A 69,676-nucleotide genomic window follows, 5' to 3' on the forward strand; every position below is an offset into this window, starting at 1 on the left:
GAGAGAGAAGAAGCCATCTAGCTACTAACTATGGACCTGAAGGTCTGAGGTAAACTACTCACACTTCATCAGAGGGGCTAGGATGATATAGAAGCCCTCCGTGATGACGGCCCTCTTCCGGCGGAGCTCCAGAACAGGCCCCAAGATGGGATCTCGTGGATACAGAAAGTTGCGGTGGTGGAATTAGGTTTTTGGCTCCCGTTCTAATCGTTTGGGGGTACGTAGGTATATATAGGAGGAAGGAGTACGTCGGTGGAGCACCGAGGGGCCCACGAGGCAGGGGGGCGCGCCCTAGGGGGGGCGCCCCCCACCCTTGTGACCTCCTATTTGATCCCTTGTAGTAGGGTCCAAGTCTCCTGGATCACGTTCGGTGAGAAAATCACGTTCCCGAAGATTTTATTCTGTCTGGACTCCGTTTGATATTCTGTTTCTCCGAAACACTGAAATAGGCAAAAAACAGCAATTCTGGGCTGGGCCTCCGGTTAATAGGTTAGTCCCAAAAATAATATAAAAGTGGAAAAAAAGCCCAATATAGTCCAAAACAGTAGATAATATAGCATGGATCAATCAAAAAATTATAGATACGTTGGAGACATATCAGGCATCCCCAAGCTTAATTCCTGCTCGTCCTCGAGTAAGTAAATGATAAAAAGAGAATTTTTGATGCGGAGTGCTATTTGGCATAATTTCAATGTAAATCTTCTTAATTGTGATATGAATATTCAGACTTAGAAAGATTCAAGACAAAAGTTTATATTGACATAAAAATAATAATACTTCAAACATACTAACAAAGCAATTATGTCTTCTCAAAATAACATGGCCAAAGAAAGTTATCCCTACAAAATCATATAGTCTGGCTATGCTCTATCTTCACCACACAAAATATTTAAATCACGCACAACCCCGATGACAAGCCAAGCAATTGTTTCATACTCTAAATTTTTCAAAACTTTTTCAATCTTCACGCAATACATGAGCGTGAGCCATGGACATAGCACTATAGGTGGAATAGAATGGTGGTTGTGGAGAAGACAAAAAGGGAGAAGATAGTCTCACATCAACTAGGCGTATCAACGGGCTATGGAGATGCCCATCAATAGATATCAATGTGAGTGAGTAGGGATTGCCATGCAACAGATGCACTAGAGCTATAAGTATATGAAAGCTCAGAAAGAAACTAAGTGGGTGTGCATCCAACTTGCTTGCTCATGAAGACCTAGGGCAATTTGAGGAATCCCATCATTGGAATATACAAGCCAAGTTCTATAATGAAAGATTCCCACTAGTATATGAAAGTGATAACATGAGAGACTCTTTACTATGAAGATCATGGTGCTACTTTGAAGCACAAGTGTGGTAAAAGGATAGTAACATTGTCCCTTCTCTCTTTTTCTCTCATTTTTTATTTCATATTTTTTATTTGGGCCTTTTTCTCTTTTTTTATGGCCTCTTTTTTTATTTGGGCTTCTTTGGCCTCTTTTATTTATTTTTCGTCCGAAGTCTCATCCCGACTTGTGGGGGAATCATAGTCTCCATCATTCTTTCCTCACTGGGACAATGCTCTAATAATGATGATCATCACACTTTTATTTTTCTTACAACTCAACAATTACAACTCGATACTTAGAACAAAATATGACTCTATATGAATGCCTCCGGCGGTGTACCGGGATATGCAATGAATCAAGAGTGACATGTATGAAAGAATTATGAATGGTGGCTTTGCCACAAATATGATGTCAACTACATGATCATGCTAGCAATATGACAATGATGGAATGTGTCATAATAAATGGAACGGTGGAAAGTGGCATGTCAATATATCTCGGAATGGCTATGGAAATGCCATAATAGGTAGGTATGGTGGCTGTTTTGAGGAAGGTATATGGTGGGTGTATGATACCGGCGAAAGGTGCGCGGTATTAGAGAGGCTAGCAAAGGTGGAAGGGTGAGAGTGCGTATAATCCATGGACTCAACATTAGTCATAAAGAACTCATATACTTATTGCAAAAATCTAGAATTTATCAAAGCAAAGTATTACGCGCATGCTCCTAGGGGGATAGATTGGTAGGAAAAGACCATCGCTCGTCCCCGACCGCCACTCATAAGGAAGACAATCAATAAATAAATCATGCTCCGACTTCATCACATAACGGTTCACCATACGTGCATGCTACGGGAATCACAAACTTCAACACAAGTATTCTTTAAATTCACAACTACTCAACTAGCATGACTTTAATATTATCACCTCCATATCTCAAAACAATTATCATGCTTCAATCTTTTCTTAGTATTCAACACACTCAAAAGAAAGTTTCACAAATCTTGAATACCAAGCATATTATTATTAAGAAAATTACCATGCTATTAAGAGACTCTCAAAATAATTTAAGTGAAGCATGAGAGATCAATAGTTTCTTTAAAACAAATCCACCACCGTGCTCTAAAAGATCTAAGTGAAGCATATAGACCAAAATTACATAGCTCAAAAGATATAAGTGAAGCAAATAGAGCACAATACATAGCTCAAAAGATGTAAGTGAAGCACATAGAGCAAAACTACTTAGCTCAAAATATATAAGTGAAGCACATAGAGCAAAACTACTTAGCTCAAAAGATATAAGTGAAGCACACAGAGTATTCTATCAAATTTTAATTCATGTATGGCTCTCTCAAAAGGTGTGTACAGAAAGGATGATTGTGGCATACTAACAAACAAAGACACAAATAATACAAGACGCTCCAAGCAAAACACATATCATGTTGGTGAATAAAAATATAGCTCCAAGTAAAGTTATCGATAGAAGTAGACGAAAGAGGGGATGCCTTCTGGGGCATCCCCAAGCTTTGACTTTTTGGTGTCCTTGGATTTATTGGGGGTGCCATGGGCATCCCCAAGCTTAGGCTCTTGCCACTCCTTGTTCCATAATCCATCAAATCCTTACCCAAAACTTGAAAACTTCACAACACAAAACTTAAGGCAGAAAACTCGTGAGCTTCGTTAGCGGAAGAAAACAAAAGACCACTTCAAGGTACTGTAATGAACTCATTCTTTATTTATATTGGTGTTAAACCTACTGTATTACAACTTATCTATGGATTATAAACTATTTTACTAGCCATAGATTCATCAAAATAAGCAAACAACACACGAAAAACAGAATCTGTCAAAAACAGAACAGTCTGTAGTAATCTGTAGATAGCGCAAGATCTGGAACCCCAAAAATTCTAAAATAAATTTCTTGACGTGAGGAATTTATCTATTAATCATATTAAAAAAGAATTAACTAAATAGCACTCTCCAAATAAAAATGACAGCAGTTCTCGTGAGCGCTAAAGTTTCTGTTTTTTTACAGCAAGTTCAACAAGACTTTCCCCAAGTCTTCCCAACGGTTCTACTTGGCACAAACACTAATTAAACACACACAAAAAACACAACCAAAACAGAGGCTAGGTAATTTATTTATTACTAAACAGGAGCAAAAAGCAAAGAATAAAAATAAAATTGGGTTGCCTCCCAACAAGCGCTATCGTTTAACGCCCCTAGCTAGGCATAAAAGCGAGGATAGATCTAGGTATTGCCATCTTTGGTAGGCAATCCATAAGTGGCTCTCATGATAGTTTCATATGGCAATTTTATTTTCTTTCTTGTAAAGTGTTCCATGCCCTTTTTTAATGGAAATTTAAATCTAATATTCCCTTCCTTCATATCAATAATCGCACCAACCGTTCTAAGGAAAGGTCTACCAAGAATAATAGGGCAAGAAGGATTGCAATCTATATCAAGAACAATGAAATCTATGGGCACATAATTCCTAGTTGCAACAATAAGAACATCATTAATTCTTCCCATAGGTTTCTTAATAGTGGAATCCGCAAGATGCAAGTTTAGAGAGCAATCATCAAAATCGCAAAAATCTAGTAAATCACACAAAGTCTTGGGAATAGTAGAGACACTAGCACCCAAATCACACAAAGCATAAAACTCATGATCTTTAATTTTAATTTTAATAGTTGTTTCCCACTCATCATAGAGTTTTCTAGGGATAGAAACTTTCAACTCAAGTTTTTCTTCATAAGATTGCATCAAGGCATCAACAATATGTTCGGTGAAGGCTTTATTTCGACTATAAGCATGTGGAGAGTTTAGCACGGATTGCAACAAGGAAATACAATCAATTAAAGAGCAACTTTCATAATTAAATTCCTTGAAATCCAATATAGTGGATTTAGCAACATCTAGATTTTTATTTCTTTCAATCCCACTTTCACCAATTTCATCATTAAGATCTAAATACTCCGAATTTTTAGAACACCTTCTAGGTAAAGGAAGATCATATTCAGTTTCATCAAGATTCATATTGCAAAACAAAGATTTAATAGGGGACACATCAATAACTTTTAGATCTTCATCTTGATTTTCATAGGTATTCGGTTTAGCAGCCATCTTATTGACTAAGGTGGCTTGCATATCCGAAATTTCAGCAGTCATCTTCTCTAGACGAGCAATCTGGGATCTTATACCCTCAAATTCTTTAGACATATCATCAAGCTCTTTATTCATATAACTCATAAAACTTTTTTGTTCCTTAAGCTCGTTTCTAAAGAAATTATTATGCTCAAATTACAAAACCATAAACTTCCTAACGTTGTTTTCGATCTCCTCTAACCTTTTGAGGTGAAGATCACCAAATTTTGGTTGAGCCATTGCGACAAACAAGCAAACTAGCACACGAGCAAACAAGGGCAAACAGGAAAAGAGGCAACTAGAGAGGGAGGATAGAGAGAGAGAGGGAGAATAAAATGGCAAGGGCGAATTGGGGGGAGAGGAAAACGAGAGGCAAATGGCAAATAATGTAATGCAAGAGATAGGGATTGTGATGGGTACTTGGTATTTGACTTTTTGCGTAGACTCCCCGGCAACGGCGCCAGAAATCCTTCTTGCTACATCTTGAGATTGCATTGGTTTTCCTCGAAGAGGAAGGGATGATGTAGCAGAGTAGCGTAAGTATTTCCCTTAGCTTTTGAGAACCAAGGTATCAATCCAGTAGGAGGCCATGCTCAAGTCCCTCGTACCTGCACAAAACGATAGCTACTCGCAACCAACGCGATTAGGGGTTGTCAATCCCTTCACAGTCACTTACGAGAGTGAGATATGATAGATATAATATTTTTGGTATTTTTGGTATAAAGGATGCAAAGTAAAAAAGTAAAGGCAAAGTAAAAAAGCAAAGCAAGATTAAAGTGGTGGAGATTGATATGATGAGAATAGACCCGGGGGCCATAGGTTTCACTAGTGGCTTCTCTCAAGAGCATAAGTATTCTATGGTGGGTGAACAAATTACTGTTGAGCAATTGACAGAATTGAGCATAGTTATGGGAATATCTAGGCATGATCATGTATATAGGCATCACGTCCGTGACAAGTAGACCGAAACAATTCTGCATCTACTACTATTACTCCACTCATCGACCGCTATCCAGCATGCATCTAGAGTATTAAGTTAAACACAGAGTAACGCTTTAAGAAAGATGACATGATGTAGAGAGATAAATTCATGCAATATGAAATAAATCCCATCTTGTTATCCTCGATGGCAACGACGCAATACGTGCCTTGCTGCCCCTTCTGTCACTGGGAAATGACACCGCAAGATCGAACCCAAAGCTAAGCACTTCTCCCATGGCAAGAACTACCAATCTAGTTTGCCAAACCAAACGGATAATTCGAAGAGACTTGCAAAGATAACCAATCATACATAAAAGAATTCAGAGAAGATTCAAATATTATTCATAGATAGACTTGATCATAAACCTACAATTCATCGATCTCAACAAACACACCGCAAAAAGAAGATTACATCGAATAGATCTCCACAAGAGAGGGGGAGAACTTTGTATTGAGATTCAAAGAGAGAGAAGAAGCCATCTAGCTACTAACTATGGACCCGAAGGTCTGAGGTAAACTACTCACACTTCATCGGAGGGGCTAGGATGATGTAAAAGCCCACCGTGATGACGGCCTCTTCCGGCGGAGCTCCGGAACAGGCCCCAAGATGAGATCTCATGGATACAGAAAGTTGCGGCGGTGGAATTAGGTTTTTGGCTCCCGTTCTGATCGTTTGGGGGTACGTAGGTATATATAGGAGGAAGGACTACGTCGGTGGAGCACCGAGGGGCCCACGAGGCAGGGGGGTGCGCCCTAGGGGGGGCGCACCCCCCACCCTTGTGACCTCCTATTTGATCCCTTGTAGTAGGGTCCAAGTCTCCTGGATCACGTTCGGTGAGAAAATCACGTTCCCGAAGATTTTATTCTGTCTGGACTCCGTTTGATATTCTGTTTCTCCGAAACACTGAAATAGGCAAAAAACAACAATTCTGGGTTGGGCCTCCGGTTAATAGGTTAGTCCCAAAAATAATATAAAATTGGAAAATAAAGCCCAATATAGTCCAAAACAGTAGATAATATAGCATGGAGCAATCAAAAATTATAGATACGTTGGAGACGTATCAGTCCCCGAGACAGAATCTTCGGTGGGTGATCCCGTGATAGAACGAGCCTAGACTTGGTCTGTCAACTCGCGACGACATGCACTAACACGGAGTAGCAGTTATTCACCATGGACTACACCCTCTCGGTGCCGAATAACGCCCTAGACCACTAGGGCCACCGGATGGGTGCTCGATATGGAGACCGCCCGACGAGGGGGGGAGGGCACCCCTACATGCGCGTGGCCCATGCATATGCATGGAGGGGTGGTATGCTATCTGAATAAGCAATGCACGTCCTTGACGTGGCACGTGCCTCACAAACCACACACACGGGCGGGAACATCGAGGACCGGCTGCATTCGTCCCCGAGACAGAGTCTTCGGTGGGCGATCCCGTGATAGAACGAGCCTAGACTTGGTCTGTCATCTTGCGATGACATGCACTAACACGAAGAAGCAGTTATTCCCCGTGGCCTACCCCCTCTAGGTGCCGAACAACGCCCTAGACCGCCGGGGCCATCGGAGGGGTGCCGGTCTCTAGAACCGGACGAGACCCATCCGAAGAAGAAAACACAAGACGGTAATTATGATGTGCTAAGGTTGTTTTCCAAGCATGAAATAAAACAACAAAAAAAGTATAATACATATTATCAAGAATGGACAAGAAGGAAAGATATCTAGGTTAGATGCTTTACCGAGAGCATCTCTCGGAAAAGGTAGCCATTACCGAGAGCCGAGAATTGGCCCTCGGTAACCACTGCTCTAATTTTTTTCCATTCTCCTTTTCTCTTTGTTTTGCACTATCTTTTTTGTATCTCATATTTCATATGCTTTTATGACCAAAGTTTATAAATTCCTTGACTTTTGATGAATTATTTCAAAACTCAACTTTAAAGAGTGTAAAGTAATAAACATGAGAAGAAGCAGTTGTTGACCGTGGCCTACCCCCGCTCTCGGTGCCGGTCAACTTTCTAGACCGGCACCGAGAGAGAACTTTAAAGAGTGTAAAGTAATAAACATGAGAAGAAGCAGTTGTTGACCGTGGCCTACCCCCTCTCTTGGTGCCGGTCAATTTCCTAGACTGCCGGGGCCACCGGATAGCCCATGCATAGCCCATGCATATACATGCGATGGCCTTCTTTGAGAGCACAAGAAGTTTCGAGGCCAACAGAGCAACAGGACCCGCACTTCCTGCACAAACCGGACACATTCCCTCTCGATACCCATAGAATATCTCGAAGAACGGGCCTAGACTTGGTCTGTCATCTCGCGATGACATGCACTAACACGGAGAAACAGTTATTCACCATGGACTACACCCTCTCGGTGCCGAATAATCCCTTAGACCGCCGGGGCCACCGGATGGGTGATCGATATAGAGATTGCTCGAGGGGGGGCACCCCTACATGCGTGTGGCCCATGCATATGCATGCAGGGGTGGTGTGCTATTTGAATAAGCAACACACGTCCTTGACGTGACACGTGCCTCACAAACCACACACACGGGCGGGAACGTCGAGGACCGGCTGCGTCCGTCCCCGAGACAGAATCTTCGGTGGGTGATCCCATGACAGAACGAGCCTAGACTTGGTCTGTCAACTCGCGATGAAATGCACTAACACGGAGAAGCAGTTATTCACCATGGACGTACACCCTCTCAGTGCCGAATAACGCCCTAGACCGCGGGGGCCACCGGATGGGTGCTCAATATGGAGACCGCCCGACGAGGGGGGAGGGCACCCCTACATGCGCGTGGCCCATGCATATGCATGAAGGGGTGGGGTGCTATTTGAATAAGCAACGCACGTCCTTGACGTGGCACGTTCCTCAAAAACCACACACATGGGCGGGAACGTCGAGGACCGGCTGCGTTCGTCCCTGAGACAGAGTCTTCGGTGGGCGATCCCGTGACAGAACGGGCCTAGACTTGGTCTATCATCTCGCGATGACATGCACTAACACGAAGAAGCAGTTATTCCCCGTGGCCTACCCCCTCTAGGTGCCGAACGACGCCCTAGACCGCTGGGGCCACCGGATTGGTGCTCGATATGGAGACCGCCCGAGGGGGGAGGGCACCCCTACATGCGCGTGGCCCATGCATATGCATGCAGGGGTGGTGTAGTATTTGAATAAGCAACGCACGTCCTTGACGTGGCACGTGCCTCACAAACCACAACGGGCCTAGACTTGGCCTATCATCTTGCGATGACATGCACTAACACGAAGAAGCAGTTATACCCCGTGGCCTACCCGCTCTAGGTGCCGAACAAGGCCCTAGACCGCCGGGGCCACCGGAGGGGTGCCGGTCTCTAGAACCGGGCAAGGCCCATCATTTGAAAAAGAAAACACAAGACGGTAATTATGATGTTCTAAGGTTGTTTGCCAAGCATGGAAGAAAACAACAAAAAAAAGTATAATACATATTATGGAGAATGCACAAGAAGGATGCTTTACCGAGAGTTCCTCTCGGAAAATGCCGCCATTGCCGAGTTCTGCTGGACGACCCTCGGTAAATTCTGTCGGTGCGGCTCTCGGAAAAGCCCCCGAGATCTAGGTTAAGACTTTTACCGAGTGTCGTTAAAAGTTGGCTCTCGGAAATGTTTCCCGCGGGGACTTATGCAAAATTTCTCCCTCGCACGCGCTCACTCCTCTCTTCTCTCTCTGTTTCTCTCGCGCCCGCCCCCTCTGTCCGCCGCCGCCCCATCCGGCGAGCTCTGCCGCCGCCGCCACCGCCTCCGCCGCCGCCAGCGGGAGTGCCTCCCCCGACCCCCCCACCTCCACCGAGCCACCCCACCTCCACCTCCATCGAGCTCGTCCACCGCCACCATCTCGGCCAAGCTTCACCGAGCACCACCGGCGCGGCATCCCCTCCATTGAGCTCTACCTCGTCTGGCATCCACCTCCCCCGCCGCCCCCCTGCCCCGTTGGTGAGCCCCCACCGTGGTCGTTTTTTTAAATAAAAGGGGTTTCCCCCCTCTCCATTACAACAAAAGGTGTATATATATGCATAGTGAATAATGTGTGTGAGTGTGTGCTTTGTATGTGTGTGTGTCAGTGAGTGATGTTGGTGTATGTGTGCATATATAATGAATGGTTTTTTTATATTTAGGTCTGTATATATGTGCATATATAATGAATGGTGTATGTGAGTGTGTGTGTGGGAGAGGGGTGCTATTGATGTGTGTGTGTGTGTGTGCATGTGTGAGTGAGTGTGTGATGTGTGTGTATGGATATGTGAGTGTGTTTGTGTGTGGGGGTGTGTGAGTGAGTGTTATTGATATTTGTGTGTTTGACATATGATTGACACAACTTCATTCTTTCATGCAGGACATGCACCTATTTTGACAATAGAGAGAGTGAATTCCGTTGCATGCTTCAAGGGTAATCTCTTCCCGTTCGTGGGAAATGTAAGAATAAAGCCCGCATTGAAGCCTCCATAGCCGAGGCGTACCTGAACGAGGAGGTGGCCACGACCACGACAAAGTACTATCATGACAGTATTCAGACTAGGTTAAATCCAGCTCCTCGTTACAATGAAGAACCCACCAGTAATGTTTCCGACCTTAGCCTCTTCGAAGGCCAAGGTGGCAAAGCAAGTGGACCGAAGCGCAAGAACTTTTCACCTACTGAGTGGTCGACTATTATGATCTATGTCTTGACCAACATGGAAGAAGTGCAACCGTACATAAAGTAAGTGTAGAACACCTTTATTGACAACTACTCACTAGTCTTGAGTTCTAACTCGAATTCTTCCTATTGCTAGGGAATTCCAGAACGAATTCTGGAAGCTACCATGGCCTCCTAGCGACGAAGAATCAGCAGACCTTCTTGAAGATACCAATGCTGATGGCGGTTTCATTTCTTGGTTCTCAAGAAAAGTAACTTTTCTAACTTTATGTTACTTCAAGTTGATCTTACTTGCCTGTAATGCTTCCACTAATGAACCAGACAATCTCGTGTTAATCTTGTAGGCATATCAGGAGGTTGATATGGATGCCAAAGTGAGAGAAGTAGCCAAAGGTTTTGAATACAAGGCCAAGTCATTTAAGGCTTATGAAATGAATGGGTATCGCTTCCACACTGATAAACACACGCGTGAAAGGCCCAACCGAAGGTCAATAAATAGTATGGTCTATTGTCTAGGGACAGATGGATGTCACTACTATGGAACCATTGAAGAAATTTATGAGTCGCAGTATTGTGGTTTACAAGGAGTGAAGCCCATCGTATTCAGATGCAGCTGGCTCAATCCTGAGAAAGTGAGAAGAACCCCTAGTATTGGCTTTGTCGAAGTTGAACAAGCATCGAAATATGCAGGAAATGATGTCTATATTATGGCTCAACAGGCTACACAAGTGTTTTTTCTCCCATACGCGTGCACATCTACGGAATATATCGATCTCTTGAAGTGGGATGTCGTGTACAAGGTACCCCCGCGTATCAAGGTACCTACCCCAAACAAGGACGATTACCATATAAACCCTAACACATACGAGGGAGAGTTCTTTCAAGAAGTAGACACTGACGAAGACGAAGATGATGCAAAGGAAGATGATGGCGTGCATCACGAACATGATGCTATGGAACATGAGGCCATGGATGACATGGAAGTAGATAATGCAGAGGACGAATACAAGGATGTTTCTGACCCTCGAGATTTGGCATTACTTATGCGATGGCACATGGGGCTAGATGAGGATGAGGGCCCCCCTGAAGACTTCGAGGATGAATGTATGAACGGGCGTGATAGCGATGATGAAAGCCCTGATCCAAATGTTGCACCTAATATTGACCCTTATTTCTAACAACTCCATGTAATCGTGTGAGAACTCTATGTATGTGTGTCACAACTCTATGTATTCGTGTGTGTAACAACTCTATGTATTCATGTGTGCAACAACTCTATGTATTTGTGTGTGCAAAAACTCTATGTATTTGTGTGTGTAACAACTATATGTATTATTGTGACAATTCCATTTATTCTTCATATGTGATATATTTATTGTATTTACATCAAGTTGTATCATCTGTACTAACTGGTTTGTTCTTCTTCGTATCAGGTGATTGAAACATGACAGGTAGCAAGAAGATTCCAAAGGAAAGTTTGAAAAAAGTGAATGATCTATACAATGATCAACCTGCTCGACTGGTGGAAGCGGTGGCCGCTCCTTCATCGGTTGCCACAACCGCCAAGAAGGCCAAAGGATTGGCGGGTCTAGACACCCGTCCGGCAAAACGTGCGAAACAAGGTCGAGTACCTCGCGGGGGAGGAGTAGGAGGCGGACGAGGAGGGGGAGTAGGTGAGGCAGGAGGAGGAGGCGGACGAGGAGGCGGATGAGGAGGGGGAGTAGGTGAAGCAGGAGGAGGAGGCAGACGAGGAGGGGGAGTAGGTGAGGCAGGAGGAGGAGGCAGACGAGGAGGGGGAGTAGGTGAGGCAGGAGGAGGAGGCGGACGAGGTGGGGGAGTAGGTGAGGCAGGAGGAGGAGGCGAACGAGGAGGCGGACGAGGAGGGGGAGTAGGTGAGGCAGGAGGAGGAGGCGGACGAGGAGGGGGAGTAGGTGATGCAGGACGAGGAGGCGGACGAGGAGGGAGAGTATGTGAGGAAGGATGAGGAGTACGTAAAGCAGCCCGAAGTAGAGCACCTCTTTCTTCTCCTTGACCCTCTGATGCAGTGCTTCACCGTGCTTAGGAGGAGGAAACAGAGGATGGGGATGAGGCGTGTGAGGAGGAGGACGAGGAGGATTTTGCGGAGGAGGTGGTGGAGGATGAGGAGGAGGAGGTGGAGGACGCCGCCGCCGAGAGGAGGCTGGTTGTTCGTCAGGTTTCTGAGGGTGGGGATGGACCCTCACGGGTTACAGAGCACCACGAGGCGAGCGGCTCGCAACAGAGCGGTTCGACTATCATCACTACTTCCGGAGGGAAAGTGTGGCTGCGTGGTCCTTCAAAGCTTCCAAGACGTCCATATGTGCATAGAGACGTGTTGATTAAACCAATGGGAGAGAAGTAAGTGGTTATCTCGACTCATCCCATATAAATTGTACCTTTTGTCATTTCCTCACATATAATATGACTTCACTCTTCGAAATGCAGAAGCTTAGTAAAAGGTGGTGAGAGGCGTCTGCCACGGTCGCCGAGTGGCATCATTGGGGGTCTTTGTAGGTTAAATTATCCTGGACTGGTCACTTTGCCGAACGGTATCATTGAGCCAGCTTGGTCATGGGATCACTACAAACTTGCACCAGATTTCCTGGATATGCGTCAGAGGGTTTATGATAACAGAGCCATGCGAGTGGTCAACGATTTGTGGGTAAGTCCTTTCAAACACCTAAATGTCAATACCAAAAGGTTTAAATTTTCCATAGTCATGATTTAACCCTTCTCACATGTATGCATGTTTGTAGGATTTCTATACATGCATTGAGGGTCAGAAGGATCGTGCAAATGTGGTGGTCGAGAATATTGCCAAGAAACTAGTCCACGACATGCACTATGAGGAGCGCGTCCGGTTAGTGGTCAAGTATCACGCGGACTATCTCAACCATAGGATTTCCAAACAGGAGGCTCGAGGGACGCATCTTTCACGGGACAATTACTTCAAGGCAAGTGATGATGGATGCTTGTTATTCCCTACATTACCGCAAAATTAGAATCCTTACTAAGATGTATTTGTTTAATTTACAAGTGATTCCTCGGTGGTGCGCTGACAAACGTCCGTGCTGGGAGAAGATCGTCGAACGGTGGACAGACCCAGGGTGGCAGGATGAACACAAAGTAATATCTGAACGGCGTAAGTTGATGGGGGGTCGAGGACACCGTCAAGGCAACCTCACCATCCCAGGTGTCGTCTCAAAACATGTAGGCAACCACATCCTTTTCATCATGTTCTCTTTCATTTGTGAGCATTCCCTTGATTCTTTGGATCACTTTCTTTTGCAGAAAGAAGACACTGGCAAGGATATCACTTACTTCGAGGCATGGACCATCAAACGTACCAAAGACGACAAGGACAAGGACCCTCTCCACCCGGAGAGGGACTGGATCAGCTCTAAAGCCCGGTCAGATGGAGAGACACCAAAAAAATTGAAGGAGACGTACGGGCCTGACGCTGATCCTCACGTGCTACCATTTGACCCTCTTGTGGCCATTGCCATGGCAGGCGGTAGACCGAATGGCCGGATGGCGGTTCACCTCGATTCTGTCATAACCTCCTCCCTTCCGAGAGTCAACACGCTCTGTGCTATGAGCACTGGCTCTACTCCTACCGCATAGCGTCACGTACCACATTTCGTGAGCATTATTGAGGATATTTGGGTCAGTGCTTCTTCATTGATCCTTCATGGTCTTGCATATTTGCATTTCAACATGAATGACATTTGCATTGCCATATTGTAGACTCGACTGATTGACATCGAGAAAGAACGAGATGAAAACTGGGCCAAGCTGAAGGCACAAGATGATCTAGTGAAGTCTTTACAACATATGGTGGCCAATCTTTATTCCATGCAAGGCCAACCAGTGCCAGAGATGCCACCGACGCCAGAGTGGAACATTGTGAGTTTCGTTCAAACTATTTCTATCAGCATTTTCGGCATTACCATATGCATTCATCTCACTATTGGGTCAATCCATCATAGCTCAACCCATCACAAGGGTCGAACAATGTTCCGGTAGTTCCACCTCAAGTTGGGGTAGCAAAGGGAATGATGCCTTCTAATGTTGATGTTATCACTCCGGTTGATGGAGTTGGGGCAGCAAACGGAATGATGCCTTCTAATGTTGATGTTATCACTCCAATCTCCAAAATCGCGTGAACTTCATGTTATGTTATGTTTGAAACTGTTCCTTGTATGTTGAGAACTCTTGCATCTTGAGACTTGTAAACTTGTGGTAGTCGAGTGTCTTCACTACTATTTCACCTTTTATGCACTATTGCTTTTATGTGGAATGCTTTTCAGAATCATTGCTTCTTTTGTTCAATGATGCCTATATGTGACATGTTCTATGTGTGATGAACTATATGTTGCTGCTGTATATGTTTCGCTGCAGGAAAGAAACAGAAACGCGAAAAAGGCTCCTGGGCACACCATTACCGAGGGTGGCTCTCGGTAATAACTATGAAACTGGACCATAATGCACCCTTTACCGAGAGGCCTCTCGGTAAACATGTACCAACCAGTAGAACCTGGCACCTTTACCGAGAGGCCTCTCGGTAAAGGGTAATAACCTGTGGTGCCCCTGACAACTTTGCCGAGAGTGGCTCTCGGCAAAGTTGGCCCTCGGCATGTTCTCGTGGTCCCACACGTCAGGAGGTGACACATGTCAACCTCCTAGTGGGTGGCTTTGCCGAGAGTGGCTCTCGGCAAAGATGGCCCTCGGCCTGCTCTCGTGGTCCCACATGTCAGGAGGTGACATGTGTCAGCCTCCTAGTGGGTGGCTTTGCCGAGAGTGGCTCTCGACAAAGATGGCCCTCAGCCTGCTCACGTGGTCCCACATGTTAGGAGGTGGCACGTGTCAGCCACCTAGTGGGTGGCTTTGCCGAGAGTGGCTCTCGGCAAATATGGCCCTCGGCCTGCTCGCGTGGTCCCACATGTCAGGAGGTGACACGTGTCAGCCTCCTAGTGGGTGGCTTTGCCGAGAGTGGCTCTCGGCAAAGATGGCCCTCGGCCTGCTCGCGTGGTCCCACATGTCAGGAGGTGACACGTGTCAGCCACCTAGTGGGTGGCTTTGCCGAGAGTGGCTCTTGGCAAAGATGGCCCTCGTCCTGCTCGCGTGGTCCCACATGTCAGGAGGTGACACGTGTCAGCCCCCTAGTGGGTGGCTTTGCCGAGAGTGGCTCTCGGTAAAGATGGCCCTCGGCATATTCGCGTGGTCCCACATGTTAGGAGGTGACACGTGTCAGCCACCTAGTGGGCGGCTTTGCCGAGAGTGGCTCTCGGCAAAGACAGCCTTCGGCATGTTCGCCTGGTCCCACATGTCAGCAACCGCCGGCACCGTCTGCTATCCATTAGCTACTTTACTTTGCCGAGTTGTACTGTTTGGTGTTCTGGCTCTCGGCAAAGTCCTGTTTGCCGAAAAGGTGTATGCCGGGTGGCTTTCGCCGAGGGTGACACTCGGCAAAGGCTTTGCCGGCGGTTTTCGGCCCTTTGCCGAGTGTCCGTAGCACTCGGCGTAGCCCAGAATTCCAGTAGTGTTTGGTTCAATCCAGTTTGACCAATATTCCTCTTTACATGATGTTCTTTTATCCTTTGCCAGTGGGGATAAGGAAGAAAACCAATTCTTTTCAGAGCTAGGTTAGTTTGGCAGGCTGATGAAGATAAAAGAAAATATCATCTGGTTAACTTGAAGACATGTTGTCTGCCAAAATAACAAGGGGGCTTGGGAATTCTAAATTTGGAAATCTTAAATAAAGCCTTATTGGCTAAATGGTTATGGAAACTTGAAATGGAAAAGGGGCTTTGTCAAGAAATTTTGCTTGCTAAATATGTGAAGGGGATATATATATATATATATATTTCAGGCATAACACCAAAAGTGTGAGACTCCATCTTCTGGTGTAGTTTGCGAAAAGACTTGTTTTATCAGAATGTTAAAAAAATGGGGGATGGGAAAACTACTAGATTTTGGGATGATTGGTGGGTAGTAGATAAGCGTCTTAAAGAGGCATACCCTAGGTTGCATCTGATTAATCAAAATCATAATACTTCTGTTGCTGAGGCTATTGAGCTGGGTTGGGCCGACTTTGCCTTTAGAAGGACAATTTATGGGGAGAATATGGTATTGTGGAATAGTTTAAAAGAAAGATGTGAAGAAGTAAGGATGTACGGGGGTAGAGATAAAATTAAGTGGATGCCGACAGCAGATAGAAAGTTCACAATAAAATCTCTCTATATGTTGTTAAATAGGGTGAGTTGTGGTTTTCCACATAAATTTCTGTGGAAAATCAAAGTGTCTACGAAGGTTAAAGTTTTCCTTTGGCTATTGAATAAGAAAAGCATCTTACCTAGAGACAACCTGCTTAAAAGAGGGTGGAAGGGTGATAAATGCTGTGTTTTTTGTGGCCAAGATGAGGGCATTGATCATCTATTCGTTTCTTGTTCTTTGTCTAGATTGATCTGGAGTCTTCTTAAATGTGCTTTTAGTTTAAATTCTCTTTCTCTGGATATGAATGATTGCTTTGGCAGATGGATCAAAACATTTCAGAAAACTGATAAGAAACTTGTTCTGGTTCGGGATTTCTGCTATGTTATGGTCCATCTAGAAATGCAGAAATGATATTGTCTTCAATAGAAAAAAACATTTGTGATCCTATGATTCTTTTTCAGACTAATGTGCAATTGGCTTAATGATTGGGTTGTGTTATAGAGAAAAAAAATAGAGGAAAAACTTGTGACATTGGAGGAAAAAGTGGTCGAACGAGTAGCAAATGAAGTCTACAGAGGGTCGCAAGAGTGAAGACCTAGTGTTCTTCGAATTGGTGGCTGACGTAACTTGGTTAATTTTTGTTCGATGTAATTTTTATTGTTTATGCTAGGTATCATAGCACGCAACTTGGTTAATTTTATGTTCTAAAAAAATTGGTTAATTTTGAAATTCAGTAACATTTGATCACACAACTAGTAATAAGTATCCCGCACACAAAAAAAAAACTAGTACTCCCTTCTTCTAGGTGAATAAGTCACATTAGAAGAAGCAACGCGACCTAGATGGCTTAAGATTGGAGGAGGAGCAACACCACAACTAGAAAAACCTCCAATCACAGTTGTTTTAAGCGGAAGCAAAATCAGCATTGATTTGGTACTTATTAGGATGCCGTTTGAGCTCTCTCCTACGTGAACGCATGCAAGACTGTCATCAATTTATTGCCTAATCAACGTCCAGCTGCGATGCATGCACGGGTCATTTTTCTGCGGGCGCCTCCTCTTCCTATCATGCATATTTCTTGTGGACAGTAGTACAAGGCTGGGATAAAAACGAGGATGGAATTTAATGTATTATGTCTTAGATTTTTAGAAATACCTGATTTTCGTAAGATAATTTACACTTTTTTTTAAGCATCAGTACAGGGTTCGGCTCTCCTGCTGGGAGCCCTGCACGCGCTATTGTGCAGGGCCAATCATTGAGCAACACATGTACCCGTGGCCCCACCACTTAATAGACAGATTTTGTTTTGTTTGGTTTTCTGAAAAGTCCTTTCCCTTGCCTTATCCGCCGCGGACGCTTCGAGCTAGTACCATTATTCCACTGAGCTGAGCTTCGTGAGAGAGAGAGGATTCGAGAAAGTGAGGTCCGCCGTCCGGCGGTCCAGGCTCGTGGTCGTGGCCAGCGACAGAGAGGGAGCAGCGGCTGCTGCCGGTGCTGCCGCTGCCTGACTCCGGCGCGCCCAAGCCACGGCCGAGGCTGGAGTAGCTGCTCTGGCATGCCGCCGTTCCCCTCCTGGACCAAGCAGATCCGTTGGAGAAGGTGGGGACCTGCAGGGCGTGCGGTCGGCTGGGTGCAGCGCCGCTTCGCCGGGATGCCGCCGGAGGTCGTCGAGGCGCACATCAAGACGGGAGGCCGATGCACACTCGTCAGACAGAGGTTAGTGGTAGCTGATTTCTTCATCTATATCCTGTACTAGTAGCTAGCTTTCGATGGCTTCATACTAGTACATGGGCCATCCAATTAATTACTACGTAGTATATTGCTAAGATAACAATTAATTTGAGATTGAACTAGCTTTCAATGATTTCAAACTAGGCAGCCTCATGTGGACATGTTCTCTGTTTTAAGTCACACAACAGTCACAGAAATCTCAAATTGGTGAAAGATCCTTGTGGATTGAACCATAGAGAAATAACCAGCAACTAATCAGTACACTTTTATGTCTCCATTTAGAATAAATCCGTTATACATCTCACACCAAAAGGAATAGTAAGATAAACTATTACATCAGGATGTTATTGTTTTGTAGAGAAATTCTGAGAAGCAATATTTATACAGAGCTATTTAAAAGTGCTATCTTGTTCATGGCTTGATTGGCCACCCAAGTCCTGAAATAAGAAAGGAACGATTTTGTGTGAGAAATAAACTTGAATTTGAGAGTCTGACTTATAAATGAAACAATACCTTAGTCGGCAGCTGGTCATTTTGATATGTTGGCCAATCCGAGGTCGGTATCAATACAGAACTCTACATGCAGTTTAAAGTTAACGGAAGTGAATGGCCTATGCATGTTCATCTTAATTTTTAACGACTAACTATATAAATATACCTGACTTGGTTGAGTACCATAATAGAAATATGGTTGTTGTGGTTGCAAGCCGAGTAACTGCTGAAAAGAAGTAGCATTTGCCTGCGATACTTGAGGCAGGCCGTGATGCAATACTTGCGAATTATAATTCTCTGGCTGTGGTACTGGTGTCATAATCTGAGGAAGTTGATGCAAATTGTAGTTCTCTGCCTGTGGTTGCGGAGGCATAGAGCGCGACAATACTTGCAAATTGTAGTTCATAGCTTGTGGTTGTGGAGGCATAGCACGCGGCAATACTTGCAAATTGTAGTCTGTAGCTTGTGGGTTTGGAGGCATAGCGTGCGAAGATACTTGCAAGCTGTAGTTCGTAGCATGTGGTACTAGAGGCATGGCACTCTGCAGTACTTGCAAGTTGGAGTAATGATTTGACATGGTGAAGCTAGGATTTGCTTCAGTTGAGGCAGGAGCACAATCATCATTCCTATTCTTGCATGTTGTTGCTTGACCTATTTGGAAAAGAAATTGTTAGATCTATTTAAATAACATGAGCAAATATTTATGTACCCATTTCGTGTGCTATACCATACCTTTCTTCCGTGTATTCTTATTGTTTAGTTCCAAACCAGATTTAATCCTCTTACTGCTATTTCCTTTTTCTTTTCTCTTTATTCCATGTGCTTGGACAATGTTCTCATTGTTGCATTCAACTGGTTGTTTCTCTGCTTGCTTCTCAGCTTGTTCATGATTTGATGGGATATCTTTCGACTGGTTGCTTCCATGTAAAATCTGGTCCACCTTTTCCATTAGTTCAATTGACATACTTTGCAGTAGTGCATATGCCTCTTTGTTTGCTGCTGCTTTGCTCAAAATGTTATTGTAAGTGCGACATAGTGATCCATACTGCCTAGCTAGCACAACTCTAGCATCTTCATCATCAGCGCACTTTTGAATTGCATGTGATGGCCCTGATTTTGCTTGCCTTGTCCATCTTTTCAAGATATATTCCGGTGCCAACTCCTTAATATTGTTGTGGTCCAACACCTTCAATGCATGACGACACAATACCCCAACAAATTCAAACTTTTTGCATGAGCATGAAACTTTTGATCCATCATGATCAAATTTCACTGTATGACTATTTTGGCTAGCTGAATGGGTAACCTTGAATTCAGAAATAGAGGCACTACGACCACTTTCATACACACAATATCCCATTACCATGTCAAATTCTCCTTTAAATATCTCAAACATAGCAGGTGTATATACTTTGGAAGTTTGAATCAGCATCTGCACATGTGGCACTTTTGGTGATGTTTGACTCGCATAGAAATCACTTTCCACTTCAGCATACCTTCTATCATCCACGGCCCTCTCATAGTGCTTGAAGACATCTAATAAATCAAGACGAACATGCAAGTACCGCTTCAATAATGCATTCATGCTCTCACTTCTTTGTGTAGATTTCATATCCGCACAAAAGGTCTGTCGACCGTAAACCAAAGCCCACTTCTCCTTGTTCTGGAATAATCTATGTAGCCAGTCATTGTCTTCCAAATTATATTTCACTAGCATATCATTCCAACCTGCTAAGAATTCATCAACTTCCTCAAAATCATAAACACACTTGGCAAAATCTTTCTTAAATGTCTTTGAACCTTGGAAAACATGACTCAAATGTTTTGCAGCATTCTGATACATGTGCCACACACATAGACGATGTATTGAATTAGTAAAAACCTTGTCAATGGCACTAATAATGGCAGGACATTGGTCGGTCAATATTGTTTTTGGTTCCTTTCCTGACATGGCCCTTTTGAATGTTTCAAATAACCATTCAAACGTATCGGCTGTTTCATCATACAATAATGCAGCTCCAAAAACCACTGTTTGTTTATGATGGTTGACACCAACAAAAGGGGCAAATGGTCTGCCATAACTATTTGTCTTAAAGGTTGTGTCAAAGCATACCACATCACCAAAGTAGTGATAATCTAATATTGATCTTGCATCTGCCCAGAATATGTTAGTCATCATATCCTCTTCATCTACTTGTATTGCATAAAAAAAGGAAGGATTTTCCATTTGCTTCTCCTGTAGATATTGAAGAATGGCACCTGTATCTCCTTCTTGGATTGATTGCATACGCTTCGATCAGAGATAATTTTTATAATCTTTGTGACCGAAGCAAAGACTTTGTCGCCCTCCTGCTTGCCTACTCATCACTTCATGACCAGATTTTGGTCTAATACCTGAATCATTCAAAATGTCAATCTGGGCCTTCTGAGCTTCTGTAATTCTTCTTTGGGATCGCAGTAGATGGGCTTTGCTTGGAGTTACCAGTTCATGATTATGGGCATCCTCAAAGCTGCTTATAACATATTTTCCGTTAGCACTTATTTTAATGGTCATCTCTGCCAGACACCCAACTCTTGTATCTGCTCGTTTCCGCTGGCATTGTTCCTTGCTCTTGTCCTTGAAACCTGCCTTTGAGCATACAAATTTCTTTGTTCGAATAACATTCGTTGAGGATTTATCATGCCAAAATTTCCTGACACTGAAACCTGCATGTCCTGCATATGCATTATAAAACTCATATGCTATATCCTCATTCTCAAATTCCATTCCTATCTCTGGCTTTAACCTTTTGCTGTAATAATCATCTGTGTTTTGACTTGCCTCTCCCACATTTGTGGTCTCCTGATCTACACAACATAAAAAGAATATCATATACTAATTAGTTCATGGGCGAACCATTTTTGTAAAAAAAAACCACACGATGTTCAGTCCTCTTGTAGTGAAACCTGAACAACACTTGAAGATTCAACAACATATTTTGCCAAATATCGCACTGTATTCATAGGAGCATTACCAAAAAATTGACTTTTTTCTTAGATACAATATTCTCTATCATTACAATTGGCAAAAAGACACAAACAGACCAATGGAAGATGAAGTACGAGGAGCTAAGTCTAAAGGATTAATCCGCATGTCATAGATTAAGCTCTTAGTTTGTTTCTGTTTAATCTTGTCTCCTCCATATGATGAGAGTGTTGATAATTTGCAGATTCAAGGCACAACAACAAACCTATGGATGAAGAAGTCGCGGGAGCTCCTTCCATGCCGAAGAACATCGTAGATGCTCGTCCACGTGAGAGGGCAATTCTCTATCGATCCTGATCTATTCTCGTCTCATCCACTACGATCTGGTGGGTTGTTTGAGTGATGGGTCCACCAAGCCACGTGTTGACCGCTGGTTAACCCGCGCATACACTTACGAAGTCACCGTAGGCGCCTCGTCGTAGACGGGAACGTCTCCTCCCACTGAAAGCGCATCGCCGGAAATCCTGAAATAAATTCAGGAATAATGCGAGCATCAGGATTTGAACCCTGGTGGGTTGGGGATACCACTGTCCACCTAACCAACTCAACCACAGATTGATTCGCGTAAGATGACTTACACACCTAGACGGAGGGAGTAATAAGTACAGTAACAAATTGGATTATTTTCGGATGAAAGTATGCTGAGTTCCTTGACACGAGCGACACTGTTCAGCCTTCGTTATCCAGTCTGTCGAGTTGGCCGTCGCCCATCTCCCCACGCTCCAGCAACCCTCTCCCCTCCACCACCTCCGCCACAACATCTCTCCAGCTGACCTCCGCCGCGGCCGCACGGAACCCTAGGACCCACCACACCTGCGTTGTCCTCCACCTCTACCGCTCCTCCCCCACCTTCCCCGCTTCATGCTATGCCTCCGCCGTCGCCGCCACCGCCACCCCCTCTTCCTCCTCCTCCGGGCCCGCCGACCCACCGCTCCCCTGCATCTCTCTACTCCCGCCTTGATTTCTCACTAATTTGCTCTTTTCCGCGTGCCACGCCTCCTGGTGCTCGCCGGACGACTTCGTCCGCTTCTGCGTCCCCTGCGTCGAGCACGCCTCTGAGATCCGTGTCGTCAGGTGAATTTCTAGACGCATTTAGTCTTGATGATTGCATTTGAGTATTCACACATAACACTTGTATGCGCTGTCATGGTCCTAGCGATGATGGGGCGGAGGACCGGTACAGCGTGCTTGTTGAGTTTGAGGATCAGAAGAGTGCCGATGGATTCTACCTGGACCTCAGTGGCTGGAGGTTCTCGTCCTCAGAGGTTGTAAGATTGTCAAATTGGTGTTGACTGGTTTATCCATTTTGTGCATTGCTGCTGCTAAATTTGGGAGATGTGCCTGTTGTTCCATGGTGCAGGTAGAGGCGTGCCATGTTCTGTTTATAGTTGCTGTGCAATACACATCATCCACGGAGTTGGCCGTCACCCCACCGGTTGGATCTACCGAGCTTCTGACTTGTCCTGTTTGCATAGGTGAGCTCCTTTTAGGCATACACACAAGCTTAGTATTGTGTTAACATTGGATATGAACTTCGTGCAAAGTGTACTTCTGATTATGGCCGTGTTGCTTGAGAAAACCGCAGTTGTAATAATCTAGTAAAAAGATTAGGCACTTTTATTTGTCAGAAACACCATTTGCAAACATCAAATTTACATATCTGTGGAGTTTCTACCCTCACAAAATCCAGATTACCTTATTTTAAGGGCACCCCATAATATAGGCAAATAAATTTTCATGCTGTCTCTCTCTTACAGACAGCTTCTGGAGGCAACCTTTTAAGCTGCTTGGACTTCTCCCATGTAGTTTCTATCCAATTGAAGAACTGTGTCTGTGGGGTAAAATATAATGGTTTATGCATGCATTCCTGCTGTTTAAGTATAACCATCCACAGATACACCCACTTCTTTTCTGGCTACATTTCAGAAACCATTTAATTAGGTATACCAATATTCCATTTCCTCATCTTCAATTTTTAGAATATTTTGCTCGTCGCTTTAGTTATGTATCTAGTGTAAGGTAGTACATGACCAGTCTGTTCGTTGACTATCTTTTGTGTGTGATTCAGAAAGGTTGGATCAAGACATCAGCGGAATTGGGGCTACTAATTGTGATCATTCTTTCAAGTGTTCATGTGTTTCGGTGTGGGTCAGTTCATCTTGTCCGGTAAGGAAGGATCTTCTTAATCACTGTTTCATTGCGTGCGAACGGGGAAACTAGGAATCACTTTGTTTCAGACGGAAGTCATCTTTTCTTGTTTTGTCTTTAGACTACACTGGGTTGCCATTACTTGTTTTATATAAATCTTGTCATGCGTTCACTTACTTTTAATATTCTTCAGTAGGACTGGTTAGTGAAGTAACAAGAATTCCACAGCAACATCGAATGTGCAGTCATCTGGTGACTTATATCACACTTTGGGCTTTATTTGTACTCTCGGAGACTCGGAACCTACTCAGGTTCAGGGGTATTTGCAGTGTTAAATATTAAACTTTGTGTCTGTTGCTCATATGACTAAATTTCACTCGGTATAGAGTATTGAATGTTCATATCAACTGTTTGGATCTAATTATCTAAGATACATATTCACTTAAATATTAAACCTTGTGTCTAGTGCTCATATGAATATATTTTTACCCGGTATAAAGTATTGAATGTTGTTGCCAGCTGTTTGAATCTAATTATCCAAGACCAAGATACATATTGACTTTCACTTCAATTGACTAGATCATAAATTGCAACAAGTAAATGCTGCTTTATAGACACATACAATTCATTCCAAGTTTCCAACACTATAACCACATGTATGTGTAGCGTTAAATTGTCTGTGTATTGGGTTCCATCGTAGTTTGCCTTTATTTATTGTTGTTTCCATTTCAGGTTTGTCAGTTCTGTCAGAAGCTGTCTGAAGCGCGTACAAATCCTACATGTTCTGTTTGCCAGACCTCTGAAAACCTCTGGATCTGTGTGATATGTGGTTTCGTTGGTTGCGGAAGGTATGCTAACGCCGGCTGACTGAAAGTGTACCTGAGCTTGTAGTCGTCCTACTATGGCAGGAATGCTTAAGCATTTCACACCTTTACACTATGTGCTGTACTGGTGCACTCAGTAGAAATTAGGAAGAAAGGAAACCTACATTGGAGCTTAACTATATCATCACTTCTACTACTCCCAGATTCCCTGATATGTGGCTTTTATATGTAGTCAAAGTAGGAAACCTACATTGGAACTTTACTCATCACTTCTATTTCTCCCAGACTACCTGGTACATGTCTTTTATGTAGTAGTAGTTATTTCCTTTTCACCTTTTCTCATCAGAAGTTCAGAACTAATAGTCACTCTGCTATGTGCTATTTCAAAGCATTTAACATGAAACTTAACTATATCATCGCTTTATTTCTCCTAGACTCCCTGATACGTGTCTTTTATGTATTAATAGTCATTTCCTTTTGACCTTTTTTATCAGATGTTCAGAACCCATAGTCGCTCTGCTATGTGCTATTTTGAAGCATTTAACATGATTATTTAAAGAAAAATTATGTCAGAGGTTAAATATATGATTAGTTCTACTTTTGTCAACATGCCCAAATCAACCTTCAGTTTATTAATTTGCCGTTTTTAGGTATAAAGAAGGGCATTCAATCAGGCACTGGAAAGGCACTCAGTACTGCTATTCTCTCGATTTGGAAACTCAGCGTGTTTGGGATTATGTTGGTGACAGTTATGTCCATCGACTCAATCACTCAAAAAGCGATGTAAAGCATGCTAAGTTCAGTTCAATATGTGAATATCCCGGGGACAACTGTGTAAACTGCATGCACGATGACTCAGATATGGGTTGAGTTATGTTTAGCAGCAAAGCGGACACAGTAAGAGATTTAAGTTTCTTTGTTTTGATTCTCTGTAACACCTTCTTTGTATTCTTGCTTCTCAAAATCATGTGCCCTGCTCTTCTTAACAGATTGTGGATGAATACAATCGTCTTTTAGCAAGCCAACTTGAAACTCAGCGAGAGGTGCAGTGCTCTTTCCTTTGTAGCACTATTTTTTTGTATGGTCACTGTCCATTGTATTGTTCTAGAGCTTCTCATATAGTTTTTCCTGGAGATAAATTTTGTTATAGTTATTTACTATTCTGATCCATTTATATGCCTGTGTTTGTTCATATTGACAGTATTACGAAGCTCTTTTGTCAGATGCTAAGAAAGAAAGGGAACACCACATTTCTGTTGCTGTGGATAAAACTATAAATGATAAGCTTCAAGAGCTGCAGCTTAAGCTTGAAAATACAATGTTGGAGAAAAAGAAAGTTGCTGAAGTGAGCTTATTTAAATCACCCTGCCTTTTCCCTTACAAAGTACAACCAGTTTGCCTATTTGGCGTTACTGATGTCCTTTGCCTTCTCCTGTAGATGAATGAAAAACTCACGAAGAGCCAGGATATATGGCGCCAGACAGTAAAAGGAATAGAGGAAAGGTATGTTTTGATCTTTCCACCTGAAAATGGTAGCAGCTGCGTTCCATTCAAGATGTGTCATGTGAAAGAAGTCTAGAACTTGAAATGTTTTACTGAACTATATAAGTATGTCATGTTCAGTCTTATTTAGAGGTTGTTCGGATATTCTCCTTTCATATCTATTCCATTCTAAAATACCATAAGTATCCTGTATCCTTTTTTGATGAATCTGCATCCACAGGGAGAGAGCACAGTTGAAGCTGAAGGATGATACGATTCTTGACCTGGAAGAACAGGTGCTTATATTGTTTTCAATACTGTTTCTTGTAAAAGCTATAATCTCTGGGAGGTGGGTTTCAGTAAAAGGTGCATTAGGTAACACGACCTATATAATCCCTGCAGATAAAGGACTTCAAATATTCCATCAAGTTACAAAAGTCTATTGCGAAGAGTTCACATGCTGATGACCTCAAAGGAGGTATGCTGGTGCCACTGGCCATGGAATCAGATTCTGGAAAGGGTAAAAGGTCATCAAGAACAAGCAAGAGAAGGAATTAACGGCGACTTTGCTAGTACGAATGCATGAATCTTCTGACTTTGTGTGAGAAGCACAAGGTCGCTCTTTCATTGTAGTTTCTCTCACTGTACTAATCAAGTCCATCTGGTACTCTCAGCAAGAAAAAGTAGAATCTGATACAAAATACAATTCTGTTACATACCCAGAAAGTAATTTCAGGAATGCACACTACATAACTGTGATACTGTTTTGCATTACATAACTTACAATTTGCAATTGTTCAAGAACTATAGCTCGAGCATTACAGATCTTCTGTAAGGATGTGTAATTGCTCAAGCACTGTCAGTAAATGACATTTTGTCCAATATGGTTCAGTTTTATATAACTATCCAAATGTTGACGTTTTAGATAAATTCCTTTTTTACGGACTATCAGAGTGATAAAATAATTTTAGCAAAAAAGTTAAAAAATAGTGGAGTGTCTGATGATCACAAATGAATATTTGCTGCATATGTATATAAATGGTCTGATACATTCTCTTTTAAGAAGTAGTACAATCTGTTACAATGTAGAGTACGTTACATTAGAACCAGAAAGAAACTTAAGGAAGCTCTCTGGATCTTACATTTAAAGATTATACATATCTAACATGTAATGCTCAAGCACTACATGACTGTAGTACGGGTGTTTAATGGCTCAAGCACTACATCTTGAGGATTACTGATCTTCCATAAGGATGGAAAAATGAGAACCCAACAGTGGCCCAAAATGCCAACACAAAGCCGGCAGCTGTGACCACATATAGAACTGGGTCACTGGGTGTCTCTTCCACATCTTTCCCGGCAGCAGGATCTGGACCGGGAGCAGCACAAGTATCCCCCTGAGTAATCTTGTGAAGGTTGGTGTTGGCTAGGTAGCTGTCCATGCTGAATGAGCGGAGCTGACCAGAGTTTGGTATACATCCTGACAAGTTGTTGTATGCCACAGAGAACGCCCCCAATGATGATAATTGATCTAACTCCCAAGGTATTGGTCCACTCAGCTTGTTGTGGGAGAGGTCCAAGCTTTCTATCTCCTCCATGCTGCCAAAGGTCATTGGGATTGGACCAACAAATAAATTGTTGGACAGGTTCAGGGATTTGATATGGCTCAGATTTCCAAGCTCCCAAGGAATTTCTCCATCCAGCATGTTTACAGACAGGTCAATCCCTGACATGGAAACAAAGAAACTGCGACCATACGTGTATAGATTCCCTTTGGTAGCAAAGGTGAAATCTCTTAAGCCATAGAAAGAATTGTAGGGTTTTGATGGCCAATAAGCTGGCAAAAACAATTGATCATCTGTGTCACTATTGAATGAGATGTTACCAACACATGCTGGTAATGAACCTGAAAGCTTGTTATGGGAGAAATCAATTATCCTTAAGTACATGAGTTGGCACAGGTTTGGAGTGATCTGCCCTTCAAATTTATTTCCACCTAGGGAAAGTATCCTAATGTTATCAAGATACCGTACCCAGTGTAGGCTGCCTGTGAATTGATTGTGTCGGATATCCAAAGCAATCAGATTTGATGCGTTGAAAAAGTGATAAGAGATATCACCAGTTAAGGAGTTCCCAGACAGGTTAAGAAAACTGAGCCATACAAAGCTACAGTTTGGTACATGCCCTGTAAGTTTATTGCTCGATAGATCCAGAAGTGCAATGCTTGTAAAGCCACAGATTTGTGAACCAATTTTTCCGGTCATACGGTTGCCAGAAAGATTCAGGATTACCAAAGAAGGCAGATTCCAAAATGAAGTATCAAGTTCGCCAGACAGCTCGTTATCATGCAAATCCATGACCTTTAGGTACTCTCCTGAAAGATTAGGTGGTATTTTACCTTCAAATTTGTTATTATCCAGGTACAATTCCTCCATATTATAGGACAAAATATTTACCCCAGCAAAAACCAGACCACCAAGCTTGTTGTTTGAGACCTTCAAGATCAATAGCCTACCTTTACTAAAAATACAAGCTGGAACCTCCCCAGAAAGTTTGTTGTTTGATATGTCTAAAACATGCATCTCACTGATTTCGCACAGTGACGTTGGCATGTGACCAAACAAGTCGTTACTCGAAAAATCTAGAACATCCAAATATGGAAACATTGAGCTAAGGTTGGCCGGCAGCTGTCCCGTGACACGGTTCATGTGTATGTCGATATGGCTGAGAGAAGATTGGGCATGCCATATTGGGTCCAGGGATCCAGTTAGCGAGTTATTCCTAAGATTTAGATCCTGTAGTGTTGCTTCCTTTGTAAATAACCAATTTGGCATGCTACCTGATACGTTATTGTTGGACAAATCAAGTACCTCTAAGTGACGCTGTGTGCGTAAAAAATGTGGTTCCGCAATAATGTTCTTGTCAAGGTCACAACCAGAGAGGAGCAGTTGTTTCAATTGGAACGGAGGTGTCCATCTGGAAATATTAACGTCAACAGCCAGGTTAACATTGCCTGAAAGGTCTATCTCTTCTAGTTTTGTGAGGCTTTGAAGCGAAATGAAAGAAAGTCTACCACTCAAATTGTTTTGAGAAAAACGAAGACTCTTAAGCGACAATGAAAGATTGGAAGAAGGATTTATCAGGATTGACCCTCCCAACAAATTATTTGAGAGATTCAACTGTTCAATATGTGGAAGCGAAAACAAGGATGTTGGAATGTTTCCGCTGAATTGGTTGGAACTCAAATACAACTCTCGTAGGCTTTGAAGATTTTTAATTTCTGCAAAATAATAAAATCATGTAACAATTAGAAACAATGGGAACATTTCTTTCACTGATCTAGGTCGGAATTAAATGCTCATTGTGTACCTCGTTCAGTCGGAAGAGCTCCACTCAACATATTAGACTCCAGATGTAAGACTTCAAGCTGAACTGGTTCTGAAGACAAACTAGTGGGAAAATGTCCCTCAAATTTATTATACGAGAGATCTAGGGACTTCATCTGAGGAAGTGCAAATAATGACACAGGGAGAGATCCACTAAACTTGTTGTGACACAAATTCAAGCTCCTGATGTTTTTAAAAGCTGCGATGCATACAAGTTGTATAATTATTATAGGTGGCAGAAACTGAGGTATGAAACATGAAATCCCTTTTTCCAACGTAAGATTTTTTTACCTCTAACTGGGAGAGTTCCGCTGAGGCGATTAAAACTGAGATCTAGGACTTCAAGTGACATTGGCCCCGAGGATGAGCCTATTGGAATATGCCCATCAAAGTTATTATTGTAGAGATCTAGGAACTTTAGGTGAGGAAGTGCAAATAGCGAAGCTGGGAGGCTTCCGTTCAAGCTATTCCCAGACATCTTCAGTTGTCGCAAGTTTCTGAGATTCTCAACAGCTGCAATGTGTGTAGGCATGCGAGACAAGTTTATGAATATGCAATTTTGACGTTTACCTTAGTACTCTACTTTAATTAAGCACAAATCTGCACCTGCGCTTGGAAGACCTCCGGTCATGCTGTTACCGTTGAGAGCTAAAACTTCCAGTGAAACAATTTGCCCAATAAATTCTGGAAACCCCCCTTCCCATGCACTCTCACTGAGGTCGAGATATCGAAGCTTGGCTAGTCCAAGTAAACCTGCAGGTGTTTTTGTTTGTACAACAAGGAGAATAAGAAGTCACCGCACATATACATATCGTTAAGAAAAAAGAGAGTTTGGAGCATATATGTACCTTCCAAGGCTAGCAAACGTGCAAAATTGTATGAGAGATCAAGGTATTCAAGCTCATGTAGTGCAGAAAACACCGTCGAGTTTAAATACCAAAAATCGTGTGAATAAGCTCCAAAAATGGAAGAAAGGTTGAGATGAGACACTCGCTGTGTTGTGTTGTTGCATTTCACGCGCTCCCACGAGCAGCAGTCATCATCATCCTCCCCCCATGAATCAAGCGCAATCAGGGAATGCGCTCTCGGTAGGGAAGACCGGATGTCAAGTAGAGCAGCCCTCTCCTCCACGAAGCAGCCAGAGGACGAGTGAAGCATGGGCTGCAACAACACAAGTAGTATCAAAGACAATGATCCACATGATGGCAGGCAGCTACCCATATCTGATAATAAGCTTCTCCTTCTCCTATCCACTTTCGAAGAGAAACGGTGAGTGGTTTTACAGTTCTGCAGGCTTTGCTTTTATCTTTCGCTGGCTTCTTCTTACAACTAGACCATGCCAGGAATACGAGGCAAGGAGTACAGCTTGGCACAGACGGCCAGTTTACATGGACCGAGTCATCGATCGGCAATCATTCATCATCCACAGGGAATCTTGTTGTAAATATATTTCGATGTACTCTTGACGAGGTGGATGGCCAATTAGTTGCAGCCGGCTAGAATGTTTCCTTTTTTTTTTTGGACAGCAAGTGCCGGCTAGACATTTCAAGTTCTGAAGACACCACATGGGGGTCCAAGGGTACTATACCAGGCTCATGAAAGGACTAGACATACTTTTTTCTGATAAGGAGAATATATTAATATCAAGAAGATATCCTACATGCATTCAATATGTACGTACACCAACACAATATAAAAAGCTAGTCAAGACATCGAGAATGCACACAGTCAAAGTATTACAAAAAGGAAAAGAAAGCGATTAATGTTTTTTTTTGAAATATCTAGCAATTTGCTGGCTTCATTTGTTTTAGCAGATAGCACATGAGAACATATGGCATCAATCAAGTGATCATGGTAGAGGGGAAAGAAGAGAATGAAAGGGGGAAAATAAGATAAAGGAGAAGAGAGGAAACATGTGCCCACAATCTCACAACATCAACCAGGAATGGTTGCAACTCTAGAGTAACAGGAGTGGTGGTCCATTTCAAACAAGTGACGCATCAAGGAAGAGAACGACCTACGAGTGGCGCCGTCGCAGGACACAACCACTGAGATGAGATCAGATAATGGGTTTCACCCTGAAGAGAAGTCTAAGAAAACTCGAGGCAATGTCTTCGACAAGAGAATATCGTGTGAAGTCCACCATTCCCAGGTTCTACCATGGAAGGTCGGACGTAGAGTTTCCTCCCTATAACCCAACACTTAAAGAGCACCACCTAACAGAAATCGTCCTGTGATGCCACAACATGCTGATCCATCAATGCATAGCTGCACACACCTGCAAAGTACAAACGTCGATCTCATAACTCAATTGGGACTGTGCCCGTGAAACACATGTTGTCGTGTTGTGCCTAACAAAGTCAGATATCAATGTCGATGACACCGAGTCTAGGCCGCCCACGTAGAGACGAATTAGGCTAGTTACACGGGGCACCTCTGGCGAGGGACAAACCCATGCATGGAACCCAAAACCAACACAGGTGAATTTTTAGGCTCTAAAGACCGTGTTGCAAACAGACTGGAGAGAACTGGTTGGTTTTTGTACAAACTAGGAGAAAAACCAAAACCGATTGAACCGGTGATAGGCACATTGTTAGTTTGAAAGAGAAAAACAAACTGCAAAGGCTAGGAATCAAACCATGGTCGTTAGGGGAACATGCGAAGCCTTCGGCTTGGCCCTTCGATCGATTATGTGTCAAAATTAAGGAACTTATCTTATTTGACCTCATCGCATTACTATATTAGCCTACAAAACAAATTTTTTATAGCCTAATAAAAACCTAGCAAACGGACAAGTGAACGAGTGGTCTGGCTGGTGAAAATCTGGACCGACAGGCTCACCAGGTCGGTCACCAATCTGGTTTGTATGACTATGCTTATGTGCGGAGTGATATATATATGCACTACCAAGGGGGTGTATTATAGACCCATTTGTGTACCCAATTTTTTGGTGGGCTGCAAGAAATATATCCTTGTGGAGGTGATCTTTCATGTTGTGGGGATTGCTGACTTTTCCTGGGCAATGTGGAAATCCCGCATCAAAACTTGCTTCGAAAAAATATTTTAACATAAGCTCGTATTGAGCTGATTTGTAATATGTGTGATTTTTTCATCTATGGGAAAGTTTGCAAAAGGATGCTGGCAAAAGAAACTTGCTGGAAGGGGTGACGACACCCCAGCATACGTGGTGTAAGCTCACAAAGCGGCGTATGCATCAATGGCTAGTACAACCTTCAAATGGGGGGGGGGGGGGGGGGCGGATGAAGAAGCTTCATATGAGGAGTATGATAATGATCAGGTTCTTCAGACATGGTGTCATGCTGGAAGAGGGATCGGTTGCGTTCGTTGTTGCTTGTGGTTAATATCTGTTGGGCGCCATGTGCCCTCCCATGTTCCATCCCTCATCTTAATTATTGCATTTGTAGAGTGAGAATCAACACGGCAAGGTCAATGTTGGAGATGTCTTGAAATAAAGTGCGACGACACACCATTTTGCTTGCTATAAGCATTGGATGCATAAAAAACTTGTTAGTGACAGTTTAGAGGATTTACAGTCGAACAAACATACCATGTCAGTCACATTCATAAGACAAGGTATCAACAAACGAGGAGCGCGTCGACTGCTTGTTCTGGCCGTAGTAGTGGTCATTCAGTGGTCTCTGAATCTCCATGTAATTTTTATTATGTTTGAGATGCTTTGTACTTTTGGTGAACTTTTATAATAGATCTGATTCTTTTTACAAAAAAAGGTACATATATGGCAAATTGAGAGAGCCTTTGTGTTTTGGAGAGACAAATCATGTGAAGAATTATTGAGCTTACATATACCATTAGCCGTGTTATTTGGATGATATAAGTGGTATGTTGTTAGCTAATGTGCCATTTTGAGCAGTGGCGAATCTCCTAGGCAGGCTTAAACAGGCTTGAGCCTGCCCTCCAGCGATGCCAAATTTTTTTAGTACTAGTTTGAAACTTCAAGGCCCAGCCCAGCCACTCAATAGCCCTTTCCAGCCCATCAATTTCCAGAGCAGAGAACCATCTCGTGCAGTTGCTCGCTCGCCTGGATTTACACTGCCCTAGCCCCTAGCCGCCGGCGGTCGCCGGACCCCTCGTTCGCGCTGCCGCCGGTCACCGGACCTCTCCTTCGCGCCACCGCCGCCAGCCCACCTCCCCAAATCGGCGCCCGGACTGCTCTCCCCTAATCTGGTCATTTTCCCCTCCCCAAAACGGCGCCAGACTGCATCTCCATCTGACCCGTGCCCTCCCTAGTGTGGCCGTGGATTAGAGGAGGAGGGGGGGGGGGGGGGGGGCTTAGTTCATTGTTGGGCGCCTAGGCCATCCGAGCTGCTGCGCCATCGGGCTGTTGCTCGCTGCTCTACTCGACAGCTCCTGAACCTGAAGGTTGTATTCTGTACTGTAGTCTGTAGTTCTATACTCTGTAGTTATTTGTAGCTAGCTATTTGGTTTCCTATTTGGCTACTAATTCATGCTAATGAACTAATGGTAGCTAGTTGTTAAAAGTGGTTAGTTAAACTGTACAAGTACTAGAAAAGAGAACCAATATGGCTAGCTGTGTATATAAGATTAACCTAGTACTAATCGCTATTCTTGTTTGTAGAAATGAAGAGAAAAAGAACTTTGCACAGCTGGTTTGCAAGCAATTCAAATGCTCCCCTTGTTGTTTCCGAACCCAATGCTCGTCCAGTTGATGTTGTTGTTCAACCAGCCTCTATTGAGAACATAATTCATCCTACTCCAACAAATGAGAGCACTAATCCCTCAACCGATGTCGATGAGAGCACTAATCCCCATGCAAATGAGAGTACCAATCCCCCAACTAATGAGAGCACAAACCAACCACCAAAGCATCATATACTGGAATTCCATCCAAGTCAAATTTTTGGTGATCCGGCTGATCGAATACCAATAGAAGATTATGCCCCTGAAATTCGAAGTGAAGTGATAAGAGCTTATTTGTTGAAACAAAGAAACAAAGCTACTGGGCATAAATTTGAAGTGGGATTGGATGGTAAAATTTGGAGATCCTTTCAACCACAATGGCTAGATAAGTTTGATTGGTTGGAATATAGTGTGAAAAAGGAGGCTGCCTTTTGTTTCCCTTGTTTTCTTTTCAAGAATCCATCACAAGCGGCTAGATTTGGCAATGATGTATTTACAGTAGATGGTTACAAGCGTTGGAAAACTGCTTTGGGAAATTTTAGGAAACATGTTGGTGGTCCATCTAGTTACCACAACATTGCTGTGGGCTTATGTGTTGATTTCAGCAATCAAAGGCCAATGTGGCTACCAAAATGCGAGTATACAATAAAGAGGCTGATATAAAATATAAAATCCGCTTGACTGCATCATTGGATTGTGCAAGGTATCTCATAGCTCAAGGGGAAGCTTTTCGTGGACATGATGAATCCTCCAATTCCGTCAACAAAGGCAATTTTAGGGAGTTCTTGGACTGGTATAAGGACAAGAATAAGGATGTGAAAGATGCATTTGATAAGGGGCAAGGCAATGCACTTATGATATGTCCAGATATTCAAAAGGACCTTGCTACATGTTGTGCATTGGAGGTAACCAAAGTCATCAAGGAAGAGCTTGGAGATAAGAATTTCTCGATACTTATTGATGAGGCTAGAGATTGCTCAATAAAGGAGCAAATGGCAATAATTTTGAGCTAATGCATATGAATTTCTGTCTTTAACTTGTAGCTTCCCAAACTTGCATAGTCATTGTTCATTTCTGTCTTTTAACTTTTATCTTCCCAAATTTACAGATTTTTAGATGATCACGGGGAGCTTCAGGAGAGATTTCTTGCTATTAAGCACATCACAGATTGTACATCTGCCGGAATTAAAGAAGCATTGGTCCATGTGTTGGAGTACCATGGCCTGCCTATTAATAGGCTACGTGGACAGGGTTACGACGGGGCTTCAAATATGAGAGGAGAATTCAACGGTTTGCAAAAGCTAATTCGTGATGAGAGTCCATATGCTTTCTTTGTTCACTGCTTTGTCCACCAGTTGCAGTTAGTGGTTGTCACAGTGGCTCAGTGTTGTCCGGTTATTGCTGATTTTTTCAACTACCTTCCCTTGATAGTGACTCAGGTGGGTTCATCTTGCAAAAGGAAGGATGCATTGCTTGCAAAGCATCAAGACAACTTGATAGAAATGATGGAAAATTGTAAGATATCATCTGGAACTGGGTTACATCAAGAAACTAACCTAGCTAGACCAGGAGCTACTCGTTGGGGCTCACATCTTAGAACCTTACTTCGTCTGTACACAATGTGGAATGCAGTGGTGGATGTGCTTGCAATTGTGGTCGACGATGCCCGGGAACACACTTCTCAAGGTGGAGCTTCAGGTTTGATCATACAGATGGAATGCTTCCAGTTTGTGTTCATCATGCTATTCTTAATAAACTTGTTGAGCATCACTAATTTGCTATCACAAGCTTTGCAAAGAAAGAAACAAGATGTTGTTGAAGCCTTGCGTTTGATCTTGGATGTGAAAGAAGCTTTGCAAAATATGAGGGATAATGGGTATGAGTCATTATGCGACCAAGCAAAAAACTTCTGTGAGGAACATGGCATTGAGGTGCCAAACATGGATGATCTTGTTGGAGCTATGGGGCAATCTGTTCGCAGCAAGAATAAGGTGACTCGACATCATTATTTCAAGGTTAGCATATTCAATGTTGCTCTTGATGCAACTCTCACCGAGATGAATCATCGATTCAATGAAGTTAACACCGAGTTAGTGGATTGCATGTCTTGCCTTACTCCAACCAACAACTTCTCAAAGTTTAATGTTGACAAACTTATTCGACTTGCTGAAATTTATGCTGAGGATTTTACACAATCTGAACGGCTGTTGCTAAGAACTCAACTTCCAACATTTCTTACAAATATTAGGAGAAGTGATGAATTCAATGGATGTTCGGATGTTTCTACCCTTGCTCGGTTGATGGTTCAAACAACAAAACATAGAACTTTCCAATTGGTATATCGCCTAATCGAGTTGACATTGATTCTTCCAGTGGCAACTTCCTCGGCCGAGCGAATTTTTTCAGCAATGAAGATCATTAAAACTGATTTACGCAATAAGATATCGGATGATTGGCTCAATGATTTAATGGTGTGCTATTGCGAGAAAAGGATATTTAAAAGTATTCCCGATGATCAAATTATGATACGATTCCAGAAAATGAAAGATCGCAATGGACATTTGCCTCGTGAGTACAATGTGATTTCTTAGAGATATATCTCAGTTTTACAAGTGTTAGTAGTCACTTATTGATGCCTTATATTGGTATACCATTATATTGCTAATACTTATGCTAATTTTGACAGATGGCTTCCAGTTGGATAATTGGGCATCTATTTCTATATATTGGTTTCTAGTTGTTCTGCAATACCATTAGTAAGCAACATTACTATCATTGTTGTTGCTTCTCTAGTCTTTTGTATTGGTGTGTGCCCAGCAGTACTCTGAAAAATTCTGAGCTAATTTGGGTTACAAGATTTCATATTTCAAAAAATTCTGGCAAATTTTAACCTTCTTTGGGCAAAAGAATTAGGAGTTAGTGGCTTTTCTTCCCACCCCGTTAACTTTGAGCCTGCTCTCGATTTTCTTCCAAGATTCGCCACTGATTTTGAGCAACCCATGCTAACTATGCTCACACACTCTGGCTGAATCACCACTCGAATGGGTGGAAGTTTTGTGTCTTAAACAAATTTTCAGAAGCCTAAAGTAGCGTTTTAAGCTGGAAAGTGAGTTAGAATACAAGTTCAAGGATGAGAGGTGGATCTTTCACTCCTCTCTTACTCTTGTTTATCAAATGTATAATCATGACATAGCAATGAAATCAATGTTTTTTTCCTAGGGAGTTTTTGAAATATCTAAAGAAATGGTAACATAGAAATAGTACAAAAACTAATACACATGGTAGAATTATTTATATTGATATCTCATTATTAAAACCATCCTTTCAAGTTATTTTCCAAACCATCCAAACATTGATAAAAAAAATTCAAACAAAATGATCCATGCCTTATATTATTTTTCATCTATATACAATTTCCAGTAAGGGAATCGTGTAAATTCTGCACTTGAAGTTTTTGACGATTTTGATCGACGTAATTCTTGTTGTTGATGCTAGGTATCATAGCACGCAACTCGGTTAATTTTGTGTTCTAAAAAAACGGTTAATTTTGAAATTCAGTAACATTTCGTCACACAACTAGTAATAAGTACAGTAACAAATTGGATTATTTTCGGATGAAAGTATGCTGAGTTCCTTGACACGAGCGACACTGTTCAGCCTTCGTTATCCAGTCTGTCGAGTTGGCCGTCGCCCATCTCCCCACGCTCCAGCAACCCTCTCCCCTCCACCACCTCCGCCACAACATCTCTCCAGCTGACCTCCGCCGCGGCCGCACGGAACCCTAGGACCCACCACACCTGCGTTGTCCTCCACCTCTACCGCTCCTCCCCCACCTTCCCCGCTTCATGCTATGCCTCCGCCGTCGCCGCCACCGCCACCCCCTCTTCCTCCTCCTCCGGGCCCGCCGACCCACCGCTCCCCTGCATCTCTCTACTCCCGCCTTGATTTCTCACTAATTTGCTCTTTTCCGCGTGCCACGCCTCCTGGTGCTCGCCGGACGACTTCGTCCGCTTCTGCGTCCCCTGCGTCGAGCACGCCTCTGAGATCCGTGTCGTCAGGTGAATTTCTAGACGCATTTAGTCTTGATGATTGCATTTGAGTATTCACACATAACACTTGTATGCGCTGTCATGGTCCTAGCGATGATGGGGCGGAGGACCGGTACAGCGTGCTTGTTGAGTTTGAGGATCAGAAGAGTGCCGATGGATTCTACCTGGACCTCAGTGGCTGGAGGTTCTCGTCCTCAGAGGTTGTAAGATTGTCAAATTGGTGTTGACTGGTTTATCCATTTTGTGCATTGCTGCTGCTAAATTTGGGAGATGTGCCTGTTGTTCCATGGTGCAGGTAGAGGCGTGCCATGTTCTGTTTATAGTTGCTGTGCAATACACATCATCCACGGAGTTGGCCGTCACCCCACCGGTTGGATCTACCGAGCTTCTGACTTGTCCTGTTTGCATAGGTGAGCTCCTTTTAGGCATACACACAAGCTTAGTATTGTGTTAACATTGGATATGAACTTCGTGCAAAGTGTACTTCTGATTATGGCCGTGTTGCTTGAGAAAACCGCAGTTGTAATAATCTAGTAAAAAGATTAGGCACTTTTATTTGTCAGAAACACCATTTGCAAACATCAAATTTACATATCTGTGGAGTTTCTACCCTCACAAAATCCAGATTACCTTATTTTAAGGGCACCCCATAATATAGGCAAATAAATTTTCATGCTGTCTCTCTCTTACAGACAGCTTCTGGAGGCAACCTTTTAAGCTGCTTGGACTTCTCCCATGTAGTTTCTATCCAATTGAAGAACTGTGTCTGTGGGGTAAAATATAATGGTTTATGCATGCATTCCTGCTGTTTAAGTATAACCATCCACAGATACACCCACTTCTTTTCTGGCTACATTTCAGAAACCATTTAATTAGGTATACCAATATTCCATTTCCTCATCTTCAATTTTTAGAATATTTTGCTCGTCGCTTTAGTTATGTATCTAGTGTAAGGTAGTACATGACCAGTCTGTTCGTTGACTATCTTTTGTGTGTGATTCAGAAAGGTTGGATCAAGACATCAGCGGAATTGGGGCTACTAATTGTGATCATTCTTTCAAGTGTTCATGTGTTTCGGTGTGGGTCAGTTCATCTTGTCCGGTAAGGAAGGATCTTCTTAATCACTGTTTCATTGCGTGCGAACGGGGAAACTAGGAATCACTTTGTTTCAGACGGAAGTCATCTTTTCTTGTTTTGTCTTTAGACTACACTGGGTTGCCATTACTTGTTTTATATAAATCTTGTCATGCGTTCACTTACTTTTAATATTCTTCAGTAGGACTGGTTAGTGAAGTAACAAGAATTCCACAGCAACATCGAATGTGCAGTCATCTGGTGACTTATATCACACTTTGGGCTTTATTTGTACTCTCAGAGACTCGGAACCTACTCAGGTTCAGGGGTATTTGCAGTGTTAAATATTAAACTTTGTGTCTGTTGCTCGTATGACTAAATTTCACTCGGTATAGAGTATTGAATGTTCATATCAACTGTTTGGATCTAATTATCTAAGATACATATTCACTTAAATATTAAACCTTGTGTCTAGTGCTCATATGAATATATTTTTACCCGGTATAAAGTATTGAATGTTGTTGCCAGCTGTTTGAATCTAATTATCCAAGACCAAGATACATATTGACTTTCACTTCAATTGACTAGATCATAAATTGCAACAAGTAAATGCTGCTTTATAGACACATACAATTCATTCCAAGTTTCCAACACTATAACCACATGTATGTGTAGCGTTAAATTGTCTGTGTATTGGGTTCCATCGTAGTTTGCCTTTATTTATTGTTGTTTCCATTTCAGGTTTGTCAGTTCTGTCAGAAGCTGTCTGAAGCGCGTACAAATCCTACATGTTCTGTTTGCCAGACCTCTGAAAACCTCTGGATCTGTGTGATATGTGGTTTCGTTGGTTGCGGAAGGTATGCTAACGCCGGCTGACTGAAAGTGTACCTGAGCTTGTAGTCGTCCTACTATGGCAGGAATGCTTAAGCATTTCACACCTTTACACTATGTGCTGTACTGGTGCACTCAGTAGAAGTTAGGAAGAAAGGAAACCTACATTGGAGCTTAACTATATCATCACTTCTACTACTCCCAGACTCCCTGATATGTGGCTTTTATATGTAGTAAAAGTAGGAAACCTATGTTGGAACTTTACTATATCATCACTTCTATTTCTCCCAGGCTACCTGATACATGTCTTTTATGTAGTACTCCCTCCGTCCGAAGTCCCTCAAATGGATGTATCTGGCACCAAGTTAGTGCTAGATACATCCATTTGAGGGACAAGCTTTGGGCAAGCTTTTTCGGACGGAGGGAGTAACAATTATTACCTTTTGACCTTTTTCCAGCAGAAGTTTAGAACTAATAGTCACTGCTATGTGCTATTTCAAAGCATTTAACATGAAACTTAACTATATCATCGCTTTTATTTCTCCTAGACTCCCTGATACGAATCTTGTATATAGTAATAGTTATTTCCTTTTGACTTTTTTGTCAGATGTTCAGAACCCATAGTCACTCTGCTATGTGCTATTTTGAAGCATTTAACATGATTATTTAAAGAAAAACTATGTCAGAGGTTAAATATATGAGTAGTTCTGCTTTTGTCATCATGTCCAAATCAACCTTCACTTTATTGTTTTTGCCGTTTATAGGTATAAAGAAGGGCATTCAATCAGGCACTGGAAAGGCACTCAGCACTGCTATTCTCTCGATTTGGAAACTCAGCGTGTTTGGGATTATGTCGGTGACAGTTATGTCCATTGACTCAATCACTCAAAAAGCGATGTAAATCATGCACGATGACTCAGATATGAGTGGAGTTATGTTTAGCAGCAAAGCTGACACAGTAAGAGTTTTAAGTTTCTTTGTTTTGATTCTCTGTAACACCTTCTTGGTATTTTTGTTCCTCAAAATCATGTGTCCTGCTCTTCTTAACAGATTGTGGATGAATACAATCGTCTTTTAGCAAGCCAACTTGAAACTCAGAGAGAGGTGTAGTACTATTTTTTACTATCCATTGTCTTGTTCTAGAGCTTCTCGTATAGTTTTTCTTGGAGATAAGTTGTTTTATAGTTAGTTATGTACTATTCTGATCCATTTATATGCCTGTGTTTGTTCATATTGACAGTATTACGAAGCTCTTTTGTCAGACCCTAAGAAAGAAAGGGAACAACACATTTCTGTTGCTGTGGATAAAACTATAAATGATAAGCTTCAAGAGGTGCAACTTAAGCTTGAAAATACAATGTTGGAGAAAAAGAAAGTTGCTGAAGTGAGCCTTTTAAATCACACATCTTTCCATTATAAAGTACAACAAGCTTGGCCCTTGGTGTGACTGATGTCCTTTGCCTTATCCTGTAGATGAATGAAAAACTCACGAAGAGCCAGGATACATTTTCTTTAAGAAATAGTACAATCTGTTACAAAGTAGAGTAGGTTACATTAGAGCCAGAAAGAAACTTAAGGAAGCTCTGTGGATCTTACATTTAAAGATTATACATATCTAACATGCAATGCTCAAGCACTACATGACTGTAGCACGGATGTTTAATGGCCCAATCATTACATCTTGAGCACTACTGATCTTCCGTAAGGATGGAAAAATGAGAACCCAATAGTGGCCCAAAATGTCAACACAAAGCCGGCAGCTGTGACCACATATAGAACTGGGTCACTGGGCATCTCTTCCACATATTTCCTCACAGCAGGATCTGGACCGGGAGCAGCACAAGTATTCGCGTGAGTAGTGTTGTGAAGGTTGGTGTTGGCTAGGTAGCTGTCCATGCCGAATGAACTGAGCTGACCAGAGTTTGGTATACATCCTGACAAGTTGTTGTATGCCACAGAGAACACCCCCCAAAAAGATAATTGGGTCAACTGCCAAGGGATTGGGCCACTCAATTTATTGTGGGAGAGGTCCAAGCTTTCCATCTCTTCCATACTGCCAAAGGTCGTTGGGATCGAGCCAACAAATAAATTGCAGGATAGATTAACGGATTTGATATGGTTCAGATTTCCTAGCTCCCAAGGAATTTCTCCATCGAACATGTTTGCAGATAGGTCGATGCCTGACATTGAAAGAAAGAAACTTCGACTGTATGTGTAGAGATTACCTTTCGTAGCAAAGGTGAAGTCTCTTAAGTCAAAGGTAGTTCTATAGAAGGGAGTTATAATCCCATCGACTGACTGAAAAATTTGGTCATCTGTGTCACCTTTGAAAGATATGTTACCGATACATGCTGGCAGAGAACCTGAAAGCTTGTTATGGGATAAATCAATTATCCTCAAGTACATGAGTCTGCACAGGTTTGGGGTGATCTGCCCTTCAAATTTATTTCCTCCCAGTGAAAGTAGCCTAATGTTTTCAAGGTAACCTATCCAATTGAGGTTGCCCATGAACTGATTGTGTCTGATATCCAAAGCAATTAGACTTGATGTATTGAAAAGGGGAAAAGAGATATCGCCAGATAAGGAGTTCCCAGTAAGATTAAGAAAGTTCGGCACTATGAAGCAACTGTTTGGTACAGACCCTGTAAAGTTGTTGCGTGACAGATCTACAAGGAGAATTTTTGTGAAGCCACAAATGTGTTGATCAATTTTGCCAGTTATATGGTTGCCAGCAAGATTCAGGGCTGACAAAAGAGGACATATTCCAAAATGACGTATCGAGTTCACCAGCCAGCTCATTATCATGCAAATCAATGACACTTAGAAGCTTTCCTGCCAGATCATGAGGCAATGTCCCTTTAAATTTGTTACCATCCAAGCACAATTCATATATATTGGACAGATTATTCGTCCCACCAAAAATCAGACCACCAAGCTTGTTGTTTGAGACCTTCAGGATTGCTAGCCTACTTTTAGTAAAAAGACAAGGTGGAACCTCCCCAGAAAGTTTGTTGTTTGATAGGTCTAAAACATGCATGCCGCTGATCTCGCACAATGACGTTGGTATGTGGCCAAACAATTCGTTACTCGAAAAATCTAGAACATCCAAATATGGAAACATTAAGCTGATGTTGGCTGGAAGCTGTCCAGTGACATGGTTCATGTGTAAGTTGATAACCTTGAGAGAATACTGGGTATGCCATATTGGGTCTATAGATCCAGTTAGCGAGTTACTTCCAAGATATAGTTCCTGTAGTGTTGCTTCCTTTGTAAACAACCAATCTGGCATGCTACCTGACAAGTTATTGTTGGACAAATCAAGCACCTCTAAATGACGCTGTGTGCGTAAAAAATGTGGTTCGGCGATAATGTTTTTGTCAAGGCCACATCCAGAGAGCCATAGCTGTTTCAATTAGAATGCAGGTGTCCATCCAGGAATATTGACATCAACAACTAGGTTCGAATTGCCTGAAAGGTCTATCTCTTCTAGTTTTGTGAGGCTTTGAAGCGAAATGAAAGAAAGTCTATCACTCAAATTGTTTTTAGAAAACCGAAGACTCTTAAGCGACAATGAAAGATTTGAAGATGGATTTATTGGAATTGGTCCGCCAAGGAAATTTCCTGAGAGATTTAACTGTTTAATATGTGGAAGCGAAAACAAGAATGTTGGGATGTTTCCGCTGAATCTGTTGGAACTCAAATACAACTCCTGTAGGTTCTGTAGATTTTCAAATGCTGTGGAAGTACCAAAATCATGTATTAATAATTGGAAAGTAATGGTGACACCATCTTTACTGATATAAGCAGGAAATGCTCATTCTAGTAGGACTGTGGGAATACCTTGTTCATTTGGAAGAGCTCCACTCAACTTATTAGAATCAAGATTTAAGATTTCGAGATGAGGAAGTGCAAATAAGCACACAGGGAGAGATCCACTAAACTGGTTGTGGCCCAAATTCATGATCCTGATGTTTTTAAAAGCTGCGATGCATACAAGTATTACAGTTATTACAGGTAGCAGAAACTGAGGTATCAAACATGAAATTCTCCTTTTCCAATGTAAGATTATATTATTATTTTTTACCTCTAACCGGGAGAGTTCCGTTGAGGCGATTAAAACTGAGACCTGGGACTTCAGGTGAAATTGGCCCTGAGGATGAAGTAACTGGAATATGCCCACTGAAGTTAGATTTTTTGTCCAAAAGGACCCCCTGGCCAACAGAATTGACAAAAAAGACTACCCGTGAATATATTTGACAAAAAGGACCCCCTGGGCTGTGGCGGCAGGCGCGGCAGGCGACACGTGGCGCCTGCCGCCGCGCCAGGAGGCGGCGGGCCCGGCCGCCACGGCAGGAGGCGGCAGCGCGGGGTATAACGGACTAGCTAAAGCGTCAGCAGGCGGGACGGAACGGGGCGGGCCAGGTGGGCCCAGCCGCCGCTGCGGGAGGCGGCCGGCGCTGCTCCTGTCGCCTGCAGGCCGACACAACCTGCTACTCGCGGGCCGAGCGGTGGGCCCGGCCGCCACCAACGCTGGCGGCAGCCTGCTACACGCGCTGATTTCCAGGCGCTGCTGACAGCGGTGATTCCCACGCGCGGGAAAATGCATGCTGATGTTTTCGTTTCTTTCGCCCGGGAATCAATCAGTCCTGCTTTAGCTTCTTTATTCGCGATGATTCGCTGCTGTCCATGAGCGGACGTGACGGCACTGCGGGAATCACTCACCCAGCGCTGGCTGTTGCTACGCAATGACACTGCTGAAATACACTCACTCGCTGCGGGTATCCGAGGCTGCGGTAGGTGAGTTTATCCTATTGTGTCGACACTATAGGGATCCTCTTCCTTTTATATACTATGCTTCTGCTCCGTGCGCAAACACACTCTCTGTGACCTCGTTCCTCTCCTTTGCTCTCTAAGTCTAAGTACATAGAGAAAGAAAAGCTGAGTAGGCATTTTCACTCGTGATTTAGGGTGATTTAGAGTTGGATTATGATAGAGAAAGAAAAGCTAAGTACATATCGCCGTACTTCAACATGTACAATCTGTACAACACTTGGAACGGTGAGTTCTGGGCTTGGGGCATTGATATGAACTACAAAATGTTGTGGCCAGATGGGCCGAAATGGGTTCCGAACGCCGACTTGATGAGAACCGCAAAGGGACGACGTCAGTCTAGGCGTCATCGCAATGACATGGACCATAGCCAGATGGGAGAACCAAGGCGATGCCGCGTTTGCAGGTGTCCTGGACATTCACGCAAAGACTGCCCGTATCAAGCCAACAACAATGCATGATGTTGATATATATGTACTCGCCATGTCTATTTATATTTCTACTCGTTATGTGTACTTATATTAAATTTAAATTGATTCTCTTTGTATTATTGTACTCCTGATGTTAACTTCAGATAATTAATGTAAATCGTATCTCTTTGTATTTTTTAAGTTAATTTTGATTTGCATTTGTATTTCTGTCTTCCTCGTAATTTATATTTGTATGTTTGTGTGCAGGTTATGGGTGAAGTGCCAGTGCTTTTGCAGGGGCCCCATGACGCCGGCCACCATTGCCACCTATTTTTGAAACCAAATACTAAGCATGATTATCGGCCTTTCAGACTTCGAACCATAAAGAAAACATGGCCAATACACAATCAATTCCTTGCTCACCTTGACGCTTATGGACTACAAGGTTTTGCTAGGCTCACATCATGCCACGACCAAGTACGTTCGGACCCATCCCTTTTGACATCCCTCGTTGACCGGTGGAGACCTGAAACCCACACCTTTCACTTTCGTTTTGGGGAGCTTGCACCTACACTAAAAGATGTTTCTATGATCACTGCTCTACCAATTAGAGGTGAGCCGGTAGTCTCTCCACGAGTGTCTCCATCTTGGGCATTAGATATAGCAGCCCGTCTTGGGATGGAAATGCCAGAATCACAACGTTCTGGTAACCCTCGGGGCATCCCACTCGTCTGGCTTCGTGATAACTTTCTTAATTTTTCTAGCTTCGCCAATGAGGAGACGAGAAAAAGACATCTGTTTGCGTGGCTCCTCGGGAATCTATTTCCAAATTCACATGGGGACGTTGTTGTCCCTGGTCTCATCTACATTGCAGAGAATATGGTAGATGAACCTTTACCCGAGCAGCCAAAATACAGCTTCGGTTCTGCCATGCTATCTCATACATACAGAGGCTTGTGTGATGCCACGCAAAAAACCTCTTTCGCACAAAAAGCTCCATTACTTTGTGTCGCCTATGAGTTTCTACAGTTGTGGTCCTGGGAATACCTCCCTGTAGGACGACCTCGTATAGTACAACCCATATACCCATACGACTTTAGCGAGGGTGCTTGCACAACTATGGCCACCAGGTGGACAAAGGCACGGAAACGTTGGTCTCCAGATATTGCGAAAAATTGTTACCCTATGTACCACCAGCAGTTTGAGATACTTGATGAGGCAGAAGTCACATGGAACCCGTGGACTCAGGACCAGCTAAAAATGGTCTTTGATGCTCGACACTTCACACCAGGCATGTTGACCGATAGTACATTCTGGCTGACTCGCTGCAACTTATTGTTCCTGTGGTGTGTTGAGCCTTACAACCCAGAGCGTGTAATGAGACAATTCGGTCTCTATCAAGAAATTCCACCACCTTTTCCCAGACGTATCGACGAGGAAACACATAAAGTAAGATGTGACATCCCTAAATAGTTAGTGTCCTTTTTAATTTACTAAACTCACACTTTGTTACATAATTTGCAGGCTAACCAATATGGGCAGGGGTTGGAGTTTATACAATTGGAGGGAAGAGAACATTGAATGGGTACACAAGTGGGAAAATGAAGCGCTAGCAGATATAGTGCATCAACTTAGGTATATTTTATGTACATAATTTTTTTACGATGATCATACGATGCGTGAAGATGCTTTGCTTTCATCACAACGGTTTATGTAATTATTTAATTTTATAGACCGTACGATGAAAGTACAGATCAAGCGTACAAGCAGTGGTACTGCATGAACACACGTGCTAGCCTGGCCAGTCAGCCAGCTAATATACCAACACATCTCACACAAGAGGAGCAGGCGCGGAGACATGTTGAGCTGCATGCAGCTTACTATCGTGACCAGATGGTAATCATTTGTAACTTTTTTAGGTCCATCATTTCATAATCGTTTGAACTAAATAACATCCAAATATTGTTCAGCTTGAAAATGTCGATGAAGTAGGGCAGATGGCTACGGATAGCATGCCGGCCCAGGGCCCATATCGCAAGACATTCCAGAAACTTTTGCAACAATTCGTGGCAAAGAAGTTCAGATGCGGTAGAGGCGACGACGTTGTCACTGGAGTATACATGCCGGTAGCGAGGTCAGCCAGACCGAGTGCGGCGCCGTCGTCCAGACCGAGCGAGGCGCGTACGAGCCATGAGCAATGGAGGGAGGGTCCGAGTACTAGAACGACATTGCCGCGACATGACTCATCTCTGCCACTGCGTCGCTCTTCTTCGATACAGCTTCGTCAGGGGCAGACATCTCAGGACCATGGCACGGGCTTGGATTCGATGCCTGAGCAGTTTCTTTCCCCTAACCCATATGCGTACACAGGATATGATGCATACACCCAAGGTGAGGGATCTCAGCCGTATCTCTCCATGCGAGGGATCCCCATGCCCGAGGAGACTCGTGTACCAGATTTAAACCAGCACAACGTACAATGGCCAGACAGTATAGGAGAGGGATATGCTCAGGTAGTCATGTTTACATTTCAATGCATTTACAATGATATCATATATTATCCTCTAACAGTTTGTTTAAAATGTTTGTATGTGCAGGACACACCTGATGTTAATTGGGGCGATGAGAACACCCAACGCGGCGTCAACACAGGCCTCCGGGGAGCATCACATGATCTTGGCGACCCGGTTACATCATTAGTTACGGAGTTCTTCGGAGGGGACGTTATTGGCCCATCTTTTATCCCCGCGGAGTCACAACCATACGCCTACAATTACGCTTCAGGTTCGCAACAAGGATTCGCGACTCCACCACCTACGCAGGACTCATAGACACATGAAGCTGAATTGGAGTACGGCCGCGGTCTTCGTGTGACCCGGCCACCTAATCGCTTGTCGCCTTCCGGTCGTAAGGAAAGGCCAGGCGGTCATCGTAAATTAGGGTGATTCATCTATGCACGTGCGCGACCCATTGTATCTACATATGTCTGTATCAGACTTTTCGATTTGAACATCTATGTATGCTGAAATAAAAATGCACCAGTCAGGAACAATTTTTCCCGCCTATATCTCCCGCCATACTATCCCGCTCCACTCTTTTGCTTATGTTAGGCCGAAATGATTTTTTTTAAAAATTTGGGCTGATGAATACTGTGCAACCATTGCACGTCTTAGACATTGAAAAAATATATTTTCAGGCAACGCTTTCCCCTCAATATTTTAGAAGGACTGCAGAAAAGCATCCATTTTTATGGACTGAGGAGAGCGAGGACGAAAATGATATCTTCATGCCGCCGCTTCCGGGTTCTGCATCGTCAAAGGGCAAGAGTTCTGCATCGTCCAAGAGCAAGAGTACTGCATCCTCGAAGGGCAAGAGTTCTTCCTCGTCCAAGGGTAAGAGTTCTGCATCCTTGAAGGGCAAGAGTTCTGCATCGATGGAGGATGACGATGATGCCTTCATATAGTTTTTAAGCTATATTCCAGTTGTACCGTTTAATTCAGATGTACTTGCATTATTAGTTTGTACTCTCTTATTGTAAGACATTATGTTCTATTTTAATTTCATTTTATAGTTGTTGCACGATGTTCGATAATTAGTGGAGGGAAAGAAAATGCCACTACTTTATTCTAAAACTATATATTTTTTCCATCACGACAAGGTACAACTGAAAATAAGATACAACACGACAAGGTACAACTGAAAATAAGATACATCGAAATGAAGCTACATTAAACTGCAGAAATAAAGATACAAATGATTGCGAAATTTAAAATACTACCATAGGAATCTACTGAGTCCAACGTGGATATTTTCCTTTTCCATCGCCAGCTTCTTCTGCTGCCTTGGCCTGACGAGCCCTTTCTTTCTTTCTTTCTTTGCCTCTCCGCCTCACGAGCCTCCTTTCGCTGTCGTTCCTGCTCCTCCATGCGACGAGTCTCTTCCCTGTTTTTCTTTCCTAAATCCTGAAAAAACCGGTGTTGCTCCGCATAGTATTCTTTTATCTCTCTCTCTTGCTCTGCTTTCTCCTCAGCTTCCGCCTTTTCGCGTCGCTCTTCCGCATAGAAACTATTCCACGCACGGCGACTTCTTTCACGAATCTCAGTCACTGCCCAAGCGGACATCTCCGTGTCAATCCAACGATAGTACATGCACAGAGGCGGAAGAGACTACAACAAGAAACCAGAATGTTATTAAAGAATCTATCAAAATACCAACAATATCTATTTGTGATGGTTATAGTATACCGGAGGCTTGTCGTACTCTGAAATAGCTATGGGTGGATCTTCCTCATAATTGGCGCACATGAAAAACTTCATGCCCAACCAATCTGAAAAATCCGTAACCTCCTTCACCTTGCAAAGATCGCCACACCAACACCGCAGGACTGCCACCCCCGGAGGCAAACTTGCATTCTTCATTTTCCTCGGCCTAATGCTTTGATCCGAGCAAGGCAAACTCATACCGACTGAAAAAATGTGTTACACACTTCGCGCGCTGCCGATTTCGAGGATGGCTGGACGAGAGCCTCGGTGTCTCCTTTTATAAGCTCAGACGATAAATGATGGCGAGAAAATTAAGCGGGGATATTTACGATCCCTGTAGTGTCGGCACAACAGCTTCCCGTAGCCTCGGATTCCCAGTGCCATCGCATCCGCTGAGGCAAAAGAAGCAAAGGCAGGATTGATTCCCGGGCGAAAGAACCAAAAGCGTTCATATTCCCGCGCGCGTCGGAGTCATAGCCGTCACTATCGCGCCTTGGAATCAGCGCTGTCTGCGCACTGTCGCGCGTGCAGTAGCACAGGACAGGCCGCCTCGGCTGGTGGCGGCGTGGCCCACCTGCTGGGCCCGCGCGCAGCAGGCCTTGTCGGCAGGGTAGCGACAGCGGCAGGGGCGGCCGCCTCACCCGGTGGCGGCCGGGCCCACCTGGCGCGGCCCGTTACGTCGCCGGACTGTGCACTGTGCACACACCGTTATACACCGGGCTGCCGCCTCCTGTTGTGGCGGCCGGGCCCGCCGCCTCATGGCGTGGCGGCAGGTGACACGTGTCGCCTGCCGCGCCTGCCGCCACTTGTGAGGGGGTCTTTTTTGTCTATTTCGTCTGCGGGGGGTCTCTTTTGTCAATCCAGTGGGCAGAGGGTCTCTTTCGACAAAAAAATCCTGAAGTTATTGCTGGACAAATCCAGGATCTTTAGGTGAGGAAGTGAAAATAGCGATTCTGGAAGGTTTCCGTTGAATCTATTCCCAGACATATTCAATTGTCGCAAACTTCTAAGTTTTTCAACAACTGCAAAGTGTGTATGGACACAGGATGATTATGTGTATGAAATTTTTTGATGTCTACATCAGTACTAAAAGAAGTATAATTTTGTATTACCTGTGGCTGGAAGACTTCCATTCAGGTTGTTATAGTTGAGAGCTAAGACTTCCAGTGAAACAATGCGCCCGATAATTTCCGGGAAACCCCCTCCCCGTGTAGTGTCACTGAGGTCGAGATATCGTAGCTTGGATAGTCCAACTAACCCTGCAGGTGTTTTTGTTTTCACAATTAGGAGAATAAGAAGCAACCACACACACACACACACACACACACACACACACACATTATTATAAGAGAATTTGGAGCAAGTATGTACCTTCCAAGCTTAGCGAACATGGATAGTTGTATGATAGATCTAGGTACTCAAGCTCATGGAATGCAGAAAACACTGTCAAGTTTAAATACCAACGATCATCTACATTTGTCGTGAAAGACACAAAGGAAAGGTTGAGATGATACACCCGTTTGGTGCTATTGTTGCATTTCACACGCTCCCACGAGTAGCAGTCATCACCATCCTTCCTCCATGAATCAAGTGTCCCAGGGGAGCCCGCTCTTATCAGAGAAGACTGGATGTCCAGTAGAGCAGCTCTCTCCTCCACGAAGCAGGCAGAGGACAAGTGAAGCATGAACTGTAACAAGAAAAATAGTATCAACGACAATGATCCCCATGGCAAGCAGCTACCCATATCTGATAGTAGTAAGCTTTTCCCTCTCCTGTCTGCGTGCATATAAACTACAGTTGGGCTGTAGGTGCTCAGACTTTGAGGAGAAAATGGTGAGTGTGTTTCTGCGGTTCTGCACTATTTTGCGAGCTTCTTCGCACCAGCTATAGACAAGGACATGCAAGGAATAGAAGTCTAGGAGCACAACACTTGGCTGAGACTGGGCAGTTTACTTGGACCAAGACTTGAGGAATTAATCATCGTCTTTTTTTGACGAAATGCAGACCAAGACTGCTTTCGTTGCGATTCAAAGAGCAAAACAGTTGAATTACAAGGAGGGTAGCCAAAGAAACAGAGAAAGAGTTAAAAGGAAGAAACACCAGAGGCCAGAGGCCTGTTGACCAAAGGCAGCCAGAACACGCTTTCTGGCCGTGTTAATGCACAGATTAGCTTCAGGCAGCAATTTGGTGGAGACGTACAGCCTGGGGAGGGCTCGAGATTGCTCTCGAAGTCCTCTGTCCAACCAGATTCTGGAAAGGGTAAAAGGTCGTCAAGAGCAACCAAGAGAAGGAATTAGTGGTGACTTTGCTAGTTTGAATGCATGAACCTTCATCATTTGTTGTACATATATGCTAAGATTCTGAAGAATCAACGGATGAGTTGTGGTTAGGGGTGAAATGCCACTCGAACCCATGTTAACTTCTGTTTTTGTGTGAGAAGCAAAGGTCGCTCTTTCATTGTAGTTTCTATCACTGTACTAATCAAGTTCATCTGATACACTCTCACCAAGAAAAAGTAGAATCTGATACAAAATAAAGTTGTGTTACATACCCAGAAAGTAATTTCAGGAATGCACACTACATCACTGTAATACTGTTTTGCATTACATAACTTACAATTTGTAATTGTTCAAGCACTACAGCTCGAGAAGATGTGTAATTGCTCAAGAACTATTAATAAATGTCGACGTTTCAGATGAATTCCATTTTACGGACTATTATAGATAACTTTAGTAAAAAAGGTCAAAAGTAGTGGAGTGCCTGATGATCTGAAGGAGGTATGCTGGTGCCACTGGCCATAGAATCAGATTCTTGAAAGGGTCGTCAAGAACAAGCAAGAGAAGGAATTAGCAGCGACTTTACAAGCATGACTGCATGAACCTCTATTATTGCTGCAGAGATGTAAAGGGTCTGATGCGTTCTCTTTAAGAAATAGCACAATCTGTTACAATGTAGTTTACATTACAGAGCAAGAAAGAAATTTAAGGAAGCTCCGTCGATCTTACATTCAAACCATACATTTCTAACATGTAATGCTCAAGTGGTACACAACTGTAGTACGGTTCAGTTACATAACTTGCAATGTGTAATTGCTCAAGCACTACAGCTTGAGCATTACAGATCTTCCATAAGGATGGCAAAATGAGAACCCAATAGTAGCCCAAAATGCAAAAACAAAGCCGACAGCTGTGACCACGTATAGAACTGGGTCACTGCGCATCTCTTCTACATCTTTCCCCGCAGCATGATCTGGACTGGGAGCAGCACAAGTATTCCCCTGAGTAATATTGTGAAGGTTGGTGTTGGCTAGGTAGCTGTCCATGTTGAATGAGCTGAGCTGACCAGAGTTTGGTATGCATCCTGACAAGTAGTTGTATGCCACAGAGAACACCCCCAAAGAAGATAGCTGGGTTAACTGCCAAGGTATTGGTCCACTCAGCTCATTGTGGGAGAGGTCCGAGCTTTCTATCTCTTCCATGCCGCCCAAGGTTGTTGGGATCGGACCAACAAAGAAATTGTTGGACAAATTAAGGGATTTGATATGCCTCAGTTTTCCTAGCTCCCAAGGAATTTCTCCATCCAACATGTTTGCAGACAGGTCAATGCCAGCCATAGAAATGAAGAAACTACGACCGTAGGTATAGAGATTCCCTTTGGTAGCAAAGGTGAAGTCTTTTAAGTCATAGAAAGTGTGATAGGATGGACTAGCAATCCCATCAATTGAATGAAGAATTTGGTCATCTGTGTCACCTTTGAAAGATATGTTACCGATACATGCTGGCAGAGAACCAGAAAGCTTGTTATGGGACAAATCAATTATCCTCATGTACATGAGTCTGCACAGGTTTGGAGTGATCTGCCCTTCAAACTTATTTCCGCCCAGCGAAAGTAGCCTAATGTTTACAAGGTAACCTACCCAATTGAGGTTTCCCATGAAATGATTGTGCCTGATATCCAAAGCAATTAGACTTGATGTGTTGAAAAGAGCAAAAGAGATATCGCTTGATAAGGAGTTCCCAGTAAGGTTAAGAAAATTTAGCACTATGAAGCAACTGTTTGGTACAGACCCTGTAAGGTTGTTGCGCGACAGATCTAAAAGGCGTATTTCCGTGAAGCCGCAAATGTGTTGATCAATTTTGCCGGTTATACGGTTGCCAGCAAGATTCAGGACTTTCAAACAAGACATATTCCAAAATGATGTATCGAGTTTGCCAGACAGCTCGTTATCATGCAAATCAATGACCCTTAGTTTCTCTCCTGCCAGATCACGAGGCAATGTCCCTTTAAATTTGTTACCATCCAAACACAATTCACGTATACTGGACAAATTACTCATTCCACTAAAAAGCAGACCACCAAGCTTGTTGTTTGAGACCTTCAAGGTCATTAGCATGGGATAATTAGTAAAAACACAAGCTGGAACTTCCCCAGAAAGGTTGTTGTTTGATAGGTCTAAAATTTCCATGAAGTCGATCTCGCACAATGACGTTGGTATGAGCCCAAATAAGTCGTTACTAGAAAAATCTAGAACAAACAAGCCTGGAAACATTGAGCTGAGGTTGGCCGGCAGCTGTCCTGTGATATGGTTCATGTGTATGTTGATAACACTGAGTGAAGATTGGGTATGCCATATTGGGTCCAGAGATCCAGTTAGCGAGTTATTCCCAAGATTTAGATCCTGTAGTGTTGCTTCCTTTGTAAACAACCAATTTGGCATGCTGCCTGGCAAGTTATTGTTGGACAAATCAAGCACCTCTAAATGATGCTGTGTGCGTAAAAAATATGGTTCTGCAATAATGTTCTTGTCAAGGTCACAACCAGAGAGCAGTAGTTGTTTCAATTGTAATGGAGGTGTCCATCCGGAAATATTAACGTCAACAACAAGGTTCGAATTGCCTGAAAGGTCTATCTCTTCTAGTTTTGTGAGATTTCCGAGCCAAGTGAAAGAAAATCTACCACTCAAATTGTTTTGAGAAAACCGAAGACTCTTAAGCGACGGTGAAAGATTCAAAGACCGATTACTCAGAATCTGTCCCCCCAGAAATTTTTTTGAGAGGTTCAGCCGTTCAATATGTGGAAGCGAAAGCAAGAATATTGGAATGCTTCCGCTGAATCGGTTGGAACTCAAATACAACTCTCGTATGTTCTGATGATTTACAAATTCTGTGGACATAGGAAAATCATGACGTTAGCAACGCTGGCAACATTACTTTTACTGATATAAACTGGAAATGCTCATTATGTACCTTGTTCAGTCGGAATAGGTCCACTCAACTTATTATATTCCAGATGTAAGACCTCAAGGGGGACCGGCACCAAAGACAGATTAATAGGAAAACGTCCCTCAAAATTATTACCTGAGAGATCTAGGAACTTGAGATGAGGAAGTGCAAATAATGACTCAGGGAGAGATCCACTAAACTGGTTGCTACACAAATTCAAGCTCCCGATGTTTTTAAAAGCTGCAATGCATACAATTAGCTAGTATAATTATTACAGGTAGCAGAAACTGAGGTATGAAACATGAAATCCCTTTTTCCATTGTAAGATGTTTTTTTACCTCTAACTGGGAGAGTTCCGTTGAGGTGATTAAAACTGAGATCTAGGACTTCAGGTGAAATTGGCCCTAAGGATGAAGTAACTGGAATATGCCCACTGAAGTTATTTGTGGAGAGATCGAGGATCTTTAGGTGAGGAAGCGAAAATAGAGATTCCGGTAGGTTTCCGTTGAATCTATTCCCAGACATATTCAATTGTTGCAAATTTCTAAGATTTTCAACAGCTGCAAAGTGTGTATGGACACGAGATGATATGATTTATGGGTATGAAAATTTTGATGTCTACCTCAGTACAATAAGTACCTATACTTTTGTATACGTACATGTGGCTGGAAGACTTCCGTTGAGGTAGATATTATCGTTGAGAGCTAAGACTTCGAGTGAAACAATTTTCCCGATAAATTCCGGGAAAGCCCCTCCCAACGAAGTGCCACTGAGGTCGAAATATCGAAGCTTGGATAGTCCAACTAACCCTGGAGGTGTATTATTTGTACATCTAGGAGAATAAGAAACAGCCATACACACATATAAGAATCTGGAGCAGGTACGTACCTTCCCAGCTTAGAGAACATTGATAGTTGTATGAGAGATCTAGGTACTGAAGCTCATGGAATGCAGAAAACACTGTCAAGTTTAAATACCAACGATAATCTACATCTGTCGGGAAATATACCAAGCTAAGGTCAAGATGGGACACTCGTTGGGCGCTATTGTTGCATTTCACAAGATCCCATGAGCAGCAGTCATCGCCATCCCGCCCCCATGAATCAAGCGCAATCAGGGAATGCGCTCTCATAAGGGAAGACTGGATGTCTAGTAGAGCAGCTCGCTCCTCCGCGAAGCAGCCAGAGGACAATTGAAGCATGGACTGTAACAAGAGAAATAGTACTATCAAAGACCATGATCGCCATGGCAGGAAGCTACCCATATCTGACAACGAGTTCTCCTTCTCCGGCCTGCGTGCATATGCACTTCGATTGGGTGGCCTCTCTAATGGCTAGGCCTTGAGACAAAATGGTGAGTGGTTTTGACGACGTTCTGCGTTGGAGGCGTACATGCTGTTATCTTTCCCCGGCTTTGTGTTAATTATAGCTAGAGGCGTGCAAATAATAGAGTTTATTTACTACCAGGAGACCAGGACTAGAGTGCAACCACGGTAACTTTACTTAGACCCAGCAGCCTTTGTCACGCGTTGGGAAGTGGGGGTAAAGTACGTGTATATTCAGTGCGTTGCTACTGGTAAGTTTGCTGAAAAGGCATGGTTAATTAGGCCGTTGGCAGCATGCACGAACGATACCTCTCAAAACCATTTCTGCAAGTTTCCCGTCGCCATCGACCGTCATCACCATCGTCACCATTTCGTGCTCAGACATGTCTCCGCCTCGACGACCACTGGGCACTGGCGGCTGCCACATTCTAAAGATCAACAATTATTCGCAAACCGTTCAAAAACAATCAACATCGACGGTTCGGCGGTCCAACAATCAACGTGTTTCCAGAGCGTCGGACCTTGTTCAGCTTGCGCCTGACATGTCGGATCGCTTCTGCCTTCTGCTGGGCATGGGAGCATGCATATCACCATCTTCTTGGTACGACTTAGTGGCGGAGACAAGGGGTGCGAGCAGGCAATGTGCCGGGTTTGGATCGGGTTGAACAATATCAAATCCATATCCATATCCATGAAGGCAGTCTTTGCCCGCGCATGAAAAATCCACGGGTCGAAAATTGTGTCCATGTCCAAACCCAATGGATATCCATACCCACTGGATATCCATTTGTCCTCTCGAGACATATAAATAAGACATAACACAATATTAACATAAGCTCTTCCATTCTTCACCTTGTAGCAGGATAGGCTTCACTATGCTAAATCAACGTCCACTAACAACCTAAGATCATTTCGTATTTTTCTAATAGATGAGAATGATGAGTCATTTAACAAGGAGATAAAAGTAAGGGAAGGAGTGTTGGAGTATGTTACGGACGGGATTGAATGTCAACTAATAAAAGTTACGACAGGGATTGTGTAATTTCTTTTGCGTGTTTTAGATAATGAAGTATAAAATTGCAGTGGACATGTGAATGTGGGATAGGGATAGTAGATTTTTGCCCATTAAGTCATACTATCGGGTCGGGTTTGGGTATATCCATGGGTACAAGATTATATCCATGCCCTACCCACGAGCAATCGGGTCGGGTTTGGACGCCGCCCGTGGACACAAAAGCATATCCAAACCCTATCGATTCGGGTCGGATATCCATGGATATCCATGTCCATGGGTAAAATTGCCATCCTTGCAGGGGCCTGGCCCCTCTAACGATTGAGCGATGTTGTGGTGATTAGCGATACAAAGGCGTATTTCCCACGTATATACATGTTGGAAATATGCCCTAGAGGCAATAATAAAATGGTTATTATTATATTTCCTTGTTCATGATAATTGTCTATTGTTCATGCTATAAATGTATTAATCGGAAACCGTAATACATGTGTGAATACATAGATCGTAATATGTTCCTAGTAAGCCTCTAGTTGACTAGCTCGTTAATCAATAGATGGTTATGGTTTCCTGACCATGGACATTGGATGTCATTGATAACGGGATCACATCATTAGAAGAATGATGTGATCACATCATTAGAAGAATGATGTGATGGATAAGACCCAATCTTAAGCGTAGCACAAGATCGTGAAGTTCGTTTGCTAAAGCTTTTCTAATGTCAAGTATCATTTCCTTAGACCATGAGATTGTGCAACTCCCGGATACCGTAGGAATGCTTTGGGTGTACCAAACGTCACAACGTAACTGGGTGGCTATAAAGGTGCACTACCACTAGTAGAAAACAGGGCTATGGTTCAGGCCGGCTCAGCCCATTAGTCCCGGTTCAGTCTAGAACCGGGACCAATGTGGGCATTGGTCCCGGTTCGTGAGCCCAGGGGGCCGGCCGGGCCACGTGGGCCATTGGTCCCGGTTCGTCTGGACCTTTTGGTCCCGGTTGGTGGGACGAACCGGGACCAATGGGCCTCGCTCCTGGCCCACCACCATTGGTCCCGGTTGGTGGCTTGAACCGGGACCAAAGGCTTCCCTTTAGTCCCGGTTCATGTCATCAACCGGGACCAATGAGGTGCCTATATATACCCCCTCGCGCAAGAGCAGAGCACAGTGCTCTGTTTTTTCTGGCCGAGGGGGAGAGGGTTTTGTGGTGCTCTAGCTCACCTCCTATGCACATGAGGTGTTCGATGGAATGCCCGAGCCACACTATTTAAGCTTTCTCCTCTCGAAGCTCGACCTCCAAGCTCCATTTTCCTCGAGATTTGTCTAGATTTAGCGGTCCGTCACGCCCCGTCCCCGTCTTCACCGCCGTCGATCACCCGCGCCGATCTCATCACCGACACCACCGTGGTGAGCCTCTTGTTCTTATCTTCTTTCTGAAAGGAAAAATATTCTTACTTGTATGTTTAGATAGATACTTGTATCATTTTCTTACATTTATTATTGCATCTTATATAGTGCGATGGTTTTGGTATCCGCCCCCGTCGGCCCTCGTCCTGTCTATGATTCGGATTTGGTATGTATATTATCTTTATAACTATTGGTTCATTTATTGTTTATGAAAATTATGCCGACCAACGTGACATAGATTTTATTTATCTAGGATGTATGTGAATCGGAAATGCCAACCGACCCTATTGTCGAGAGGTTAAATTTAGTTGAAGAAGAAAACAATTTGTTGAAGGAAAAAATAAAAAAAATTGAGGAGGAGAAGATGATATTGGAGTTGCATGTTGCGGATGTCGTCGATGATCACAAGATCAAGATGGATGCAATGCGCTTGAAGATTAGAAAGATTAGAAAATATGCCATTCATACCGAGGCTTGGTATCATTATGCCGTTGGATCAATTGTTACCTTGGTTGCGATTATGATCGCATTTGTTTTCGCATTGAAATGTTTTACATAGTTTCAATGTATGGTTTAATTAATTAGATGCTCTGGAGAGCTATATGTTGTTAGATGAGAACTATGTATGCACTTTGATTTTAATGTGATGATGAACTTCTATTAATTTGGACACTTAATTATATATAATGCACGCAGATGAACCAGCAATGGATGTACGGTGACAGACACACCCGCGAGTACATTAAGGGCGTGCATGAGTTTCTCGATGCGGCTGAGGCAAACAAGCAGAATGGTTTTATGTGTTGTCCATGCACTGAATGTGGGAATACAAGGTCTTACTCTAACCGGAAAATCCTTCACTCCCACCTGCTTTACAAGGGTTTCATGCCACACTATAATGTTTGGACGAGGCACGGAGAAATAGGGGTTATGATGGAAGACGGCAAAGAAGAAGAGTACGATGACAACTATGTGCCCCCTGAATACGGTGATGCTGCAACGGGGGGAGCTGGTGAAGATCAAGAGGAACCAGACGATGTGCCCAATGATGCTGCCACGGGTGAAGCTGCTGAAGATCAAGAGGAACCAGACGATGTGCCCGATGATGATGATCTCCGCCGGGTCATTGTCGATGCAAGGACGCAATGCATTAGTCAAAAGGAGAAGCTGAAGTTCGATCGCATGTTAGAGGATCATAAAAAAGGGTTATACCCCAATTGCGAAGATGGCAACACAAAGCTCGGTACCTTACTGGAATTGCTACAGTGGAAGGCAGAGAATGTTGTGGCTGACAAAGGATTTGAGAAGCTACTGAAAATATTGAAGAAGAAGCTTCCAAAGGATAACGAATTGCCCGACAGTACATACGCAGCAAAGAAGGTCGTGTGCCCTCTAGGATTGGAGGTGGAGAAGATACATGCATGCCCTAATGACTGCATCCTCTACCGTGGTGCATACAAGGATCTGAACGCATGCCCGGTATGCGGTGCGTTGAGGTATAAGATTAGACGAGATGACCCTGGTGATGTTGACGGCGAGCCCCTCAGGAAGAGGGTTCCTGCGAAGGTGATGTGGTATGCTCCTATAATACCACGGTTGAAACGTCTGTTCAGAAATGAAGAGCATGCCAAGTTGATGCGATGGCACAGTGAGAACCGAAAGAAAGATGGGAAGTTGAGAGCACCCGCTGACGGGTCGCAGTGGAGAAAAATCGAGAGAAAGTACTGGGATGAGTTTGCAAAGGACCCAAGGAATGTATGGTTTGCTTTAAGCGCGGATGGCATTAATCCTTTCGGGGAGCAGAGCAGCAATCACAGCACCTGGCCCGTGACTCTATGTATGTATAACCTTCCTCCTTGGATGTGCATGAAGCGGAAGTTCATTATGATGCCAGTTCTCATCCAAGGCCCTAAGCAATCCGGCAACGAAATTGATGTGTACCTAAGGCCATTAGTTGAAGAACTTTTACAGCTGTGGAATGGAAACGGTGTACGTACGTGGGATGAGCACAGACAGGAGGAATTTAACCTTAAGGCGTTGCTGTTCGTGACCATCAACGATTGGCCCGCTCTTAGTAACCTTTCAGGACAGACAAACAAAGGATACCACGCATGCACGCACTGTTTAGATGACACTGAAAGTATATACCTGGACAAATGCAGGAAGAATGTGTACCTGGGCCATCGTCGATTTCTTCCGACCAACCATCAATGTCGAAAGAAAGGCAAGCATTTCAAAGGCGAGGCAGATCACCGGAAGAAGCCCGCCATGCGCACCGGTGATCACATGCTTGCTATGGTCAATGATTTACACTACGTAATCTTTGGAAAGGGTCCCGGTGGACTAGCTGTTCCGAATGACGCTGAGGGACACGCACCCATGTGGAAGAAGAAATCTATATTTTGGGACCTACCCTACTGGAAAGACCTAGAGGTCCGCTCCTCAATCAACGTGATGCACGTGACGAAGAACCTTTGCGTGAACCTGCTAGGCTTCTTGGGCGTGTATGGGAATACAAAAGATACACCTGAGGCACGAGAGGACCTGCAACGTTTGCACGAAAAAGACGGCATGCCTCCGAAGCAGTATAAAGGTCCTGCCAGCTACGCTCTTACGAAAGAAGAGAAAGAAATCTTCTTTGAATGCCTGCTCAGTATGAAGGTCACGACTGGCTTCTCGTCGAATATAAAGGGAATAATAAATATGCCAGAGAAAAAGTTTCAGAACCTAAAGTCTCATTACTGCCACGTGATTATGACGCAACTGCTTCCGGTTGCATTGAGGGGGCTTCTACCGGAAAACGTCCGATTAGCCATTGTGAAGCTATGTGCATTCCTCAATGCAATCTCTCAGAAGGTGATCGATCCAGAAATCGTACCAAGGCTAAGGAGTGATGTGGCGTAATGTCTTGTCAGTTTCGAGCTGGTGTTCCCACCATCCTTCTTCAATATCATGACGCACGTCCTAGTTCATCTAGTCGACAAGATTGTCATCCTGGGGCCCGTATTTCTACATAATATGTTCCCCTTTGAGAGGTTCATGGGAGTCCTAAAGAAATATGTCCGTAACCGCGCTAGGCCAGAAGGAAGCATCTCCATGGGCCATCAAACAGAGGATGTTATCGGGTTTTGTGTTGACTTCATTCCTGGCCTTAACAAGATAGGTCTCCCTAAATCGCGGTATGAGGGGAGACTGACTGGAAAAGGCACTCTTGGAAGAGACTCAATAATATGCAGGGGCGGATATTCTTGGTCTTAAGCACACTACACAGTTCTACAGAACTCTACCTTGGTGAACCCGTATGTCGATGAACACAAGAACAGTGTGCGCTCCAAACACCCGGAGCAGTGCGACGACTGGATTACATGTGAACACATCAGGACTTTCAGCAGTTGGTTGGAAACACGTCTCAGAGGTGACAACACTGTTTGTGATGAGTTGTACTTGTTGTCCAGGGGACCATCTTTGACTGTATTGACTTACAAAGGATACGAGATAAATGGGAATACATTTTACACGATCGCCCAAGATCAAAAGAGCACCAACCAAAACAGCGGTGTCCGCTTTGATGCAGCAACCGAGAGCGGAAAGGACACATATTATGGTTACATAGTGGACATATGGGAACTTGACTACGGACCTGATTTTAAGGTCCCTTTGTTTAAGTGCAAATGGGTCAATCTGTTAGGCGGCGGGGTACAGGTAGACCCACAGTACGGAATGACAACAGTGGATCTGAAAAATCTTGGGTACACTGACGAACCGTTCGTCCTAGCCAATGATGTGGCACATGTTATCTATGTGAAGGACATGTCTACCAAACCAAGAAAAAGAAAAGATAAGGAAGCGAATACATCATACGATGAGCCAAAGCGCCACATAGTTCTTTCAAGAAAAGGGGACATCCTGGGAGTGGACGGCAAGACAGACTGTCTGAAGATTATGAAAAGTTTCATGAAATTCCTCCCTTCAATGTCAAGGCTGACCCAAGCATCCTGATAAACAATGAAGATTATCCATGGTTACGGCGCAATAAGCAAATGACACAAGCGAAGAAAAAGTGAAGACTTTCTCCCGCAACTATTATGATGATACCATGCCAAATTTGTAACAGACGAACATGCTACCATTGTCCGTTTTATACATGCACATGCTATGTGGGTGAAATTATGATACCATGCCAACTTTCAACCTTTTCAGAGTTCATTTTGAAATGCTTTCCAATTTCAGAGTCATTTAGCTCAAATAATGAATTAATAGCAAACAGAATGAACTACAAAAATTTTATGAAAATAAAAACAACCAATTAAAATATTATGTTATGATCAACTAAAATAAAACTATAATATTCTTCAATAGCAAAAAGAATATAATTTTTGTGACCTAAAATCAAACTATAAGTATTTAATTGTAAGTATAAATAAAAAATAAATAGCAAAGAAGAAAAAAAATTCTATTTTTATAGTAAAGTTATTCATAAACTAGTGATTCACACAAATTTTATAAAATTCAAATTTAAACTATTCAAAATTTTAAAACTAATGGCACTAACAGAAAGTTTATAATTTTTGTGACCTAAAATCAAAAAGAAATCACTAAAAAACTATAAGTATTTAGTTGTAAGTATAAATAAAAAATAAATAGAAAAAAATTCTATTTTTATTGTAAAGTTATTCATAAACTAGTGATTCACACAAATTTTTAAAAATTCAAATTTAAACTATTCAAAATTTAAAACTAATGGCACTAACAGAAATAAAAAAATAAAAAACCAAAAAAATGTAGACATAAAAAAGAAAAAAAGAAAAAAATGCCACCTACTGGGCCTCCACGGCCTGAATACGACTAGAAACCCTACATGGGCCAGGATTCAGGCCCGCAGAGGCCCAATAGGCCCACAGGCAGTAACAAGTTTAGGCCCGAAAGCCTGCATTAGAGAGGAGCTCGAATGGGGAGGCACAGCAGCGCTTATAAACAAGTGCCGGCGCCCTTCAGCTAGCGATGTGGGACTAAATTTCAGCTAGCGATGCAGCACAAGGCCATTGGTCCCGGTTGGTGGCACCAACCGGGACCAATGGCCTTCGCTTCCCGCCCTTTCGGCTGCCGAAAATTGGCCTTTGGTCCCGGTTCATCGCACCAACCGGGACTAATGCCCACCTTTAGTCCCGGGTTGTGCCACGAACCGGGACTAAAGGCTTTGCTATATAAGTTCATACTTTGGAAATTTTCACTCTCGTCTCTCGCAGTTGCCGCCCCGACGCCGACGCCGCCAGGCTGCCCCGCCGTCGCCGTTGCCTCGCCCGTGCCCGTCGTCGCCCGCGCCCTCGCCGTCGCCCGCCGTCGCCCGCGCCCTCGCCGTCGCCCGCCCTCGCCCGCGCCCTCGCCGTCGCCCGGGCCCCTGCCTCGGCCCGCCCCTGCCCCGACGCGCGCCGCCCCGGCCGGCCCCCGTCGCCGTCGCCCGCGCGCCGCCCCGGCCCGCCCCCGTCGCCGTAGCCCGCGCGCCGCCCCAGCCCGCCCTCGCCGTCGCCCGCACCCCTGCCCCGACGCCATCCTCGCCGCCGACCTCTCCTTAGCTTGGTCCGGCCGCCGGCGCCCTCCCTTTGCAAATTTTTTTAGGTTATTTTCATTTATAGAAATTTTTTATGTATCTAGGAATATTTTTGTTCATAGATGATCAAATGATGATTTTTTTGTTCGTAGATGATAGATGATCAAATGATGTTTTTTTTGTTCATAGATGATCATATGATTTTTTTTAGGTTATTTTCATTTGTAGAAATTTTTTATGTATCTAGGAATATTTTTGTTCATAGATGATAGATGATCAAATGATGAATTTTTTGTTCATAGATGATAGATGATCAAATGATGTTTTTTTTGTTCATAGATGATCATATGATTTTTTTAGCTTATTTTCATTTGTAGAATTTTTTTATGTATTTAGGAATATTTTTGTTCATAGATGATAGATGATCAAATGATGAATTTTTTGTTCATAGATGATAGATGATCAAATGATGTTTTTTTTTGTTCATAGATGATCATATGATTTTTTTAGGTTATTTTCATTTGTAGAAATTTTTGTTCATATATGGATATTTAGGGGGTCGAGGGTCGAGAACTAGTTTAGGGGGTCGAGGGTCGAGAACTAGTTTAGGGGGTCGAGGGTCAAGAACGTCGGACATTCATGAGAGAGGCGGGGAAGAAGGGGAAGAAGAGGGAGAAGAAGAGGAGAGGAAGAAGAGGATAAAAAAAGATCCCCTCTATTCTTTCTTCCCTTCTTTTTTCTTCTTCTTCCTCTTATTTTTTTATCGGGAACGAGGGTCGTCGAGGGGTCGAGGGGGGGGACGGCGAACATTCATGAGAGAGGCGGGGAAGAGGGAGAAGAAGAGGAGAGGAAGAAGAGGAAAAAAAGAAGAGGAGGAAGAAGAATAAAAAGAGGAGAAGAAAGAATAGAGGAGAAGAAGTTCTTCTCCTCTATTCTTTCTTCTCTTCTTTTTTCTTCTTCTTCTTTTTTTATCGGGAACGAGGGCATGTCGAGAGTGTCGTCGAGCGGTCGGGAAACTAGGGCTTACCCGAAGAAGGAGAAGAAGAGAAGAGGAAGAAGAGGAGAAAAAAAAGAAAAGGAAAAAAAGAGGAAGAAGAAGAAAAAAAAGAGGAGAAGAAGAAGGAATAGAGGAGAAGACTTTGTCAGTTCTTCTTCTCCTCTAGCTATTCCTTTCTTCTTCTCCTCTTTCTTCTTCTTCTTCTTCTTCTTCTTCTTCTTCTTCTTCTTCTTCTTCTTCTTCTTCTTATTTTTTATCGGGGGTTCGAGGGTTCGAGGGGTCGAGGATCGCCGAGGGGTCGAGAGAGGTTTCCTAGTGTCAAAGTATTGAAGAAATCCATGCCTTTATCATTAGCCAGAAGTAACCAGGGCATGTTGGTACGAAGTTCTGCAAAGTTGTTCTGGAATGGAGTCCCGGATAGAATAATCCGCCTTTTGTTACGAATTCAGCAAAGGCCTTCCAAATAGCGATATTCGGAAGGCTCTTGCTGAACTTTGTACCAAAAAGCGAATTATCCTATCTGGGACTCCGTTCCAGAACAACTTTGAAGAGCTTCGTACCATCATGCACATGTTACTTTCGCCTAATGATGAAGACATGGTTTTGTTGAATCCTTTGACACTACGCAACCTCCCGACCACTCGACGATCCTCTCGAACATGAGAGGAAGAAGAGGGTCGTCTAGGGGTCGAGGGTTCCAGGGTCGTCAAGGGGTCGAGGATCGCCGAGGGGTCGAGAGAAGTTTCCTAGTGTCAAAGTATTGAAGAAATCCATGCCTTCATCATTAGCCGGAAGTAACCAGGGCATGTTGGTACGAAGTTCTGCAAAGTTGTTCTGGAATGGAGTCCCGGATAGAATAATCCGCCTTTTGGAACGAATTCAGCAAAGGCCTTCCAAATAGCGATATTCGGAAGGCTCTTTCTGAACTTTGTACCAAAAGGCGAATTATCCTATCTGGGACTCCGTTCCAGAACAACTTTGAAGAGCTTCGTACCATCATGCACATGTTACTTTTGCCTAATGATGAAGACATGGTTTTGTTGAATCCTTTGACACTAGGCAACCTCCCGACCCCTCGGCGATCCTCTCGAACATGAGAGGAAGAAGAGGATAAAAAAAGAAGAGGAAGAAGAAAAAAAGAGGAGAAGAAAGAATAGAGGAGTTCTTCTCCTCTATTCTTTCTTCTCCTCTTTTTTTTTCCTTCTTCTTCCTCTTTTTTTATCGGGAACGAGGGTCGTCGAGGGACATAGATGTAGTGTCGTCGTTGTCGATATATACCCCCTCCCGATAGCTTACTATGATTAGGTAGCTAGTTCTACGTTTGGCACTAATATATCCATCTGTCATGTTTGAATAATAATTGCCATGTTGTAAATATTTGTAGAAACTATGGACACTGCCCTAGACGAAGCAACAAAAGAAGCGTTGTTGAGGGACATAATCGCAGAAGGAAGTGATGCCATCTCGTTGTTTCTCAACGAAACCGATGGTCTGGAAGGAGAGGGTGAACAAGCTGGCTACGGTGACCTAATGCCGGTGCAAGAAGAAGAACATGAGGACGGCTCCGGTGACCCAATGCCGGTGCAAGAAGGAGACCGTGATGACGGCTCCGGTGACCGAACCGAGTCCGGCCAGGTATATATATTAGTTAAGGCTATGCTGACTAGCTGATTGATGCATTCATTGTTTTGGTATGTACACATATTAATTAAGTCTTTGTTCTTTTTTCTAGCCCTCCGGATCGAGCACAACTTCGGTAAAGAGATGAGGCCCGAAGAAAAAGTTGAGCTCGGATGAAAAGTTTGAGATCATAGCAATCGCGCCCGACGGCCAACCTATTGAACCCCTCCGGACAAAGAGCGCATTTGTTGCTCAGTGCGGGGTTCTGGTTAGGGACAAGATCCCGATAAGCATCCAGCAATGGTTTAAGCCGGCTACAAAAGACCCTGAGGTGTCTTATGTTAATGATATGCAGAAAAATGATCTTTGGACTGAGCTGAAGTCAAATTTCACCCTACCGCCTGAGGATAATCCAGAGAACCCAGTTAAAGAGAAATTAATCAAGTCCTTTGCTCTGAAGAGGATGGCAGAACTATTCAGGAGGTGGAAGAAAGAGCTGAATAAGTTTGTCGAAAATAATGAGACACCAGAATTCAAGGGCAGATATGAGAATATCAGAGATCACTGGCCCGCATTTGTGGCCCACAAGACATCAGAAAAGAGTAAGAAGATGTCGGCAACAAACAAGCAAAATGCTGCGAAGAAGAAGCTTCACCATTGCACGGGGTCAGGTGGCTACCTCGTAGCCCGGCCTAAGTGGTCCAAGACTGAGAATGATCTGGTTCATAAAGGGATTGAACCAGAGACAATTAACTGGCCAGACCGTTGCCGGACTTGGTTCTTCGGGGCTGGCGGAACCCTGGACCCTGTAACAGGGAAGTGCATTTGGACGAACGATCAAATGGACATACCAGTCAGTAAGCTTAAGCAGTATATCGAAGCAGCGCAGGAAGGGACGTTCTTTCCAGACAGAGAGAACGACGAGCTCACAATGGCCCTCGGGAATCCTGAGCACCCTGGACGGACACGAGGCACGTCAGGCTCCATTCCGTGGAAGGTTGGGTTTCCGGACGCAGGCGGTTATAAATCCCATGAGAGGAGGAAAAAAGTGCAGCAGACCCAAATACAGGCGCTGCAAGCAAGGGTAGACGCGATAGAGGAACGAGAAGCAAATCGCAGCAAACGTACTGCCGAAGCCTCCCCCGAAGCTACCCCGCCATCTCAGCGCAGAAGCAGCGTGGCTTCCACCGAGCTACTTCAGCCGGAGCATGCCTTGACGGCTCCTGCCAGCTATCCCGTGGATGCTATAACGGAGTCTCAAAATTGCCACCTTATGACGCAATGTGATGAATTTGAAGGTCAAGGCGGTTGTTGGCTCTGTTTATCCTACTGAACCCGGCGCAACTTTTCACTGCCGGCCGATTCCAGAAGGATATGCTAGGGTGATGGTGGATGAGATAACGGAGGGATTTGAGGACCTCCAGCTTGACCACCCTACCGGTGAAGGGGAGACTCGACTGGGGTCTGCTCTGAAGACTCCATGCCTATGGCGGAAGGAGCTCATCAACCTTCCGAACTGGACGCCACCGCCTCCTCCTCCTCCTCCGGCGAGTCAGGGCACTCCGCCTCCACCGCCTCCTCCTCCGGCGAGTGACGATCAGGGCCCTCGGTCGGCTCCTTCTCCGGCGCGTGGCGGCACTCCGCCTCCTTCTCCGCCTGCGCCGACGCGCCCGAGCAGCCAGCCTCCTCCTTCTCCGCCTCGTCAGCAAGGGCGGAAGAGACCTGCCGCCGCTCCAGCTGCTCCGGCACGTCGTAGTCCTTCTCCTCCGCCTCTTAAGCAAGTAAAGAAGACAACCGCTCCGTCTGCTCGGTCGGCGTCTAGCAGTACAACCAGAGGCGGGAGGACATACAGATTCGGTCCTTCTCTGAAGACTCCAGAGAAGTTACCATATGAGAGGACCCCGGAGGAGAACGCCAAGATCACGCGAGAAGAAGTGAGGAACTTCTTTGAAGGGGTGAAAGCAAAGAAACATCCACCTCCGGAGGAGAAGGTAGATCCGGTGAAAGCGAAGCACACTCTGGCTGCCCTGACAAAACCACCCAAGTCTCCGCTGAAAGGAAACTATGAGCGCATTATTGGAAAGGAATTTGCCGAAGCGGAGCGGTCGGGAAGTACTGTCAGTGATCAAAGGCTGAAAGAACGACGAGCTGGGAAACAAATTGCCCAGCTCGGCGAACAAGCGAAGCAATCGTGCCCCCCGCTCAAGGTGCCTAGCCACAACGTCGCTAATGATCTGAGGATGGTGCCCGATTATAGCAATCTTGCAGATTACCTGCCCGACGAAGTACATTATGAATCCATGGACATGCAGATACAAAGATACGAGTACGGGAAGCCTCTCGTCAAAGATGAAAGATCTCTATCAATGATGATGTGAAGATTGCATGATTGGTACTTGAAAATCTGCAGAGACTCTGGGGGGAGGAGTACTTTGTATGTGAAAGTTAAAAAGGAGCATGACCTCGTTGGAATTGATCTGTTGCCTGTTCCATTTGAGGAGTTCTATCAGTTTTTCAATCAATTGGCCCTCGATAAAACAACGGGCGCCTGCTACTGTCTGTAAGTAGTACTACTTCTGTCATTAAGTTTCTCTATATAGCTTAGCTCTTTCATTGCATGTATTTATAATCATCCTCACTATATTATGCAGATTGAAGATCGCCGAATTGAAGAAAAGACAAGTCGGTGATATTGGATTCATTAACACATATCTCATAGATGCAACTCAGGTTAAACTTCATGCCGCAGCTACCGAGGCCAACTTGCTACGATCGTTCGTAATAAATCAAAACAAAGATATAATACTCTTTCCTTACAACTTCAGGTGAGTGTTACTGTCTTGTGCGTATTCGATTTCCCTTATATATTAGTCAAGGTTATAGTAATGTAATTCATGAGTTATGCATGTGTGTGCAGTTTCCACTATATTCTCCTAGAGATTAAGCTTGAGCAGGGAGTAGTAACC

At 43.7% G+C, this 69,676-nt stretch overlaps 7 protein-coding genes and 1 pseudogene across 15 annotated transcripts; 3 read left to right on the forward strand and 5 right to left on the reverse strand.

The window, feature by feature from the left end:
* The first annotated feature begins 17,715 nt into the window (after nt 1–17,715).
* On the forward strand, nt 17,716–26,966 carry LOC125537639 (BRAP2 RING ZnF UBP domain-containing protein 1). 7 transcript variants are annotated; one of them, XM_087545150.1, is made up of 14 exons: nt 17,716–18,075; nt 21,792–22,681; nt 22,764–22,872; nt 22,968–23,082; nt 23,365–23,548; nt 23,676–23,773; nt 23,949–24,066; nt 24,488–24,603; nt 25,230–25,476; nt 25,569–25,622; nt 25,781–25,924; nt 26,018–26,082; nt 26,303–26,357; nt 26,464–26,966. In XM_087545150.1, the coding sequence occupies exons 9-14, from the start codon at nt 25,453–25,455 to the stop codon at nt 26,617–26,619; spliced, it is 498 nt and encodes a 165-aa protein (XP_087401276.1). In that variant the 5' UTR covers nt 17,716–18,075; nt 21,792–22,681; nt 22,764–22,872; nt 22,968–23,082; nt 23,365–23,548; nt 23,676–23,773; nt 23,949–24,066; nt 24,488–24,603; nt 25,230–25,452; the 3' UTR covers nt 26,620–26,966. The 7 variants fall into 7 exon arrangements, with proteins under 7 accessions (XP_087401276.1, XP_087401273.1, XP_087401274.1 ...); XM_087545147.1 differs by lacking the exon at nt 23,949–24,066; XM_087545148.1 differs by lacking the exon at nt 23,365–23,548.
* On the reverse strand, nt 18,082–20,927 carry LOC147987137 (protein FAR1-RELATED SEQUENCE 5-like). Its single transcript, XM_087545145.1, has one exon. The coding sequence runs from the start codon at nt 20,867–20,869 to the stop codon at nt 19,304–19,306; it is 1,566 nt and encodes a 521-aa protein (XP_087401271.1). The 5' UTR covers nt 20,870–20,927; the 3' UTR covers nt 18,082–19,303.
* A 221-nt stretch (nt 26,967–27,187) lies between the features above and the next one.
* Nucleotides 27,188–30,689, reverse strand: LOC125540069 (receptor-like protein 1). Of its 2 annotated transcripts, none has more exons than XM_087545144.1 (5): nt 30,296–30,689; nt 30,054–30,200; nt 29,739–29,960; nt 29,500–29,646; nt 27,188–29,335 (listed from the first exon to the last, which is right to left on the reverse strand). In XM_087545144.1, the coding sequence occupies exons 1-5, from the start codon at nt 30,666–30,668 to the stop codon at nt 27,282–27,284; spliced, it is 2,943 nt and encodes a 980-aa protein (XP_087401270.1). In that variant the 5' UTR covers nt 30,669–30,689; the 3' UTR covers nt 27,188–27,281. The 2 variants fall into 2 exon arrangements, with proteins under 2 accessions (XP_087401270.1, XP_087401269.1); XM_087545143.1 differs by having other exon boundaries at nt 27,188–29,341; nt 29,431–29,646; nt 30,296–30,668.
* Nucleotides 30,690–36,889: 6,200 nt separating this feature from the next.
* On the forward strand, nt 36,890–41,689 carry LOC147987138 (BRAP2 RING ZnF UBP domain-containing protein 1-like). 2 transcript variants are annotated; one of them, XM_087545154.1, is made up of 9 exons: nt 36,890–38,185; nt 38,268–38,376; nt 38,472–38,586; nt 39,180–39,277; nt 39,992–40,107; nt 40,846–41,039; nt 41,132–41,185; nt 41,322–41,465; nt 41,555–41,689. In XM_087545154.1, the coding sequence occupies exons 6-9, from the start codon at nt 40,986–40,988 to the stop codon at nt 41,627–41,629; spliced, it is 327 nt and encodes a 108-aa protein (XP_087401280.1). In that variant the 5' UTR covers nt 36,890–38,185; nt 38,268–38,376; nt 38,472–38,586; nt 39,180–39,277; nt 39,992–40,107; nt 40,846–40,985; the 3' UTR covers nt 41,630–41,689. The 2 variants fall into 2 exon arrangements, 1 of the variants encoding a protein (XP_087401280.1); XR_015617575.1 differs by lacking the exons at nt 39,992–40,107; nt 40,846–41,039; nt 41,132–41,185; nt 41,322–41,465; nt 41,555–41,689 and adding exons at nt 38,869–39,052; nt 39,453–39,549 and having other exon boundaries at nt 36,892–38,185.
* A 63-nt stretch (nt 41,690–41,752) lies between these two features.
* LOC147987139 (uncharacterized) lies at nt 41,753–44,413 on the reverse strand. The gene has a single exon (XM_087545153.1). The coding sequence runs from the start codon at nt 42,884–42,886 to the stop codon at nt 41,756–41,758; it is 1,131 nt and encodes a 376-aa protein (XP_087401279.1). The 5' UTR covers nt 42,887–44,413; the 3' UTR covers nt 41,753–41,755.
* A 2,438-nt stretch (nt 44,414–46,851) lies between these two features.
* Nucleotides 46,852–48,152, forward strand: LOC147987140 (uncharacterized). Its single transcript, XM_087542293.1, has 4 exons — nt 46,852–46,956; nt 47,055–47,217; nt 47,292–47,834; nt 47,919–48,152. Exons 1-4 carry the CDS (start codon nt 46,856–46,858, stop codon nt 48,150–48,152), a joined length of 1,041 nt encoding a protein of 346 aa, XP_087398419.1. The 5' UTR covers nt 46,852–46,855.
* Nucleotides 48,153–49,108: 956 nt separating this feature from the next.
* Nucleotides 49,109–50,009, reverse strand: LOC147987141 (uncharacterized; annotated as a pseudogene).
* A 2,674-nt stretch (nt 50,010–52,683) lies between these two features.
* Nucleotides 52,684–56,069, reverse strand: LOC147987142 (uncharacterized). The gene is made up of 5 exons (XM_087540259.1): nt 55,694–56,069; nt 55,465–55,614; nt 55,144–55,365; nt 54,830–55,045; nt 52,684–54,746 (listed from the first exon to the last, which is right to left on the reverse strand). Exons 1-5 carry the CDS (start codon nt 56,067–56,069, stop codon nt 52,684–52,686), a joined length of 3,027 nt encoding a protein of 1,008 aa, XP_087396385.1.
* Between the last annotated feature and the right edge of the window lie 13,607 nt (nt 56,070–69,676).

Source organism: Triticum urartu, chromosome 2A (assembly GCF_056163025.1).
Source record: "Triticum urartu cultivar PI428250 chromosome 2A, HENAU_Tu73, whole genome shotgun sequence".
In the NCBI taxonomy this organism is placed as follows: Eukaryota; Viridiplantae; Streptophyta; class Magnoliopsida; order Poales; family Poaceae; genus Triticum; species Triticum urartu.

Bases quoted from the DNA above. Each gene is read 5' to 3' on its own strand.
- LOC147987140 (XM_087542293.1), top strand. From the start codon at position 46,856: ATGGGCAGGGGTTGGAGTTTATACAATTGGAGGGAAGAGAACATTGAA. The intron at 46,957-47,054 runs GTATATTTTATG...TTAATTTTATAG, and splicing joins GATATAGTGCATCAACTTAG to ACCGTACGATGAAAGTACAG. The intron at 47,218-47,291 runs GTAATCATTTGT...AATATTGTTCAG, and splicing joins CTTACTATCGTGACCAGATG to CTTGAAAATGTCGATGAAGT.
- LOC147987142 (XM_087540259.1), bottom strand. From the start codon at position 56,069: ATGGGTAGCTTCCTGCCATGGCGATCATGGTCTTTGATAGTACTATTT. The intron at 55,366-55,464 runs GTACGTATACAA...CACACTTTGCAG, and splicing joins CGGAAGTCTTCCAGCCACAT to CTGTTGAAAATCTTAGAAAT. The intron at 54,747-54,829 runs GTACATAATGAG...CTATGTCCACAG, and splicing joins ACCTATTCCGACTGAACAAG to AATTTGTAAATCATCAGAAC.
- LOC147987138 (XM_087545154.1), top strand. From the start codon at position 40,986: ATGCACGATGACTCAGATATGAGTGGAGTTATGTTTAGCAGCAAAGCT. The intron at 41,186-41,321 runs GTGTAGTACTAT...TCATATTGACAG, and splicing joins AACTTGAAACTCAGAGAGAG to TATTACGAAGCTCTTTTGTC. The intron at 41,466-41,554 runs GTGAGCCTTTTA...CTTATCCTGTAG, and splicing joins AGAAAAAGAAAGTTGCTGAA to ATGAATGAAAAACTCACGAA.
- LOC147987137 (XM_087545145.1), bottom strand. From the start codon at position 20,869: ATGCAATCAATCCAAGAAGGAGATACAGGTGCCATTCTTCAATATCTA.
- LOC147987139 (XM_087545153.1), bottom strand. From the start codon at position 42,886: ATGATAATGAGCTGGCTGGTGAACTCGATACGTCATTTTGGAATATGT.
- LOC125540069 (XM_087545143.1), bottom strand. From the start codon at position 30,668: ATGGGTAGCTGCCTGCCATCATGTGGATCATTGTCTTTGATACTACTT. The intron at 29,961-30,053 runs GTGCAGATTTGT...CACACATTGCAG, and splicing joins CGGAGGTCTTCCAAGCGCAG to CTGTTGAGAATCTCAGAAAC. The intron at 29,342-29,430 runs GTACACAATGAG...ATTATTTTGCAG, and splicing joins AGCTCTTCCGACTGAACGAG to AAATTAAAAATCTTCAAAGC.
- LOC125537639 (XM_087545150.1), top strand. From the start codon at position 25,453: ATGTTTAGCAGCAAAGCGGACACA. The intron at 25,623-25,780 runs GTGCAGTGCTCT...TCATATTGACAG, and splicing joins AACTTGAAACTCAGCGAGAG to TATTACGAAGCTCTTTTGTC. The intron at 25,925-26,017 runs GTGAGCTTATTT...CTTCTCCTGTAG, and splicing joins AGAAAAAGAAAGTTGCTGAA to ATGAATGAAAAACTCACGAA.